At 49.1% G+C, this 71365-nt stretch overlaps 4 protein-coding genes across 5 annotated transcripts; 3 read left to right on the forward strand and 1 right to left on the reverse strand.

Annotated features, from left to right (window-relative positions):
- Positions 1-6520: 6520 nt before the first annotated feature.
- Positions 6521-15052, forward strand: LOC311322816 (testis-specific serine/threonine-protein kinase 5-like; the record flags this gene model as incomplete). Its single annotated transcript, XM_084454934.1, has 8 exons — positions 6521-6721; positions 7454-7561; positions 10288-10490; positions 11629-11684; positions 11822-11954; positions 12466-12581; positions 13202-13420; positions 14640-15052. 8 exons carry the CDS (start codon positions 6521-6523, stop codon positions 15050-15052), a joined length of 1449 nt encoding a protein of 482 aa, XP_084311060.1.
- A 156-nt stretch (positions 15053-15208) lies between these two features.
- hgh1 (HGH1 homolog) lies at positions 15209-21061 on the reverse strand. Of its 2 annotated transcripts, none has more exons than XM_084455403.1 (6): positions 21045-21061; positions 19387-19994; positions 18088-18188; positions 17587-17777; positions 16864-16986; positions 15209-15609 (listed from the first exon to the last, which is right to left on the reverse strand). In XM_084455403.1, the coding sequence occupies exons 2-6, from the start codon at positions 19941-19943 to the stop codon at positions 15430-15432; spliced, it is 1152 nt and encodes a 383-aa protein (XP_084311529.1). In that variant the 5' UTR covers positions 19944-19994; positions 21045-21061; the 3' UTR covers positions 15209-15429. The 2 variants fall into 2 exon arrangements, with proteins under 2 accessions (XP_084311529.1, XP_084311528.1); XM_084455402.1 differs by lacking the exon at positions 21045-21061 and adding an exon at positions 20470-20742.
- A 312-nt stretch (positions 21062-21373) lies between these two features.
- Positions 21374-41732, forward strand: recql4 (RecQ helicase-like 4; the record flags this gene model as incomplete). Its single annotated transcript, XM_084454935.1, has 27 exons — positions 21374-21460; positions 21836-21869; positions 22084-22159; positions 22670-22724; positions 23272-23418; positions 25416-25508; positions 25917-26332; positions 26501-26671; positions 27962-28061; positions 28188-28338; positions 30010-30127; positions 30707-30834; positions 30936-31028; positions 31149-31285; positions 31423-31506; positions 31822-32010; positions 33579-33761; positions 34611-34803; positions 35154-35431; positions 36969-37106; positions 37345-37723; positions 38552-38681; positions 38932-39107; positions 39297-39489; positions 40317-40473; positions 40782-40890; positions 41602-41732. 27 exons carry the CDS (start codon positions 21374-21376, stop codon positions 41721-41723), a joined length of 4137 nt encoding a protein of 1378 aa, XP_084311061.1. The 3' UTR covers positions 41724-41732.
- A 4366-nt stretch (positions 41733-46098) lies between these two features.
- On the forward strand, positions 46099-58511 carry slc39a4 (solute carrier family 39 member 4; the record flags this gene model as incomplete). The annotated part of the gene is made up of 12 exons (XM_084454936.1): positions 46099-46308; positions 47041-47319; positions 47417-47597; positions 49707-50215; positions 51922-52090; positions 53447-53619; positions 55425-55604; positions 56490-56585; positions 56869-56923; positions 57003-57152; positions 58057-58244; positions 58383-58511. 12 exons carry the CDS (start codon positions 46099-46101, stop codon positions 58509-58511), a joined length of 2319 nt encoding a protein of 772 aa, XP_084311062.1.
- Between the last annotated feature and the right edge of the window lie 12854 nt (positions 58512-71365).

Here is a 71365-nt window from a genome sequence, read left to right on the forward strand (position 1 = left end):
TGTTCTCTTGCAGCTTTCTCAACAGGAATACAGTACAGGCCTTGGTCGTGGAGAGTGTTGTGAGGTCGTCCATGTATGCACAGACAGGCGGCAGTCTCAGGCCAGGTCTTATGCGCTGTTCTAGCCATCAAAGTGCTCTAATGATCACCTCCATGGCCATGGTGAAGGCCAGCGGGGAGATGTTACAGCCGCCCATGATTCCCACTTCCAGATGTCGCCACGCCGTGAGAGCCACTGGGACCCTGAAGAAATCAGGAGGCAGTCCAGGGGAGGTTGTGAGGGACTGAGCCAAAGGTGTCGGCGAGGTCCAGGAACACCACGCGGAGGTCTGTTCCCTCCTTCTTGGCAACCTGGATCTGATGCCAGATGGTGCTTGCATGTTCCTGAGATCCCTGCTTTCTGGATTGATGCATCAATCAGATGGTTTCTTTGCAGGTATTCTGACAACCTGTGAGTCACCACGTTGAAGAAGACTTTGCCCTCCATGGTTAGGAGGCTGATCTGGCAGAATTGGCCAAGAGGAGTCCTTTTCCTTTGGGATCAGAATTCATCCAGCTCTCTGCCAAGATGTTGGTATCTCCTTATCTCCTACTTGTGCCATGCCTCCAGAGAAGAAACGCAGGATGTCTGGTGCATTTTTGTAGAGCCTGAATGGAACTCCATTAGGACCTGAAGCTGACGAGGGCCTTGCTTTATGCACAGTTTTCTCCACCTCACTTCTAGAAGGACTGATGGCTAGGTTGTGTAGGCTAGATTAGGCTAGGTTAATGAAAGCTAGGATAATGTAGGCTAAGTTAATGTAGGCTAGGGTAATGGAGGCTAGGTTAATGTAGGCTAGGTTAATATAAGCTAGGTTAGGATAGGTTACTGAAAGATAGGTTAATGTAGGCTAGGGTAATGGAGGCTAGGTTAATGTAGGCTAGGGTAATGGAGGCTATGTTAATATAAGCTAGGTTAGGCTAGGTTACTGAAAGATAAGTTAATGTAGGCTAGATTAATGAAGGATATGTTAATGAAGGCTAGGTTAGGCTAGGTTAATGTAGGCTATGTTAGGATAGATTAGCATAGGCTGGGTTAGGTTGAGCTATGTTAATGCAAGTTAGGCTAGGTTAGGTTAATGTAGATTATGTTCATGTACATTAGGTTAGGCTAATGTAGGCTAGGCTAGGTTAATGTAGGCTTACATTCACAAGTAAGTCTCTAAATGCTGTGCTCAACTATTTTCGGATGTGGAGATCTCAAGTCTGGCATCGCGAGACTAATGTAGGCTAGGTTAAGCTAGGTTAATGTAGGTAGGCTGGGTTAAGATACAATATCTACTAGGTTAGGGCGCCAAGGTGTCCATGGTGAAGGATTGCCCATGATGAAAATGCCATCAATGTTTTGTCTACATAACACTTTATTTTTTATTATACATGTAGTCTGTGTGTTCGTGTGGGTGTGTGTGTGTGTGTGGGGGAGGGTGGAGTGCGTGTGTGTGTGTGGGGGGGGGGGGGGGGGGGGGGTGCGTGTGTGTGTGGGCCTCACTATAGCATTATGGCTCTACAGTACTTGGTCGTGGATGACTTCACACAGTGGCACTGATACAGTCTGGAAGCTCTGTCTGAAACTGTGTCTCGCCCACAACACTGAGCTGAATGCCAGAGAGAGTGTGCGCGTGTGTGTGTGTGTGTGTGTGTACCTGTGGTTTTCCTGTCGGAGAAACCCAATAACAGTCCCATTGCATCACTCTGAATAGTTTTAAAGAAGCTGATGCTGTCCTGGCGGAGAACGAGTGTTTCCATCACTTTTCTTCTCCTCTTTTCCTCTCCTCTCCTCCATTCTGCTTTTCACTCAGGGAGCACGCTCAGTACAAACAGCAGATATGTGGGGAGGACGGACTGGGCCAGGGACAGACACATTCCTCTGGAGAGAAGAAACTAGAGCCCCATTCTTTCTGCCTGTCTGTCTGGCTGCCTGTCTGTCTACTTCTTCCTCTCTCTGTCTGTCTACCTGCCTGTCTACTTGTCTGTATGTCTGTCTACCTTCCTGCCTGTCTGTCTCCCTGTCTGTCTGTATGTCTACCTGTCTGTCTGTCTACCTGCCTGCCTGTCTGTCTACCTGCCTGTCTACTTGTCTGTAGTTCTGTCTACCTGTCTCCCTGTCTGTCTCCTTGTCTGTCTGTATGCCTACCTGTCTGTCTACCTGCCTGTCTGTCTACATGTCTGTCTGTCTACCTGTCTGTCTGTCTACCTGTCTGTATGTCTACCTGTCTGTATGTCTGCCTATCTACCTTCCTGTCTGTCTGTCTGTCTGTCTGTCTGTCTGTCTACCTGCCTGATGGGGTAGAGAGGAAAGGAAAGTATTCATGTCTGTCTCCCACTGTTGACAATAGAGTCCTTCTTCCTCTGTGACGACTTTGGCAGATGTCACTAGAATATTTCCGTGCCATTTTCTCTCCCTATCTATCTCACTCTCCATCTCTCTGTCTTTCTCTCTCTCTCTTTCTCTTTCTCTCTCTCCCCCCCTATCTCCATATATCTCTCCCTCTATATCTGTTTCTCTCCCTCTTCATATCTCTCTCTCCCCCTCCCTCCATATATATATATATCTCCCTCTCCACATCTCTCTCTCCATATCTCTCTCTCCCTCACCATCTCTCTCTCTCCTGCTCCCTCCATATACAGTATGTATATATATCTCCCTCTCCATGTCTCTCTCTCCAGATCTCTCTCTCTCCATATCTCTCTCTCTCCATATCTCTCCATCTCCCTCTCTCTCTCCCTCCCTCTCTCTCTCTGTCGGCTGCAGGGCGTCTCCTCCCTGACTGCTGCACCTGTGTCTTCACCCAGGGCAGTTTACTGAGCTCTAATTGGAGAGAAAACAGTGCCGTGAGCCTTGGCAGCCAGCGGCCTCTGATCTGCTACAAATTACCTCTAAATAGGCTCGCTCCCGCCATGACATCACCCCTGCAGCCGTGCAGACGGAGGGAGGGGGGAGGGAAGGAGGGGGGAGGGAGGGAGGGAGACCACAGTGTAATTGAGTTGCCTGAGCTCATTTAGAGGAAAGTAAAAAGCGGCTTTCTGGTTTCTTTAAGCACCACATTTGATACTGACAGAGAGGGGGCTGAGCTGGAGGCTAGGCTAGAGGCTGGGCTGGAGGTTGGAGGCTAGAGGCTGAGCTGGAGGCTAGAGGCTGAGCTGGAGGCTAGAGGCTGAACTGGAGGCTTGGCTGGGGGCTAGAGGCTGAGCTGGGGGCTGAGATGGAGGCTGGGAGGCTAAAGCAGGAATGTCCCAGTAACACTGCCATAACCCAGTATACACCTCCCTCCTCTTCTCTGTCCTCTTTTCATCCCTCTCTCCTTGACTAAATGTGACTCTGACCTCCTCCAGCTGTGGGGTCCCCCCAGGGTTGTAAATCTGAACCCCTAAATCCTCACCTGGACAGCTGCCCCCCCTCCACCCCCATCTCCTCTCAGGAAGCAGGCTGGTCCCAGAGGAGAGAGTGTTGGGGGCGGGGGGGGCGGGGGATCACCTGGTGAGAGATCAGCATTCCCCTCACACAGTATCTGTCATAGCAGCTGCTCAGCTCTGACTCTCCCTGCTGCTCCGTGTCTCTCTGATGCTCTGTCTCTCTCTGATGCTCTGTCTCTCCCTGCTGCTCCGTGTCTCTCTGATGCTCTGTCTCTCTGATGCTCTGACTCTCCCTGCTGCTCCGTGTCTCTCTCTGATGCTCTGTCTCTCTGATGCTTGATGTCTCTCTGATGCCCTGTCTCTCCCTGCTGCTTTGTGTCTCTCTTTTCTGCTCTCTGTCTCTCCCTGATGCTCTGTGTCTCTCTGCTGCTCCGTGTCTCTCTCTGCTGCTCTGTCTCTCTCTGCTGCTGTCTCTCTGATGCTCTGAGTCTCTCTGATGCTCTGTGTCTGTCTCTCTTTGTGGCTCTCTCTCTCTCTGATGCTCTGTGTCTCTGATGCTCTGTCTCTCTCTGCTCTGTGAGTCTCTCTGCTCTGTGTCTCTCTCTGCTCTGTGAGTCTCTGCTCTGTCTCTCTGCTCTGTGTCTCTCTGCTCTGTGTCTCTCTCTGCTCTGTGAATCTGCTCTGTGAGTCTCTGCTCTGTGAGTCTCTGCTCTGTGTCTCTGCTCTGTGAGTCTCTGCTCTGTGTCTCTCTCTGCTCTGTCTCTCTCTGCTCTGTGAGTCTCTCTGCTCTGTCTCTCTGCTCTGTCTCTCTCTGCTCTGTGAGTCTGCTCTGTGAGTCTCTCTGCTCTGTGTCTCTCTGCTCTGTGTCTCTCTGCTCTGTGTCTCTCTGCTCTGTGTCTCTCTCTGCTCTGTGTCTCTCTGCTCTGTGAGTCTCTGCTCTGTGAGTCTCTCTGCTCTGAGTCTCTGCTCTGTGTCTCTCTCTGCTCTGTGTGTCTCTCTGCTCTGTGAGTCTCTCTGCTCTGTGTCTCTCTCTGCTCTGTGTGTCTCTCTCTGCTCTGTCTCTCTGCTCTGTCTCTGCTCTGTGAGTCTCTGCTCTGTGAGTCTCTCTGCTCTGTGTCTCTCTGCTCTGTGTCTCTCTCTGCTCTGTGAGTCTCTCTGCTCTGTGTCTCTCTCTGCTCTGTTTCTCTCTGCTGTGTGAGTCTCTCTGCTGTGTGAGTCTCTCTGCTCTGTGAGTCTCTCTGCTCTGTGTCTCTCTCTGCTGTGTGAGTCTCTCTGCTGTGTGAGTCTCTGCTCTGTGAGTCTCTCTGCTCTGTGAGTCTCTCTGCTCTGTGTCTCTCTCTGCTCTGTGACTCGTGGTTCTGGACGTCGTGTGTTCAGGGACGCTGAGGACAGGAAGCAGTTTAACGACCACCTGCTCCATTTGTTTACCTCCATCACTCCCTCGCTCCCCTGGACTCCAGCGCGCGCGTGTGTGTGTGTGTGTGTGTGTGTGTGTGTGTGTGTGTGTGTGTGGCGTTGCCAGTGGGTCAGTGATAATGAAGAGCGTGTTTGTTGGAGCGCAGGTCTCTCTCTGGTCTCTCTCTGGTTGGAAACAAGTTAGTGAGAACATGGAGGGGAAATACCTCACACCCACACACACACACACAACACAACACAACACAACACAACACACACACACACAACACAACACACACAACACAACACAACACAACACAACACACACACACACACACATACTGTATGCACATCCCAAACTGTAATTTTAATGCTTTATTTAAATCCACAAATCATCAGATATATCAGAGATTTTACAGATGTTTGAACAGCATCATAGTGTAGAGAAAGCATCCGCCACACAGCCCACCTGCCCGTAGGGGGCAGCACCTCGCCAGCGGCCCGTAGGGGGCAGAACCTCGCCAGCGGCCCGTAGGGGGCAGCACCTCGCCAGTGGCCCGTAGGGGGCAGAACCTCGCCAGCGGCCCAGCGCTTCTCCAGCACCGGCCTGATGCCCTTTGACCCCGCACAGCCATCCCACCCATGTGTCCCGTGCTTCCATACCTCATTGTGATGTGTCTACACCAAGTGCACCGTGTTGCCTTTGTGTAGGAAATGCGCTACGCAAATACCATTTGATTTGATTTGATTACACCTGTTGCCGAGGCTCTGCCCAATCAGAGGCCGGCTCTCTCTAGCCCCTCCCCAAATGTTCTACCCAGGACACCTGGGTTGGAGAGTCTAGAGTTTAAATATGTAATATCTATAAATCTCAACAATTATCTGAATTTACTGAGGCCATAAAGCTGTGTGGGAATGTTACACCTGAGGTTGGTGTGAGTGCAGAGCTGGCCTCAAATCCAATAGCATCAGTCTGGCCACCGTGAGAGAGAGAGAGAGAGTGTGTGTGTGTGTGTGTGTGTGTGTGTGTGTGTGTGTGTGTGTGTGTGTGTGTGTGTGGGGGAGGGGGGGGGGGGTCCCTAGGGGTGCATGAAGACAGGTGGGGGTTCAGGCCCATTTAGGGTTGTGTGCTAAATTGGAGGCAGATGTCTCAGCCTCAGGTGAAGAGAGCTAGGGGGTAACCAGGGCTAGTACACTAATGCTCCTCTCTCCACCAGGGGTAGTACTAATGCTCCTCTCTATTACCTTCTCTCACTTAGACACTCTCTTTCTCTCTCTCTCTCACACACACACACAGCTAGTGTGGCAAACACATTGCTGTAGCAGCAGGCCTCATGATAGCCATGAGAAGAGAGAGAGAGAGAGAGAGAGAGGTCCTATCAGCCTAGTTGTGTGTTGTCTCCCTCTGCTGGCCTTCTAGAACTCTCTGACATCACAGAGGAACAGATCCACTGTGGAATTCTCCTCTAGAGTTCCATGTTGCCACGGTAATGGTTCCAAAGCTGTTGTCCTGCAGCCAGCTGAGCTCAGCAGAGTAGCACGCTAACCAGGGCACAGCCACGCTAACCAGGGCACAGCCACGCTAACCAGGGCACAGCCACGCTAACCACACGGACCCACAAGATCTTATACTACGGCAGCAGTCCAGCTGAGTCAGTCTGAGCCCTGATTGGTCCAGCCAGGCTGTAATGTGAGGGGTGTGTGGCCTGGAGAAGGAGGAAGCAGACTTGAGGATGAGCAGCTTGAGGCGTCATGATTCTGGGAAGTGTTTCAAGCAGCGAGCGGCGGAGTGCCGGGAGAATGGCTACCTGCTGTCCGCCAAGAAGATCGGCAGCGGGGCCTTCTCCAAGGTCTACCTGGGTTACGCCACGCCCAGCAAGATCTGCCACAACTACAAACTGGCCAATGACCTGCGCAGCAAGAACCACAACATGGTACGGTCCAGCTGAGTACAGCACAACCACGACATGGTAGAGTCTAGCTGAGTACAGTAGAACCACAACATGGTAGAGTCCATCTTAGTACAGTAGAACCACAACATGGTAGAGTCTAGCTGAGTACAGTAGAACCACAACATAGTAGAGTCTAGCTGAGTACAGTAGAACCACGACATGGTAGAGTCCATCTGAGTACAGTAGAACCACGACATGGTTCCATCCAGTAGAGTACAGATGGTTTAGTACAGTAGAGCTGACCACTAGAGTCACAACGTAGACCGCCTGCTTGTTTGATTGTTTGTCTCCCTGTCTGTCTCCCTCCCTCCCTGTCTGTCTGTCTGTCTCCCTCCCTGTCTGTCTCCCTCCCTCCCTGTCTGTCTCCCTCCCTCCCTGTCTGTCTGCCTTCCTCCCTGTCTGTCTGTCTCCCTCCCTGTCTGTCTGCCTCCCTCCCTGTCTGTCTGTCTGTCTCCCTCCCTGTCTCCCTCCCTCCCTGTCTGTCTGTCTCCCTGTCTGTCTCCCTCCCTCCCTGTCTGTCTGTCTCCCTCCCTGTCTGTCTGCCTCCCTCCCTCCCTGTCTGTCTCCCTCCCTGTCTGCCTCCCTCCCTGTCTGTCTGTCTGTCTCCCTGCCTGTCTGCCTGCCTGTCTGTCTGTCTGTCTCCTTGCCTGCCTGTCTGTCTCAATCCCTCCCTGTCTGTCTGTCTCCTTGCCTGCCTGCCTGTCTGTCTGCCAGGTGGCCATCAAAATCATCTCCATCAATGAGGCTCCTCCAGAATATTCCAAGAAGTTCCTCCACAGAGAGATCTACGCTCTCAACACCACATACAGACACCCTGGGGTGGTGAGAGCACACACACACACTCTCTCACACACGCACACACACGCACACACACGCACTCACACAAGGCACGTGAGCACCAGAGATCCGGGCTGTACCTGGAAGGTATCCGGCGCCGACGAAATTGGCATGTTTGTATTCTATTTTAAAACGAGCGATTGTTTTAATGATCCGTTTTTAGGTTGGTGTGTCGTATGCGCGCACTGTTTGTTACGAGCACTTAGCCGTAACATTGTTTATTCGGGAGATAGGCTACGGGAACTCCAGAAAATGAGTCGCTTTGGGAAAATGCACCCAATCCCGAGAGCGCAGGGAAAGAGGGTGCCGATCCGGTGCAAAAGTCAAAACTAAACGGATTGAAAAACGCAGGAGATTTAAGCCGTCGATTCCCTCGGTGGTGATGGGGAATGTCAACTCGCTAGCCAACAAGACCGATGACCTAGCAGGCTTGGTAAAGACACAGAGGATATATCAGGACTGCAGTCTGTCTCACCAAGACGCATTTAAACGGCAACATCCCTGATATGAACGTGGACATACCAGGTTTCACCGTCGTCAGAGCCGACAGGGACCCGAAGCTGTCAGGGAAGCATAAATGTGGTGGTTTAATTGGCACTGTAGACCTTAACTCCCGGTGGTGTAATCCTGGGCATGTGACGGTCAAAGACAAGAGCAAGGATGTTTTTCATTCAAACCTTTATTTATACTCAAAAACAGCGGTGGTTGAGCTGATGGCGGTGAGTCTACGACCCTACTACATGCCGCGAGAGTGGTCCCACACCATCGCTGTCTGTGTTAATCCGCCAGCTGCTACTGTAGAGGTGGCAGAGACAGCGCGTGACGTCGTCCACGCTTCCATTGAGCGGCTGCAAACAAAACTAGGCTACATGAGGAGGCGTTTATATTAATATCGGGAGACTTTAATCACGTGACCTTAGATAAAACCCTACCTGCTTTTTTTATCAGTAGGCTATGTTGATTGCCCCACCAGGAAATCAAACATACTGGACTGGTATATAGCAATATAGCATATACAGCCACCCCTCTGCCTAAGCTAGGGAGATCAGACTACAGCATGGTCTATCTACCCCAGTACAAGCCACTGGTCCAGAGGGAGCCCATAACAATGCGCTCCTTCAGGAAATGGTCTCCTGGAGATGAGGAGATCCTCAGGGATTGTTTTGAGACCAGGTGGACCCGCTCCTTGTGACGTGGATCACAGACTACCTCACTGACAGACCTCAGTATGTCAGGCTGAGAGACCGTACATCAGAGAGACTACCTCACTGACAGACCTCAGCATGTCAGGCTGAGAGACCGTACATCAGAGACTGTGGTCTGCAGCACAGGAGCGCCACAGGGGACTGTGCTCTCACCTGTCCTCTTCACCCTGGACATGTCGGACTTCCAGTACGGGAGGACAGGGGGAGCTGGAGAGGGGGGAAGAGGAGCACAGGGGCCTGGGCCTTTGTTGCATGGAGCCAGTCAAACCAACTGGAGCTGAACACGTCCAAAACCAAGGAGCTGGTGGTGGACTTCCATAGGTCAGGACCTCTCCTGCAACCAGTTATCATGGAGAAGGTTGATGTGGAGATGGTGGAGACCTACAAGTACCTTGGGCTGCAGTTGGATGACAAGCTGGACTGGTCAGCATGTACAGAGGCCATCTACAAGAAGGGTCAGCCGGCTCTACTTCCTGAGGAGGCTGGCGTCCTTCGGCATCTGCAGGAAGCTCCTGCAGATGTTCTACCAGTCCGTGGTTGCCAGCACCCTCTTCTACGCCGTGGTGTGCGGGGAGGCAACATCAAGAAAGGAGATGCGGAGCGGCTGGACAAGCTGGTCAAGCGGGACGGCTCTGTGGTCGGCATGAAGCTGGACCCAATGGAAACAGTGGCCATGGAAAAGATGCTGGCCATCATGGACAATCCCTCCCACCCTCTCCATCCCACTTTCTCAAAGCAGAGAAGCACGCGCAGTGACAGGCTGCTGTCACCGCACAGCAACACAGACAGACTGTTGGATTATTTTGTACCGAGAGCTATCAGGCTGTTTAACTCCTAGGTTCTAAGGCCCCATGTTTTTTAAGCTAGGCAATTCTACTTCACATTTTTATAAGTTTTAAATAAAGGTAGTTAAAGCTAGATACTTATTTATCTATTTATTTGGTCAGCTCAGTCAGTTTTTATCCTATGGTTTTAATTCTCTTTCATATTGCAATGTTGTTATGTCCTCTTTGTTGTTCCTGTTGTTGTATTTCCTTCAGGATACCAAAAGTTATCTATCTATCTATCTATCTATCTATCTATCTATCTAGACACACACACACACACACACACACACTCCCACTGACACACACACACACACAGACACTCACACAAGACAGACACACACACAGACACACACACACACACACACACACATACATACACCACGTACACACACAAGCAGACAAAAACAGACACAAACACACACAAACAAAAACAGACACACAAATACACACACATACAAACATACATACAGACACATACGCAGACACACACACACACAGACAAACAGCCACAAACACGCATACAGTACAAACACGCACACATACATACGGGAAATCTACGCTCTACACATCACGAATAACACCCTGGGGTGTTGAGAGCAGACTCACACACACATATACACACACACACATATACACACACACACACAGACTAGTTGAGCAGGGCGTCCTGTGTGTTCAGATCCAGCTGTATGACGTGTTCCGGTCCCCGAGGCGGGTGTTCCTGGTTCTGGAGCTGGCGCTGCGTGGGGACCTGCTGGAGCACGTCAACGCCGTGTCACACGGGAGGAGCCAGCCCGGCCTCGGAGAGCAGGAGGCCCGCAACATCTTCAAACAGATCGTCAACGCTGTCATGCACTGCCACAACAACCACATAGTCCACAGGTGGGCAGCTAACTATTACCAACCCCTACTAACCAACCACTACTAACCAACCACTACTACCCAACCCCTCCACCACTAACCAACCCCTCCACCACTAACAAACACCTACTAACCAACCCCTACTAACCAACCACTACTACCCAACCCCTCCACCACTAACAAACACCTACTAACCAACCACTACTACCCAACCCCTACACCACTAACCAACCCCTCCACCACTAACCAACCACCACTAACAAACACCTACTTACCAACCTCTACTAACCAACCCCTCCACCACTAACCAACCACCACTAACAAACACCTACTAACCAACCCCTACTAACCAACCCCTCCACCACTAACCAACCACCACTAACAAACACCTACTAACCAACCCCTACTAACCAACCACTACTAACCAACCACTACTAACCAACCACTACTACCCAACCCCTCCACCACTAACAAACACCTACTAACCAACCACTACTAACCAACCCCTCCACCACTAACCAACCCCTACTAACCAACCACTACTAACCAACCCCTCCACCACTAACAAACACCTACTAACCAACCACTACTACCCAACCCCTACACCACTAACCAACCCCTCCACCACTAACCAACCACCACTAACAAACACCTACTAACCAACCTCTACTAACCAACCCCTCCACCACTAACCAACCACCACTAACAAACACCTACTAACCAACCTCTACTAACCAACCTCTACTAACCAACCTCTACTAACCAACACTAGTAACCAACCACTATTAAACAACCCCTACTAACCAACCTCTACTAACCAACCCCTACTAACCAACCTCTACTAACTAACCTTTACTAACCAACACTAGTAACCAACCACTATTAAACAACCCCTACTAACCAACCTCTACTAACCAACCTCTACTAACCAACTACTGCTAACCAACCACCACTAACCAACCTCTACTAACCAACCACCACTAACCAACCTCTACTAACCAACCTCTACTAACCAACCTCTACTAACTAACCACTACTAACCAACACTAGTAACCAACCACTATTAAACAACCCCTACTAACCAACCTCTACTAACCAACCACCACATTAAACCTAGCCAGGAAGCCAAGTGTTGACATAATTTCCTCTTCCTGTCCAGGGACCTGAAGTGTGAGAACATTCTATTGGATGAGCAGGGCTTCGTCAAACTGACAGGTACACAAGCCCCTCCCACATCACCTCCCAGCACCCCCTAGGTAATTACTGCCTGACCTCTAGGTAGTTACTGACCTCTAGGCAATTACTGTCTGACCTCTAGGTAGTGACTGACTGCGTGTGTGTGTTCCTGCCAGACTTTGGCTTTGCAAACCCCTTCACAGACAGGAGTTCTCTGATGAGCACGTTCTGTGGGTCTGTGGCGTACACCGCCCCCGAGATCCTGCTGTCACGCAAGTACCACGGAGAACAGGCTGACCTCTGGAGTCTGTGAGTGGACCTCTGTTATACATTTATTCTAATCATTAAGAAAAAAGTAGTCTAGAATGCCATGGTTCATCTTTGCAAGTCCAAGCTGGTTACTTTTATTCCAAATAGTTTACGAGTTTGCAAAGTTGGACTCTCAGAGAAGGAAAAATCCACCAAGAGCCCTGATTATCATGAAAACAGAGCATTATAAACAGTGTGGGTGTGACCATACCTGCATATGCAAATAACTCACTAGCCAGTTATCAGTGAGTAGGCTAGGTCTGAGGGTCAACAATTACAGAGATCAAAGATGAACTGAAAGGAGGGGACCCCTGGGGAGGGTTGTTTAGGCCTGGGGGTAGAGGGGTCAGGGGACAGCGGCTCACTTTATAAGACAGGATTCACAGTGTAGATTTCCTATGAGAATGTCTTGAGCAGAGAATACACTTTGAATTTATCTATTATAACTCCACACAGACACACACACAAACAGTCTCTCTCTCTGGGTCAACCCGCCTCGTCCTCTCCCCAGTGGCGTTATCCTGTTCGCCATGGTGACGGGGAAGCTGCCCTATCAGGAGAGGCACCCCAGGAAGCTGGTGCAGCTCATTAGGAAGGACCTCCCCTTCCCCCACCTCGTCTCCGCAGGTCAACAAGCAAGCGCCAGTTCTGTGTGTGTGTGTGTATGTATGCGCTAACCTGTGTGTGTGTGCTTACCTGTGTGTGTGTGCGTTAACCTGTGTGTGTGTGTGTATTTATGTATGCGCTAACCTGTGTGTATGTTTGCGCCAACCTGTGTGTGTGTGCTAACCTGTGTGTGTGTATGTGTGTGCTAACCTGTGTGTATGCATGTCCTAGCCTGTTTGTGTGTGTATGTATGTATGCGCTAACCTGTGTGTGTGTGTGTGCGCGCGCGCCAACCTGTGTGTGTGTGTGCGCCAACCTGTGTGTGTGTGCGCCAACCTGTGTGTGTGCTAGCCTGTGTGTATGTGTGTCCTAGACTGTTTGTGTTTATGTATGTATGCGCTAACCTGTGTGTGTGTGCGCGCGCCAACCTGTGTGTGTGCTAACCTGTGTGTATGTGTGTGTCCTATCCTGTGTGTGTGTGTGTGCGCACGTGCTAACCTGTGTGTACAGTATGTGTGTGTGTGTGCTAACCTGTCTGTGTGTGTGTGTGTGTGCTAACCTGTCTGTGTGTGTGTGTATCTGCTAACCTGTGTGTGTGTGCTAACCTGTCTGTGTGTGTGTGTGTGTGTGTGTGTGTCCAGGCTGTCAGGACCTGATCAGGAAGCTGCTGCAATGGACGCCGTCAAGCCGGCTCCCGCTGGGCCAGATCAGCGCCCACCCCTGGCTCCGCCCCCCCACGGGCGGCCTGCCCTGCAAGCTCCGCCCCACCAAGAGTGACATCACCCACAAGGAGCAGGCAGAGGGCCCTGATAGGCTAAGAGCCTCCGACAGGAAGCCCAAAGATGGTGAGGAGCTCCCAGGTGAACCTTTTCCCTGCTCAGGTGACCTACGGTCTGACCAATCAGGTTGTTAACTCCTCCCCTGCTCAGGTGACCTACGGTCTGACCAATCAGGTTGTTAACTCCTCCCCTGCTCAGGTGACCTACGGTCTGACCAATCAGGTTGTTAACTCCTCCCCTGCTCAGGTGACCTACCTGTCTGTCAGCTGATACTCACAGACTGTTTACAGGACAACAGTATCTGGTAGAGAGCAGGGGTGAGTTCAGTCTGAAAACGTTTTGCACCGGTTTCCGGTTTGAACGACATATTACCTCGAAACGGTGTGAAACGGGGCTTTGAGGTAGATTTTCTCTCATTTGATGGGTGTGTCAGAGGTGCTACCCAATCAGCAGACTGATATATAAACCCCGCCCCATCTTCTCAGCTGCCATAGGTGGACAGCTTGCGGAACACGCAGGGTGGTCAACGCACTGACGTTTACGTTTCAAACATTTTGTTGGAGCTGAACTCACCCCAAATCTCCTCTGTCTAGCGTGACATGAATGTCTGCTTCTATCTTCTCTATGAGGCTACATAGACAGTGTCAGAGTTGTGTAGCTACAGTACAGTAACTGTGTTGTGTAACTACATTAGTCTCAACGCCAGACCCATGAGAGTTCTTTCGCTGATACACTTCGTAAGCTACGCTAACTACGTTACTGCATGCTGCAGATCTCTCTATGGGTCTGGGACACTTCATGCACAAATCTGGTGCTCAAATCCTGGCAATTCATCGGTAGCGCCAGAATACCGGCGACACCAATCAGTAATGACCTTCGCGATCAGGCGCTCCCACCCATAGATATGCCCCGCCCATCTAACATGGACTAGCGTCTCTCATTTGCTGCTACGACCTGTCACTCTTTCTATTCTGACCCGTCGATACGCCCTCAGAACACCAGCTTGGGCGGCGAAGTGGCACAGACTCTATTATGTAGTACGCGGAGCGCAGAGATTCAACATGATATCTGAGTCTGGAGAGAGACTATAACTACAGTAACCGGGTGTGATGTGTAACTACAGTAACTGTGTGAGTGATGTGTAACTACAGTAACTGTGTGTGTGTGTGTGTGTGTGTGTGTGATGTGTAACTACAGTAACTGTGTGTGTGTGTGTGTGTGTGTGTAACTACAGTAACTGTGTGTGTGTGTGTGTGTGTGTGTGTGTGATGTGTAACTACAGTAACTCTGTGTGTCCCAGGTGTCTGCCTGGCCCAGGGGGCAGTGACAGGTCGATCCTGCTTCTCTGGCCCCGCCCCCCCGCGGCCCCGCCCCGCCCCGGCCCTGCGCCCCCCCGGCCTCCCGGATGGCCCCCCCCGGCTCGGGGCCCGCAGCGCTGACAGTGGGAGGGGCCGGGAGTGGAGGGAGGAGCCTCTCCGCCTGCTGATGCACCCCGCCCAGCCGCCCTCCGTCTCCAAGACTCGCCTCTTCACCTGCAGGCCACACCCCCCCTCCGGGCCACGCCCCTTCCACAACCTGCCCAACTTCAGGAAGCCCGGCTCGGCCAGGGAGGCGGGGCCTAGGGTGCTGCACCGCCTCTCGGGCAAGATGGCCGACGCCACTGTTACCGCTGTCAACAAGTACCGCCTCAGGACCCCGCCCACTGGCTGTTAGGACCCACGTGTGCACACAACACACATGCTACACACACACACAACACACTCTACACACACATACACACATACGCTACACACACATGCCCTGACTCACAAACCCCAGCGCTGGGCCTGACAGATGACAGCTCACCAGAGAGACAACATGGACTCAGTGTTCACTAAATAAAATTAAACGTTTTTATTTTAATAAATGTGGATTCCTGGTGTGGAGTTCTAAGGCATGGAGAAGCCTGGTGTGAGGTCAGAGTTCAACCCCGGTCAGAGGTCGCTGCCGTCTCTTCATCCAGAACAACTACAGTATTGTAGAAGACATGTTGATAAGATAAGACGCACCTCTCCTCCTCCTCCTCTATCTCCTCAGTCCCTCCTCCTCCTCTATCTCCTCAGTCCCTTCTCCTCCTCCTCTTGCTTCTGCTGTTTCAGCTGCTCCTCCTCTCTCTCGATCTGCTCCTCCTCCTGAGCGTCGGCGTGCCTCAGCTTCTCCTGCACCTCCTCTGGGATCTCCACCTCCAGCAGGTTCTCCATCCCTCCTTCCGGCTCGTCCCCAATCAGCACCTGGGGACCACACACACACACTCTCTCTCAGGCTCTTTGTGTGTATACAGTATGTGTGTGTGACCCCCAGCCCCCCCATTTAATGCGTCTCCCTCTGGATGTGCCTCACCAAGCTGAAAGTTGGTTACTACCTTTTGAGCAGCAGCTCAAAATAAAACAAGATGGGAGAACTACGCCGTCACTGGAGAGGATGAGAAGAAGTGGCTAGCTGGGAGTGCTAATCTTCAGAAGCTATTTTGTTGGCCATGTCTCCTCTTTGACAACCTGCTCTCTGAACAACCCATGGGTTACAACTGGTTATGGTGATTTAAACCGTTTTCATAAGGCAGTTCAGAAGCATAGTAAGTCCAAAAGTCATCTTAGTGCCGCAGTCAAGCAACTTTTTGGGAGAGCTCGGATCGACGAGGCTCTCGATCAAGCTGCAGTGATCAGTGTGCAGAGGCACAACAATTAAACGAGTTTGGGTTACGATATAAGGTAGGTCTTTTGTGATTAATTACCAGTTGTTATGGCTGTGCGTTTTGCTTTGCCTAGATTTAATCAGCACTCGAGAGCATGAACTTTGCTTCCTGGAGCGGTGGGCTAATAGGGCTAGTAGCCTAAACACTGATTAGTGAAGTAGGGCAGTAGGCTATTGTATTTTATCGTCCTGTCATTCCTCTTCGTGGTGCTTGGCCATTGTTGTCATATAATGGCTCTGTAGTTTATTTAGTGTGTCCCTAAAAGCTTGGTCGTTTCGGCCTAAATTTTATCTTATTCGCTCGCTCTCAAATTAACACCAGGCTAGCAGGACACCAGGCTAGCAGGACACCAGGCATCTAGTGATGGTTGCCCCTTGACTGACAACTTAGCCGTGATAACATTACGTTAGTAATGAACTCTCCTTTTTTGATCTACTTCTAGGGGTTGTAGGCTAACCTTCTTTTTTTAGCAGAATATTCACAAGATTCTCAAGATTCACAATGTTTAATTAAACTAGTTTCTTTTTAATAATTATACAATTACACAAGTTGTCTATCAACAGTCAGTCAAGCAACTGAATTTAAGGAAATTGCCAAAGTACACACTTACACGCAGTCTAGACGTTAACAAGCAGTGTAAGAATATGCCCCATATATAGTGTGTGTGTGCACGTATGTATGTGTGTTGTGTGTGAGTATGTGTGTGCACATGTATGTGCACATATGTATGTGTGTGTGTGTGTATGTGGGCGTATGAGTATGCGCGCGTGCGTGTATGTGCGTGTGTGTGTACCTGCACCAGCTTCTCGCAGGCTGCCACCACCTGAGGTTCCTTCTCCCATTTATGAAACTCTCTCATGATTGGATAAACGTTCTTCTGCTGCAGGACCTGACGGCCATGCTTAGTGGCTGTGAGCTGGGAGAGAGGGAGGGGGAGAGAGAGAGATGGGGGACAGAGATAGAGAGAGATGGAGAGAGAGATAGAGAGAGAGAGATGGGGGAGAGAGAGAGAGAGAGGAGAGATGGGGGAGAGAGAGAAGGGGGACACGGGGAGGACTGGTCACTCAGGTTGGAGAGATAAGGGGAATCAGGTTATGTACTGAGCAGAGTGAGGGTGGGTTTAAGAGGAGTGGGGTCATGGTGAGGTCAGGTTGAGGTGGGGTCAGGGTAGGGTTAATTCAGGAATACCACAAACTTCCCATGGGAATTAACAGGAATTTATGGGAATTAATGGGCAGTATTTATACTTCCCATTATTTCCCATACATTTCCAGTTCATTTCTGTTAATTCCCATAAATTCCCATTGGGAATTTTGGGAGGTATGTTAACATTACTGAATTTTTGCACCCCTGGGTCAGGGTGAGGTCAGAGTGAGGGGAGGTCAGGTCAGGATGAGGTCAGGTCAGGGTGGGGTCAGGGTGAGGTCAGGGTGGGGTGGGGTCAGGGTGAGGTCAGAGTGAGGGGAGGTCAGGGTGAGGGTGGGGTCAGGATGAGATCAGGGTCAGGTAAACCCACCAGCAGCAGGGTCTCTATGAGCATCTTCCTGAGGTCGGGGTCATCCTCCCGGGTCTTGTTGGGCGGCAGGTACTGCAGGTCCAATGGCAGGCCCTCGTTCTCCTCCTCGCTAAGCTCCTCCCCACCCGCCAGCGGCAGCAGCAGGAACGGCAGGATGTCCACAGCGTTGCTTAGCAACCATTCATGGTGGGCTAAGGGAGAGGGGGGGAGGTGTTAGATCATCCAGATACTGACCACGCCCACAGAATCTAGCATACTACAGTCCAGTGTGAAACGTGCTGTATGAATGATGTTTAATTTAGCCTCTGATGTCGCTGTGCTTACCTAGTGGGGATGTATTGTGTGTGTGTAGATAGATATAGGGTGTATGTGTGTGTGTAGATATAGGGTGTGTGTGTGTGTAGATATAGGGTGTGTGTGTGTAGATATAGGGTGTGTGTGTGTGTGTAGATATAGGGTGTGTGTGTGTGTAGATATAGCGTGTGTGTGTGTGTTCCTCACCATAGTCGAAGCAGCAGTTCCTCAGAGTTCCGATCACACCTCCTCGCCTGATGGTCGACGCCTCATACTGGGTATAGGGGAGGAGCCTCTGGACCACACACCTGGAGGGACCCCCCCCCACACACACAAACACACACACACACAGTTACAACACACTGAGGTCCCCTCATCCAGTCCCCCTTAAATGGATCATTTGTAATTTTGGACATTGGGCCTTATTTTCAACGTACCCATAATGTTGTTGACCGAAGGGAGATAATTTCCAGCTGATTCCATGCTGTCCCTCGTTTGGGCATGCTAATGCTAGCGCAATCGAACCAAACTGGCTAGCATTCAAAGAAAACTCACTTAAACACTCCACAGTGCACCTAAATCAAGTGAAATATGAGGAGTCTGTCTGAGGCTCATTTGAGTTTTTTTTTTTTTTTTTTTAAGTCCAAATATGGTTGAACCCATTCGTTTGTTTGGACCTATATGGCTCTCTGTAAATAGGGAGGCGGAGTGATACGCAACTAGCCGGCACTATTGTCTTCACAAAAACAATGAACAGAAGAGAACACTTCTCCTAGTATCAACACAACAAGTTGCAATGGCCACGTTCTAAAGAGATATGTCTGACTGATGAGGAGTTTAGTTTATCTGCCGATACTTGTTTGGAGTGTTTGAGTTATTTATTTATGCTAGCCTGTAGGGCTGGGTATCGAATCGAATTTCAAGAATCGATTCGATTCCGATTCACAAGGTTCAGAATCGATTATCACGATTTGATTCAATATTGATTCGGTTAGTGTTACTAAAACCTTTTTTCTTTTTTTTTAAGCTGTAACCTTAATTACATGACTGCCAAGTTATGCAACACATCAATACTAGGGCTGGGTATCGATACTGATCTCCAAAAATGAATGAATGAATCATTGAATGAATTAATGAACCATTCATTCCTTAATTTATTCATTCATTCATTCATTAAATAAAAGATTGATTTTGGGATTCATGAATCGATTCTGAATCGTTTGATTCAGAATCGATTAATCGATTTTTTTTTTTAACCCAGCCCTACTAGCCTGTTTGGTCTGACCGCGCTAGCATTAGCATGCCGCTAACGCCCGAACGAGGGACAGCATGGAATCAGCTGAAAATGTTCTCTATCAATCAACAACATTATGGGTAAGTCAAAAATGAGGTTGTAACTCAAAAATTCCAGACTATCCCTTTAACTTTGTGTGTGTGTGTGTGTGTGTAGGTAAGTGTGTAAGTCTGTGTGTGTGTAGGTGTGTGTGTGTAGGTGCATGCGCAGACCTGTCCTTGTCCAGTATGAAGCGCCTGGTCTCAGGCATCTGTGTGAGGTTGGACAGCAGGGGGCCCAGGTAGTGCAGGGCGGCGGTCTGGCCGTGTCCCTCGAAACAGAACAGCTCCACCAGCCGGGCCAGGCCCCCGCCGCCCCCCTCCCCCACCTCCTGTTGCTGCAGCGCCCGGAGAACCGCCGGGCAGCTACCCTCGCACCGCGACAGGTTGCTGAGGATGGTGCAGATGCGGTCAGAGAACATGTACGCCGGCGTGTGGAGGTCCCGGAACAGCGTGGGCAGAAAGTCGGGGTCAGCGAGCATCGCGGGGTGCAGCGCCTCGTCGGCGGACAGGTTGATGAGGGTGTGGTAGCAGTCCTTCACTATGGCGATGGAGGGATCGGAGGTCAGGGCGAGCAGATTGTGGAGGAGAGGTGTCTGCGAGCAGATGAGGCGGCCCTCCTTGTCCCCCGACAGGCCCAGCAGGTAGCCGGTAGCCTGGCCCTTCACGTCGGGACGCGTGTCCAGACCTAGGAAGGGCAGCAGCTCCCTCACCTCGCCCTCACTCAACATGGCTGACGGCGAATCTCTGCTCTAGTCTGAGAGATGGCAGGACAGGGTTTACTGCAACACACAGATAAACAGGAACAGCTCAATGACAACATCTTACAACTCAACTTCATATAAGGATAGGCATTTGAAAGTATTTTACTATTCGAATAATTTAAAGATTTTTCGAAATTAGCATTCTTAATTTCTGCGGGATTATTATGCAAATAAGCCTGTCGCGTCACAAACCCAACCTCATTGGTCCCAACGTGTTCTGCAGGGAATTTCTACATGTATTAGATAACAAAAATAAATGTGATTTATATATCATACCCTGCGCAACAAAACCACTGTTGGTCTAGGTTCAACTTTGTATGAGCTTCGGTTAAACTGTCAAATGCTTACTAAAACAGTTTTCTTAAGACATAAAACAACTACTTTAGCTAACGTTACTCTCATTGTTCACTAAAATGCGCCACAGCGGACAGATGTGCTAACCTTTTTTATAAAAAAAAAATATATATTTAAAAAAATAAATAATAATAATTACCAGTGATGTCAGCTGTGTAGAATTACTGTTGTTTAATGGAAAACTTAACGAAAATAACGGAATAGAGCCACGATGTTAGACTTGATCATGAGCTCTGCCAGCCCTTCACAGTCCCGTTGTCGCATTCCGCTCGCTCATGCCAGACAACAGTCCTTTTCTGATCCATTCACTTCGCCGTCAAAATAAATCGGTGTCGGCCTAGTTAGGAGAGGCGCTCATATTTACAAGTGTCAGATAAACATGAAACTTCACTTACCTAAGCAAAGGGTCTATTTTAACAAATGCTGGGTTTTGAAGTCTCGGCGCTACCATTAAATAACTTATTAGACGCGTTCTGTCCGAACTGCTGTCTGACATGAAGGAGCGGAATGCGACAACGGGACTGAGAAGGGCTGCAGCTCTGCTAGGACATATAGCTATCTAACACTAACTATCTAGTTACTAGCTATTAGTTACTAGATAACTATCTAGTTAGTTAATTAGTTACAAGCTAACTAACCTGATCTGAACGCGTCTAAATTAACCTCACGATAGATTATAATAGAGGCAGACCAATTTCTTATGAAAGCACTCACCACCTTACTTCCATGCGTCTACTCATGTGTCGCTACTTCCGCGGTCGTTAGCTAACTGGATGACTCAGCCGTCCAATGAGATTACAGTTTACTGGAACCTCTCCGCCCTGAAAAACTAAACTAGTCTATGATTGGTTCTTATTATCGTACTTCCGATTGATTGGTGAAATCTCGGGACGTCATTTTTTACAGCGCGCTCTATCAACATTTGAGCTGTCTTCATGAGGACTTCTTCACGGACAAAATAGTCGGATTTAATTGTCTAGAGACACCGTTTGGATACTGACAGCTGCGCGGTAAGAACACTCCGTCGTTACCGAGGCGCCGAGATGGATCGTCGGTACAACGACGTCAAAGTTCTTCTAAAGAACTGGGAACAGTCGTTCGTTGAAGAGCACAAGAGGAAACCGAACAAGGTAGTTTTGGCGTTCAATTCATTCAGCCTTTATTTAGACAGGGACTCATACCGAGTCTAAGGCCTCTTTTGCAGATGATCCCTGTTTTGCAAAAGGTAACGAGTTACACAGAGAGAGAGAGATTTTTGTCTTGTTATTAATGAATTGTGTTCTTGACGCTTTGGCAATATTGTTCACCCGACATTCATGCCAGTAAAGCATATTGAATTGAATTGAATAGAGAGACAGAGTTAGATGATCAACATAGATCCTTTGTCACTTGGTCTTCAGAGAGTAAGCTGTCACGTGATTGCACAGATGTGTCTAGTAGTTCTGGTCAAGTTTTACCGTCTACTTTACTCTGTATACCAAACTATACTATTCCACTCTACTCAGGAGGACATAGATGGAGCCCCAGAGGAGACCAGGAGTGAGTATACCATTATCCCCCTCACCCCCCCCTCTCTCTACCCTCTCCTCCCCCATCAATCCCACCCCCTCTTCTTTCTGTCTCTCATCTCCCCTCCTCTCTATCCCTCTCCTCATCCTGTCCTCCCCCTCTCCTCCTCTCCTCTCAGCTCATCTCCTGCTCCTCTCCTCTCCTCGCTCCTCTCTGTGTGTCTGAGTCTGTCTTGTTGTTCCAGAGCTGTATAAGGAGTACAGGAGTCTGAAGATGACCAAGGAGAACAGCAACAGCCAGGGACACACAGACCTCAGACAGCACCAGAACCAGAACCAGAACCAGAGCCAGACCCAGAACCAGACCCAGACCCAGAACCAGAGCCAGACCCAGAACCAGACCCAGAACCAGCCGGCAGCAGAGAAGGTACCATGGTGTTATACTTAAGAGCTCTAAACTACTTTGTTAGTATGGTTTCATATGCCGATTGTGTGTTTATAATAATAATAATAATAATAATAATGATGATAATAATAATGCATTTGAATCTGCACTTTTCTAAGCACCAAATGTCACCTGCCATAGTACAAAACTATAACACGTTTAAAAACAACACCTTACACAATTTAAAATCAATTTACAAAGAACAATAGATTAACAAGAAACTGTGAATGTGTGGGGTACACCAAGGTAAACAGATTAGTTTTTGAGAGGGAGGAGCCTGGCGTGCGGGCGGGGGCGTGGCCATGGAGGAAGTCAGACAGGCGCAAATCAGCGCCTTTGAGCCTGTAGCTGAGTGAGGGTGTGTGTGATGTGGTCATGGAATTTAGTGGGATGAGGATTTGGGCGGGAGAGTTTTTTGTGAGTTGGAGTTTATTGGCGAGGGTGAGTTTTGGTGGGAAGGCCTGAGAGGATCCAGCTAGGAGGTGACAGGTGTGGATTAGGGTTCCTGCTAGGAGGTGACAGGCGTGGATTAGGGTTCCTGCTAGGAGGTGACAGGCGTGGATTAGGGTTCCTGCTAGGAGGTGACAGGTGTGGATTAGGGTTCTTGCTAGGAGGTGACAGGCGTGGATTAGGGTTCCTGCTAGGAGGTGACAGGCGTGGATTAGGGTTCTGGCTAGGAGGATGACAGGCGTGGATTTGGGTTCTTGCTAGGAGGTGACAGGCGTGGATTAGGGTTCCTGCGGTAACGGGCGTGGTTTAGGGTTCCTGCTAGGAGGTGACAGGCGTGGATTAGGGTTCTGGCTAGGAGGTGACAGGCGTGGATTAGGGTTCTTGCTAGGAGGTGACAAGCGTGGATTAGAGTTCCTGCTGGGAGGTAACGGGCGTGGTTTAGGGTTCTGGCCCTGGTGTGGAGCATGAAGGGCAATGTCAGGAGATGTTGCGGAGGTGAAGAAGTCCCTGAGATGTTTTGTGTGTGTGTCCTGTCCAGGAGGCCGACTGCTGGGGGGCCCACCTGAACCGCCGGAGCCGGCCAGCAACCCCCCCCTCCCTGACCCCCCAGGATCGCCAGTCCCTCCAGGCCTCAGCCCAGTACTATGGCATGAAGCTCAAGTCCAACCTGGGGGCCCTCACTAAGGTAGGAGATAGACCCAGAATTCTGCAGCTGGACTCCGAAGGGCTCACCTCCAGTAAAGTCGACATCAACGAGCACCTGGCCTGCACCACCAAGGCTCTCGTCATCCTCCTCCAGGAGACCCACTGCGTAACAGCAGATACGCTAGTTCTCCCAAATTTCGCTCTAGCTGGGTCTATCCTAAGCAGGAAGCATGGCCTTGCTACGTTAGTCCATCAAAGGTTGAACTGGACTCTCATCGACCAATCCCCGACTGGCTCAGAGATTGAGTAGGTGTGTGTGGATGTTGCTGGCTTTAAAATCGCCAATGTCTACAAGCCTCCGCCTCGCCAATCACACCAGCATATCTCCCAGTCTTCCCCCACCCTTGCCTCTATGCTGGCGACTTCAATTGTCAGCACGAGGATTGGGGGTACAGCACCAATACATCTGACAGAGAAAACCTGTCTGCTTGGGCACTAACAACAGCCTGGCCCTTCTGTACGATCCCAAGGGCGCAGCCAGCTTTGTTTAAGGTCGCTGGAAAACTAGGACGAATCCTGACTTGGCATTTGTGAGCGTCTGCGTTGATAACCGGCTCTCTGATTGATAGACGCGTGCTAGGAAAGTTCCCGCGGTCCCAACATCGACCATCGCTGATAACCATGCCTAAACTCATGGACCTCATCCCAATCGAGCCGATGAAGCGATGGAACTTCTGACAGGTCAACTGGAAACGCTACCGCCTCCTTACCCATACAGTAGATCCATGAGATGCCTCCCACCACCTAATGCCAACAATGTGGACGAGGCCTACCAGGAACTCTGCGGCATACTGGTGAAAGCAGCTAAAAATCCATCCCACGCGGATGTCGCAATAGCTACAAACCATGTTGGGATGTGGAGTGTGAGAGTCTCTACTGTGCCTTCCTCTGGGCCCCCCCAGGAGCTGAGTGAGACAGACTTGCCTTAGCCCTGCTGTCTAGACTCAGCTGAAGGAGACAAGAGCACTGGGAGGAGGTCATTAACTCCATCGACTTCTCACACTCCAGCCGCAAGGCATGAAGCATCCTTAACAACCTCACTGGTAGGTCTAGACACTCCCCCCATCACTGCCCCACCCTACCCTTAACAACAAGGAAGCCAAACGTGAGCTCCGAGTGCAAATCGATGGAACACTCCTGCCATACAGCGCCGAACCAACCTATCTCCGCGTGACATTGGTCAGGTCGCTCACGTTCCACCGACACCTCGAGTCACTGCGCAAGAAGTTAACAGCTCGTGTAGCATTGATGAGGCGACTGGTCCGATCAGGCTGGGGAGCCGGTGCAAAAATACTGCGTACAGCCCTATCCCTGGTCTACACGACCAGTGAATATTGCACACCGGTCTGGTACCGCAGCGCTCACACCCGCCTCAACGACCCGCCTATCAACGAAGCCTTGTGCATCATGACAGGATGCCTGCGTCCCACTCTTGTGGACAACCTTCCCATCTTTGCAGGCATCCAGCCCGCTGGCCTCCGCCGCACAGGAACTACAGCATGTCTCGCCTGCCGGGCCGTGGAGCCTAACCCCCTGCTCCACGACAGGCTCACTGTAACAGCAGAGCCTCCCCGGTGTCTCAAGTCAAGACACCCTTTTAAGCCTGCCGCACAGGATCTCCTGCAGCAATGCAGAGATCTTAACATCAGCGAGGCAGGATGGGTGGACCAAACCTGGTGTGCGGAGTGCGAGGCAAACACCTCTAGATTCTGTGATTTCATCCGCGGAGGCATTCCCTGAGAAGAATCCACTTGGGCACGGCCGCCGGTCCTTCCCCTCCCGGGATGGACGTACCCAGACCGGCGTGGGTGAGGCTTAATCGCCTCCGGACCGGCGTCTGATGCTTCTGCTCATCAATGCACAGATGGGGCTCTTATCCACACCATTCACCACTGCAGAGTTCGATATGTTAACATGAGCTAGTGGTGAGGATCCACATTCATACATAGCCTCCATCTTTGTCTCCTGTCTCTGTAGGAGAGGCCTTTGTCTCTGAGGAAGAGTCTCACTCCAGGTCTCTCTTCTGGTCTTCCTTCTGCTGGAACTCCTAGTCGTACTCCTGGTCTCTCTGCTGGTCCCTCTGCTGGCACTCCTGGGCGTATTCCAGGTCTCTCTGCTGGTTTCTCTGCTGGAACTCCTGGGCGTACTCCTGGTCTCTCTGCTGGTCCCTCTGCTGGCACTCCTGGGCGTACTCCAGGTCTCTCTGCTGGTTTCTCTGCTGGAACTCCTGGGCGTACTCCTGGTCTCTCTGCTGGTCTCTCTGTTGGGCGTACTCCCCTCCGGTCCTGGGGAGATGCTCAGAGTGGCCAGAGCCCCAGCCCTGCAGACACACTCTCCCCCCTGTCCAGGCCTGCCAACACTTGCCCCCTCTCTCCTGCCCCCCCTCTGCCCAAGCCTGCCAACACCTGCCTCCTCTCTCCTGCCCCCCCCCTGACCAGGCCTGCCAGAACCTGCCCCCTCTCTCCTGGCCCCCTCCAGCAGGACCTCAGTGAGCCCCCACTACCAGCCTTCTCCTGCCCCAGCCCAGCGCCCCAGGGGCGGGGCCAGCCCCAGCTGCCCCGCCCCTCCCTCACGGCCAGGCTGTCTGCTGTGGACTCTGGTTGGCTGCAGCGCTGTCAGGTGTTCGGGGAGGTGGAGGAGGGGGAGCGGCCTGTAGTGGGGAACCTCAGCTTTGCACCTAGCTCCGCCCAGGCCTGCAGCCCCGCAGGCTCAGAACTGAACTCCTCCCAGACCGGCGGGGTTGTGAACCAGGCTGATCCAGGAGGACTGGAGGAGCAAACCGGACACACCCTCCCCGCCATTACTCCCAGCAACGCCAGGAAACGCCGGTCCACCGCCAGGAAGCCTCGGAGTCAGGAGAAGGGAGCTCTTGAGATTCAGGCCCAGCCTGAAGGGTCAGGAGAGGAATGGTCCAATGGAAAGAAGGCAAGAAAGAGAGGGAGGGACTCGGAGGAGCACAGAGAGAACGCTGGAGAGGAGGAGGAGGAGGAGGGGAAGAGGAAGAGGAGGCGGACCAGGAAGACGGAGTCTCCGCAGGGGGGAGGAGCTAAACCAGCTGCTAGGCGCAGGAAGGGGAGGAGTCAGGCAGAAGATGACGTCAGCGAGGAGGCGGAGGAGGAGGGCGTGAAAGCCAGGGTTCCCTCCAAGGATCCTCAGGAGAACCTCCTGGGGGAGGTGGACGAGGAGGACGTCAGGGCTGCAAGAACCCGGACCAAACAGCCAGCTGGACCCAGGTATGACACTCACACTGGTACTGGTTCTGCTAACCCAGGTACAGCACTCACATACTCATACATACTCTAACTCATGTTGTATCTGAAGAGGCCTTGACCTGCGGCCAATCAGAGTCAGGTGCCCTTCAGCATTAAAGGGCTGTGAGCCTGCCAGTCTTCTCCTGAGAGATGAAACTTTCGGTGAGTCAGACTACAGTTCAGCTAAGGGTCCGAGCCGTGTGGGGCTTCGCTCCACTCATAGAACTGGGGTTATAATTCGTAACCATCGTTCTATTTCGTGGAGCTCGCCCCACAGGGCTAGCTCCAGGCCCGTAGCCAGGGGGGGATCGGGTGGATTGAACGAACCCCCCCTCGTGACCAAAGGAATTTAAGACCAAAGGTCCCCCCCCTGGCTATTATAAGACGTTTGACTCACCGAGATAACTTTGGTGTAATTCCTTGCCTGTAGAACAAATTTAAAATCCAGCGCGAGCCAAGTATATCCATGTAATGGCGGCGGACGGTGCACTGAGAATGCAGCTTTTAAAAATCTATTTTCTGCCGCGAAACGGTTGTTTTCAACAATCTGTCTTTATGAATCGCTAGTTGTGCTTCCATAGAGCGTAGGCTTGTTGTGGTTTTCACATGCCTCTGTAATATGATCTTTAGAAACGTCTTTAGAAACGAAATATAGGTCAAACGTCTTATAATATGCCGTAAATAAGGTCCAGGTTGTCAAAAACGAACATTCTCCTTTAAGTAGGATCCATTTTGCACGGTCCAGTAGGCCTGCCGCTTAAAGCTGTGGGAGGAGCAGAGTTAAACAACACAAGTAGGCCTACATTCACATAGCTGTGGGAGGAGCACAGTTAAACAACACAAGTAGGCCTACATTCACATAGCTGTGGGAGGAGCACAGTTAAACAACACAAGTAGGCCTACATTCACATAGCTGTGGGAGGAGCAGAGTTAAACAACACAAGTAGGCCTACATTCACATAGCTGTGGGAGGAGCAGAGTTAAACAACACAAGTAGGCCTACATTCACATAGCTGGGACGTGTATGTTTCTTTTTTTCAGTGGACATGGCGAGCTACGATTGGTTTAGCCAATAAGGAGCGTGCCCTTTGGGGCGGAGCTCCATGAAATGGAACTGATTTTGTTGTATCTGATGTTGTGTCTGATGTTGTATCTAATGTTGTTGTGTCTGATGTTGTTGTATCTAATGTTGTGTCTGATGTTGTTGTATCTAATGTTGTTGTGTCTGATGTTGTATCTGATGTTTTATCTACTCTTGTTATATCTAAGCAGAGCTTCTAGGAACTCAGAGGGGAACTTTGTGAAGATCAACTTGAAGAAGAAGTCCCATGTGAAGGGCTTTGCTCTGAGAGGAGCTGCTCTACGCAAGCAGGTGAGAGACAGGAGGTCCTTTACGCTGGGCCAGGTTCACGCTCATCCACAGAACATACCAGATAAGTGTGTGTGTGTGTGTGTGTGTGTGTGTGTGTTCGTTCGTTCGTTCGTTCGTTCGTTCCAGATGTACATGCAGAAGTTCCAGCTGAAAGGGGAGCGTTTCGGAGGTGGGGTCGGGCGTGGCAGGGGGCGGTTCTCCGGGTTCAGTCGCCAAGGCGACAGCTGCTACAAGTGTGGAGGGACAGGCCACTGGGCGAGGGACTGCCGCGGGCCGGGTGAGGTCACATGACACGCCTACAGGCTGAACTACAGACAGGTCACATGACACGCCATCACCTGACGCCTGCCGGCTGAACTACAGACAGGTCACATGACACGCCATCACCTGACGCCTGCCGGCTGAACTACAGACACATGACACACTACAGACATGACACACTACAGACAGGTCACTAGGGATGGATGAAAGGGAGGGATGGAAGAAATCGCAATTTTTGTGTGTGACGATTTTTAAATCGCTGTGCTGCCCCAAAATCGATTTTTTGGATATAAAAAAACAACAACCAAAAAAACAACTTCCTGCTTGAACGGAACCCTTCGCATAGTAGCTAGGTTGCTAGCTTACGGTTGTTATTCAGTCAGAAGAAGCAGCAAACATGTCGGACGACAATAAGAAGATTCACGCTGCACCTCCACAATTCGAATCGCACATCTGGAAGAAATTCTGCAAAAATCGCAATAAATCATCATATCGAATCGCAATATTACAGAATCACAATTGCCACAAAATCACAATATAAATCAAATCGGCACGTAATGGCGCGTTCCAGGCAACCCGTAACTCGTGTTTTTCCTACCTCCTACACGTGAAAATGCTCTGGAATGGCAGTCAAACCCGTAACTTCCCACCCGTGAACTCGTACAGATCGATGTACTCCCAGTTGTGCTCTCTGACGTCACACAGCCCTCTAAGCAAGATGGCAACCCCCATGGGTATGGCAACAAAGATAACTTTAGGGCAACGTAAAGTAAATTTGTACGTTGTAATCAAAATAATACAAACGATTATGCACTACAATCTGCTATGTGTATGTAATGATGCCCAAATATGTTGACGAGATAGCTAGTGCTAGCTAGCTAACATTAAGGTAAACCTGAACGTGACCATGCAAACGGTGAAAAGTCGATGATGTCAATAAATAAAATGTAACGTACAATTTCTTAGCATAGCGAAATTAGGCATACAATTTGCCAGCTCTGACAATGTGCCAAATCTCAAGCTTTTACCATATCGGCTTGTTTACATTTATCCAGAATGCCACGCATTCAGACAGTTTGCCTGGAACGCTATGAAGTCGTGAGTCGTGACTTGGAAGTCGTAACTTACGAGCTCAAAATCCTATCTGGAACGCGGCATAAGTATCGGGATAAAATCAAATCGGGAGGTCCCTACCAATTCTCGTCCCTACAGGTCACATGACTTGCCGTCACCTGACACGCCTGCCGGCTGAACTACAGACAGGTCACATGACACGCTGTCACATGTCGCGCCTGCAGGTAGAACTACAGACAGGTCACATGACACGCTGTCAGATATCGCGCCTGCAGGTAGATCTACAGACAGGTCACCTGACGCGCCTGCAGGCTGAACTACAGACAGGTCACATGACATGCTGTCACATGTCGCGCCTGCAGGTAGAACTACAGACAGGTCACATGACACGCCTGCAGGCTGAACTACAGACAGGTCACATGACACGCTGTCACATGTCGCGCCTGCAGGTAGAACTACAGACAGATCACATGACACGCTGTCACATGTCGCGCCTGCAGGTAGAACTACAGACAGGTCACATGACACGCCTGCAGGCTGAACTACAGACAGTACGTTCCTCCAGCCCCTCCCCCTGTCACCCCTGGTAACCCCTGGTTACGCTTCTCTCTAGCCCCGCCTCCTGCCACCGCTGTGGAGGCGGAGCCTGTGGAGGAGGAGCCGTTAGTGCTGCCCACCTTAGAGGAGGTCGCCAGGGCAACGGGGACACTGTGTTGCGAACCGCTAGGTAGGTGATCATCTTCATCATCATGTTCATCGTCATCAACGTCACAGATTGGCTGCGTTCTGAATCGCACACTTCCATATTATATAGTATGCCAAAACAGGATGTAGTATGTCCCAATACATAGTATGCCACATGCAGTATGGCAAAAATACCAGGATGTCCTACCACATCCGTATTTTGCAGTACGCAAGCCAGCATACATTTCTGGCTATTCTGACCCACAATCCTGTGCTCAGCGGAAATTATGTCACATGTCAAAGTTGCGCCGGAGGATGAATCCCAGCTGTGGACAAATGTCGCGTCATGGACAGTGACGGATGTAGTCAAATTTCAAGTCGCAATGTTATGACAAGGTAGTATGTCCCAATTGGATGCATACTGCGTGCAAAGTACGTACTTTCTAGGGGGAGCTGAAGTATGTACTGGTAGTAAAGTATGCGACTCGGAACACAGCCATGGAGCGAGAACAGGAGCAGGCCAGGTCTGGTCAGACTACAGGCCAATAGTCCCTATGGAAAAACTGACCTGTGTGTGTGTGTGTGTATTTGTGTGTGTCTGTGAGCACAGCGCCCCCCGGTGGCAGAGAGGAGCAGCAGCAGGCAGCAGGAGAGGAGGTCCTCCTGAACGTGATCAGACCAGACTACGAGCGCCCGGCCCCCCCCGCCCCCATGGACCCCCTCTACAGCCTGGGGGGGGACGGCCAAGCGCAGGGTAGCACACACGCGCACACACACACGCGCGCACACACACACACACACACAGATTCACCAAAATACTTAGTGTGTGTGTAACGTCATGTGTGTGTGTCACAGCGGCCCCAGCAGAGGTGTACGAGGCGCTGAAGGCCTTCGGCTACCAGAGCTTCAGACCAGGACAAGAGAGCGCCATCATGAGGATACTCTCAGGTACTGCACCCCTAACCCTTGAACCCTGACCCTAGCCCTGTCCTACCAACTCAGTCACATTCCATATCATGTTATACTGTGTGTGTGTGTGTCTGTGTCTGTGTGTGTGTGTGTGCCCAGGTCTGTCCACGCTGGTGGTGCTGTCCACTGGCATGGGGAAGTCTCTTTGCTACCAGCTGCCAGCCTACCTGTACGCCCAGCGCTCCAGCTGCATCACCCTGGTGGTCTCTCCGCTGGTCTCTCTCATGGACGACCAGGTAGGATCTCACCTGGTACCTGGCTTGTCACCTGGTCTTACCAGCACAGGTCTCATTCTAAATGGTTTGGTTTACGCTTGACCCTAGTGTGTGTGTTATGTGTGTGTGTCTGTGTCTGTGTCTGTGTGTGTGTGTAGCTGTCGGGCCTGCCAGCCAAGCTGAAGGCTGCCTGTATCCACTCCAACATGTCCAGGAAGCAGAGGGAGGCTGCCATAGAGAAGGTAGAGTGACCAGCTGCTAGACTAACCCTGCGTGCCTGATGTGCTAATCTGGGTTCTGAGTTCTAGCCTGTGTTCTGTGTTCTACCCTGTATCCTGTGTTCTACCCTGTGTTCTATGTTCTAGCCTGTATCCTGTGTTCTAGCCTGTATCCTGTGTTCTAGCCTGTATCCTGTGTTCTAGCCTGTATCCTGTGTTCTAGCCTGTGTCCTGCGTTCTAGCCTGTGTCCTGCGTTCTAGCCTGTGTCCTGCGTTGTAGCCTGTGTTCTGCGTTCTGGCCGGTGTTCTGATCCATGTTCTCCCGGTGCTGTGTCCCAGGTGAAGTCCGGTGAGGTGCACGTGCTGCTGCTGTCTCCTGAGGCGCTGGTGGGGGGTGGTCACTCTGGGTCGGGCTGCCTGCCCCCCGCTGACCAGCTCCCCCCTGTGGCCTTCGCCTGCATCGACGAGGCCCACTGCGTCTCTGAGTGGTCCCACAACTTCAGACCCTGCTACCTCCGCCTCTGCAAGGTTGGTGAACCCTCATCCTGGGCTAACCCTAACCCAATCCTGGGCTAACCATAACCATACACAGGGGGAGGTAGTAGGTCTAGTTAACTCACCTTAGATAGGGGGAGGTAGTAGGTCTAGTTAACACACCTTAGATAGGGGGAGGTAGTAGATCTAGTTAACACACCTTAGATAGGGGGAGGTAGTAGATCTAGTTAACACACCTTAGATAGGGGGAGGTAGTAGATCTAGTTAACACACCTTAGATAGGGGGAGGTAGTAGATCTAGTTAACACACCTTAGATAGGGGGAGGTAGTAGATCTAGTTAACACACCTTAGATAGGGGGAGGTAGTAGCAGGGTTTCCGTTAGAGAAAATCGGTACCGGTCAATGTGTTCGGGAAGATTAGACTTTTCCGGACAAACTGGAGAAATTCCGGTCATTATATTATTATATGATATTAGGCCTATTAAAGGTGTTTGTCGCGGTGATTGGCCGTTGTGTATCTTATATATGCCATTTATTGTCTTATTTCACATCCGTATGATTAAATGTGTGATAGGCTGTCATGATTCCATGCGCTAGGCCTATATGTAATTGCACAGCCACAAAAATAGTCAGCTTTGAATTGCGACTGTAGGCTAGAACATGAATGTTTATTTCAATTGCATGAATCGGATTTGAGGATGTAGGCTAATTGGTTTGGGATTCGCGACAGTAATATGTGTTTACTAATTTCTCTTTCCAGTTTTAGCCTACCCTTTTTATCAATAAAACAGCGTCATTATAACCATGGACATTGCAGTAGGCTATGAGGATGAGGAGGACATAACTGTTGAGAAACAACTGATAGGCGGGCTGGGCTAAATAAAGAAATGCCACAATGCATGTCTAGATATATAACATTTGTATTTAAAAGTGCGACATGTAGGCTTCTCGTAACATTTTAATTTAAGGCCTACGGCTGCGCTGATTGGAATTCATAGGCTAGGCATATAGCCTAATTTCGGCCTTTTATCAGATAGGCTAAAATAGAACAAAACTCTTTGAAAATAAATATAGCCTCCTTAAACTTAACTGCATCGCATATGCAGTAGCCTAAACATTAACGGAACAAAATGAATAGGCCTATTCGTTTTTTTATATTCAAAAGGAATCAAAATATATGGAAATTTCATTTTAGCCTATTGTACGCCTAATACAATTAGGGGGAATTATTGTGTCCGGACATCATGACCGGAGAGATTTTAATATATCGGACTTCAACAGATTTTTCCGGATAAAAACCGGTAATTACCGGCTAACGGAAACCCTGGGTAGTAGGTCTAGTTAACTCACCTTAGATAGGAGGAGGTAGTAGGTCTAGTTAACTTGTTAGTTAACTAGTTATCTAGACCTACTACCTCCTCCTATGTAAGGGTAACTGCCTCATATTTCACTCGGATGGCCCCATGAGAAAAACACAACCAGCAACTGTATTAAAGGAGATCATGTCAACTATTGTGTGTGTGTCCGCCTGTCCGTGTGTGTGTGTGTGTGTGTGTGTGTGTGTGTTTTCATGCGTGTGCGTGCGGTGTGTGTGTGTCAGGTCCTGCGTGACCGTCTGGGTGTGCGCTGTCTGCTGGGTCTGACCGCCACAGCCACCCTCTCCACGGCCTTGGACATCGCCCAGCACCTGGACATCCTCGACCACGATGGCATCGCCATCCGCTCTGCCGCCGTGCCCAACAACCTGCACCTGTCTGTCTCCACCGACCGTGACAAGGACCAGGTAACCACAGCCTGACCAAAACCTGACCACAACCTGACCACAACCTGACCACAACCTGACCACAACCTGACTACAACATGACTACAACATACTCAGGAATTCTGGCGAATCTAGTATACATCCGGACATTTCTCGTGTACACAAATTTCCCATACTATGTAGTGGCAACGCACTACATACTCAAATTGACGTCATGCATAGTATGAATAGTATGTTAGTATGCCATTTCGAACACACCCATGGTTTATAGCAAGGAGCCTCTCTCTCTTCTCACTCTTGGCGGCCTGCGGACCCAAGGCCCAGCTGACACACGGAGCCCGAACTGACACATAGATCCAAGGTCTATCATCTTAAATAATACTCTTGTGCGTCAACTGTGTCCTTGTGTATATATCAATAGATGGGCCCAGGAGCCCCAATGTCTGCCTCAGTCTTGCCCAAACATATGATAAGAAATGTAACTGGCCTTGTTAATTATAACTTAGGTCACCACGGTTCTAAGTAACCCTAAATATCTCTATCAAATATCACCCAAATCCCACACTTGACCACAACATAATCACAACGTGACCACAATCAGACCACAGCCTGACCACAACCAGACCACAACATAACCACAGCACGACCTAACCCTAACCAGACCTATCTGCAGGGTGATCTGTCCTCGAGGGTTATGGTATATCGCCAATATCACCAGTTGTGTTGTGCTGGTCGATGGCGCTCCGTGGTATATAGGTGGTAAATCGCACCCTCACTTGAGTCACCATACCACAAACTAACCTTACCCCAGCCTCACAGCCCTGTGTGTGTGTGTGTGTGCGTGTGCGTGCGTGTGTGCTGTCTGCACAGGCGCTGGTGTCTCTGTTGAAGGGTGAGCGTTTTGGCGGTCTGGACTCGGTCATCGTGTACTGCACCAGGAGAGAGGAAACCAGCCGCATCTCTGCGCTGCTGAGGACCTGCCTGCAGGGGGTGCTGCTGAGGGAGACCGCCCGGAGCAGCGGCAAGGACGACAACCCCGTAGAGAAGAAGAAGAAAGCTCTGGGTAGGCAGTAGTCTCTTTCCAGACTCAAATATTAGTCTGTGCCACTTCGCCACCCAAGCTGGTGTTCTGAGGGCGTATTGACAGGTCAGAAAGAGTGACAGTGGTTCGATGGGTGGGGCCAGGTTGGGTGGGAGCGCCCGATCGCGAAAGTAATTACTGATTGGTGTCGCCTGGATTCCAGTACTGTCTGTTCTAGGTAGAGGACTGACCTGAGCCAGCTCTACTGTGTGGGTCAGGGTTAGGGTTCCTCCTGATGCTGTCGTGTCTGTGTGTCTGTGTGTGTCTGTGTGTGTGTGTGTGTGTGTGTGTGTGTGTGTGTGTGTGTGTGTGTGTGTGTGTGTGTGTCTCAGCCAGGAAGAAGGTGCGGAAGCCTCTGAAGTGGGTGGCAGAGTCGTACCACGCCGGCCTGTCTGCCGCCGAGCGCCGCCGCGTCCAGAACAACTTCATGTGCGGCGAGCTGCGTGTGGTGGTCGCCACGGTGGCGTTCGGCATGGGGCTGGACAAGTCTGACGTGCGCGGCATCGTGCACTACAACATGCCCAAGAGCTTTGAGAGCTACGTGCAGGAGATAGGCAGGGCGGGGCGAGACGGGGAACCCGCCCACTGTCACCTCTTCCTGGACCCTGAGGTCAGAGTTCACAGTTAGCTGTGTTTGCTAGATAGCTATTCTAGATAGTATGCTAGATACTGTAGTTAGATAGTTCTTTAGAATAGTTACAGTAGCTAGATGGGCTGATCGATCCGCCTGCCATCGAAAACGCTTGGTTTTAACTCTAAAAATTAGACTTATGATCCAGGATATTCCTTTAAAATTAGCAATACAGAGAACTGAGCCATGATGCAAATAAGGAGAGTAACAATCCCATAGCTTTGGATAACCAAACTTTGGACATCTGTCAACTCAACAGTAAAGTTATAGTGCCTGTAGTTTTACCTAGCAAGCTAGAGATTATTTTAACAGCTTCTTTTATGTACAGCAGGCAGAGCCAGTGATAGAGATAGCAGTGTCACAAAGTGCATTCGCAGCTGCAACGTTCACAAAGTGATTGGAAATAATTGTTGCACAGGGTGCGTCCAAGAATGCTTTTACAACATCATGCTGCCGGCCTGCTAGGGCTCTCAGAAAGGGAAGCCAATTCATCCCACATGGACAGAACGCTCGCTGGCCAGCTAGCTTACTAAGCAACAAGGCTTTGTTTCTAGTATTGATTTAGAATGATAACCAGGCAAAAACTAGAAATCGGTATAGGAATCGGCCAATCTTGCATGCAGAATATCTAAAATCTAAACCGAGTCTAAAAAAGGAGATCAACAGTGACTCCCACCCTATTATTTAGAACATTACATAACTAGCTAGTTAGATATCCAGTTCTTCTTCTTCTTCGTGTGAGGTTAGGTGGGTTAGTTGGTTTGGGTTAGGTTGGTTAGTTGGTTGGTGTTAGGTTGGTTAGTTGGTTGGGGTTAGGTGGGTTAGTTGGTTGGTGTTAGGGGGGTTAGTTAGTTGGGGTTAGGTGGGTTAGTTGGTTGGGCTTAGGTTGGTTAGTTGGGGTTAGTTGGGTTAGTTGGTTGGGCTTAGGTTGGTTAGTTGGGGTTAGTTGGGTTAGTTGGTTGGTGTTAGGGGGGTTAGTTAGTTGGGGTTAGGTGGGTTAGTTGGTTGGTGTTAGGTGGGTTAGTTGGTTGGGGTTAGGTGGGTTAGTTGGTTGGGGTTAGGGGGGTTAGTTAGGTGGGTTAGTTGGTTGGGGTTAAGTTGGTTAGTTGGTTGGGGTTAGGTGGGTTAGTTGGTTGGTGTTAGGGGGGTTAGTTAGGTGGGTTAGTTGGTTGGGGTTAGGTTCGTTAGTTGGTTGGGGTTAGGTTGGTTGGTGTTAGGGGGGTTAGGTGGGTTAGTTGGTTGGGGTTAGGTGGGTTAGTTGGTTGGGGTTAGGTTGGTTAGTTGATTGGTGTTAGGTTGGTTAGTTGGTTGGTGTTAGGTTGGTTAGTTGGTTGGTGTTAAGTTGGTTAGTTGGTTGGTGTTAGGTGGGTTAGTTGGTTGGGGTTAGGTTGTTTAGTTGGTTGGTGTTAGGTGGGTTAGTTGGTTGGTGTTAGGTGGGTTAGTTGGTCGGTGTTAAGTGGGTTAGTTGGTTGGTGTTAGGTGGATATGATGATCAGATGTGCTGTATGGTTCTCAGGGAGGGGACCTCCATGAGCTGAGGAGGCACATCTATGCAGACACAGTGGACTACTACTCTGTCAAGCGGCTGGTTCAGAAGGTGTTTCCGGCCTGCAAGTGCTCCCAGATCCACCACAAGCACCAGCAGCTCGCCAGGGTAACACTCACCTAGCTACGGAAACATTCAGGAAGCTACATCCACCTTGATGTTCAGGAGAAAACTTTTTCTTTCCCTCACTTCTGCCCCTCCTCTCCCTCTCTCCTGCCCCTCTCTCCTCCCCCTCCTCCTCTCCCTCTCTCCTCTCCCTCCTTCTCCTCCTCTGTCCTCCCCCTCCTCCTTTCCCTCTCTCCTGCCCCTCCTCTCCCTCTCTCCTCCCTGTGTGTTGCTCTTGAAGGAGGTGGGGGACAGTGAGCTGCTGGAGCTGATGGATATCTATGACCAGGCAGCCACTGATAACCCCCCTGCAGAGCAGGTGGAACAGTCCACACAGCCTGCTGAGGCCAGGGACGGACCGCTGCATCTCCCAGCAGAAGGGGGGCAGAGGGAGCCGCAGGACAGGAGTGCTCCTGTGCTGCAGAGAGGGGCAGAGACGGAGGAGCAGGAGCTAGGGAAGCAGGAAATGGAGCATACGGAAGGAGGCAGTGATAGCTTGAAGGTGGAGGAGGGGCAGCCAGACGGAGACTGTGATTGGCCAAGCTCTAGAGTGTGTCACACCCATGAGAGGGCCATCCCCATTCAGGAGACTGTGGAGGCTCTGGACATCACTGAAGAAGGTCAGTCAACACGCTGACTACACCTACGCCCTAACTACACCCTCACTACAGCCTAACAACACCCTAACTACAGCCTAAAGACACTGTAACTACACCCTAACTTCAGCCTAACTACATCCTTACTACAGCCTGACTACATACCCTACCTACACCCTAACTACACCTTAACTACACACTGTAACTACACCCTAACTACACCCTCACTACAGACTAACACCCTAACTACAGCCTAACGACACCCTAACTACACACCCTACCGTACCTACACCATAACTACACCTTAACTACACACTGTAACTACACCCTAACTACACCCTCATTATAGCCTAACTACACCCTCATTACAGCCTAACTTCACCCTCACTACAGCCTAACTACTCATTACAGCCTAACTACACCCTCACTACAGCCTAACTACACCCTCACTACAGCCTAACTACTCATTACAGCCTAACTACACCCTCACTACAGCCTAAGAACACCCTAACTACAGCCTTATGACATCCTAACTACACACTCTAACTACACCCTAACTACAGCCTAACTACACACCCTACCTACATCCTAAGTACAATTTAACTACACACTGTAACTATACCCTAACTACACACCCTAACTACACACCATAACTACACCTTAACTGCACACCCTACCTAGACCCTAACTTCACCTTAACTACACACCTTAACTACACCTCAACTACACACTTATCTCTCTCACCTGCAAAGCCTCTGAACATTTCAATACCTCAACACCTGTGTTTGTGTCCGTGTGTGTGTGTGTGTGTGTGTGTGTGTGTGTGTGTGTGTGTGTGTGTGTGTGTCTCAGGTCTGGAGACTCTGCTGTGCTACTTGGAGCTGCATTCTCAACGGTGGGTGGAGCTACTGCACCCGACGCTGGCCTGCTGCCGGCTCGTCTGCTACGGAGGCCCTGCCCAGATACGCACCCTCACCAGGATGTAAGTCACATGACCCTCCTGGCCCCGCCCACATACGCACACTCTCCAGGATGTAAGTCACATGACCCTCCTGGCCGCACCTTTCATGCCCTGGGTCTGTATACAACAGCAGTAAAGGAGTGTGTGTGTAGGGGTGGCTGTAGTGTGTGTGTGTGTGTGTGTAGGGGTGGCTGCAGTGTGTGTGTGTGCGTGTGTGTAGGGAGTATGTATTGGTGGTGTACTGATGTACTGTGTGTGGTTACCTTGGTAGCTGCCCTCCCGTTGCCGTGGTGCTGGCCAGGAAGCGTATGGCGGGTGAGCGTGTGGAGGCTTGTGATTCGTTGGAGTTCGACGTCGTCGAGGTAGCGGATACTATGGGATGGCAGCTGCCGCTGGTGAAGAGAGGACTCAGACAGCTGCAGTGGAGCTTCGACAGAGGTCTGACGTGTGTGTGTGTGTGTGTGTGTGTGTGTGTGTGTGTGTGTGTGTGTGTGTGTGTGTGTGTGCGAGCGAGCGAGCGAGCATGTGAGTGTGTGTGTGTGTGTGTGTGTGTGTGTGTGTGTGTGTGTGTGTGTGTGTGTGTGTGTGTGTGTGTGTGAGAGTGTGTGTGCCCGAGTGTGTGTGTGTGTGTAACAGCCTGGTTGTCTGCAGGCTCTGGTCGTAGTGGAGTTCTGGTGGAATTCTCCAAGCTGTCGTTCTACCTGCGTTCCTACGGCGACCTGAGTGCGGAGGAGATGGACCGTGTGTGTGACTTCCTGCACGGACGCGTGGTCACACAGGAGAGGACGCAGCTCTACCAGCTGACTGCCTGCTTCAGGGCCTTCCGCAGGTCTCTCACACACACACACACACACACACACACACACTCTCGCACACACACTCACACACACACACTCTCTCTCACACACACACACACACTGACATGCTCACACACACATACACACTAGGGATGTTAATAGTTAATCAACTATAGATTAATTGCCGATAAGAATTTACTTGCTTGTTAATGGAACAGAACTTTTTTTTGGGAACCAACGTTATCAACAGGAAATGTAATAATGATTTAAGGTCTGACTGCACATGAGGGCACCCTGCCATGTAGTGAAGGCTAATTGGGACGCCGGGAAATTTCAACGACACAACGGAAGAAAACACAAAAATTGAGCCAGCAAAGCGCAGTCCAGCGCGGAACGTTCTTATCAATTAATCGACTATTGTTTGTAGGGCTGTAACGATTAGGAACTTTGCTTAACGATTAATTGTCAGAAAAATAATTGAGATTATTAACATAATTGTCTTTTTTTTTCTTAATGGAGAGTGACGAGGCGACAGCACTGGTGGTCATGTCCTCCGCACAATTTATTCAAAAAAAAAATTTTTATTTTTATTTTTGTCAGATAAAATAATCACAGTTTGACGATTATGTAATAATTGTTACAGCCTAATTGTTTACGGGTAACAGTTATCGATTAATGAAATTCCTTCCACACACACACACTTACACACACACACACACAATAACACACACACGTTCACACCCCCCCCACACACGCACACTCACTCACACACACACACATTTAAAATGCTTGTGTCTGTCCGTCCGTCCGTCTGTCCATGTGTGTGTGTGTGTATGTGTGCGTGTGTGTGTGTCTCCAGTGTTGCTTACCAGAGTGTGAACTCGTGTGTGGATCAGCTGGAGGAGGGGCGGAGCCTGCAGCTGAAGTGCATGCTGGGAGATTACTTTGATAAGAGGAGGGAGCTGGACCTGAGCCACACCCCCAATGAGGAGGAGGAGTCACTCAGCAAATACAAGGTCTGTCCCAGCGCACACACACGTTCAAACACACACGCACACACGCACACACACACACAATCACTCACAGACACACTCGCACGCACGCGCACACACACACTCACTCACTCTTACACATATGCACACACACACACACGGACAGACGGACGGACACACACACACGTTGAGACGGGAAGATGCAGTCTGGCTGTTCCTAGCCAGTCTCCCAGAAGACATTGACTTCACTTGTATACTGACTCACTTGTGTACTGTGTGTGTGTGTGTGTGTGTGTGTGTGTGTGTGTGTGTGTGTGGGTGTGTCCGTCCAGTTGCAGGACTGGGAGGAGCAGATCAGAGCTGACATCAGGAGTTTCCTGGCCAATCGGAGCGATGAGAAGTTCTCAGGCAGGGCAGTGGCCAGAATCCTCCACGGCATCGGTCAGTCCTGCTCTCTCCTCCTCCTCCTCCTCTTTCTCCTCCTCTCTCTCTCTCCTTCCTCCTCTCTCTCTATCCTTCTCTCCCTCCTTCTCTCTTTCTTTCCTTCTCTCTCCTCCTTCTCTCCTTCTCTCTCCCTCTCTCTCTCCTCCTCTCCTCTTCTGTCCCTCTATAGGTCAATCACTGGGAGGGTCAGACAGGACTGAGAGGGTCAGACAGGACTGGGAGGGTCAGACAGGACTGGGAGGGTCAGACAGGACTGAGAGGGTCAGACAGGACTGAGAGGGTCAGACAGGACTGGGAGGGTCAGACAGGACTGGGAGGGTCAGACAGGACTAGGAGGGTCAGACAGGACTGAGAGGGTCAGACAGGACTGGGAGGGTCAGACAGGACTGGGAGGGTCAGACAGGACTGGGAGGGTCAGACAGGACTAGGAGGGTCAGACAGGACTGAGAGGGTCAGACAGGACTGGGAGGGTCAGACAGGACTGAGAGGGTCAGACAGGACTGAGAGGGTCAGACAGGACTGGGAGGGTCAGACAGGACTGAGAGGGTCAGACAGGACTGGGAGCAGCCATGAGAAGAACAGTAATGTTGGACCAGGGAGGGAAGCAGCTCACAGTATAGGAACTGGGCTCTGGTCCCGGGCTGTAGAGCTGACTCCTCATCACTAGGGGGCGATGTTAACTCTGGTCTGTCTCTGCTTTATCCACAGGAAGCCCCTGTTACCCCGCCCAAGTCTACGGCAGGGACCGGCGCTACTGGAGGAAGTACATTCAGTTTGACTTCAATCAGATCATCCGATTGGCTACTCAGGAGATCATCAAGTTCAAGTGACCAATCAGATCATAGTCTCCACTCCAGGCTGACCAATTGGAGGAGGAGTGGTCTGTGTCCCACCCCGCGCACACTATTTTATGTGTGTAAGCTAGCTGTACATTCAATGAACCATTATTAAATAAAAGTATTTTTCTATGTCGCTTTCTTCACCAGCATTTCTCTGAGCCCTGGTGTCTACAGTCTTCTGCTGTCCAGACTTCACAATACCAACACCTAATCCCAGCCTCTGCCCTCCCTCCCTCCCTCCCAGCCTCCGCCCTCCCTCCCTCCCTCCCAGCCTCCGCCCTCCCTCCCTCCCAGCCTCCGCCCTCCCTCCCCCCCTCCCTCCCTCCCTCCCAGCCTCCGCCCTCCCTCCCCCCCTCCCTCCCTCCCTCCCCCCCTCCCTCCCTCCCTCCCCAACCCTCCCTCCCAGCCTCCGCCCTCCCTCCCTCCCTCCCAGCCTCCGCCCTCCCTCCCTCCCAGCCTCCGCCCTCCCTCCCCCCCTCCCTCCCTCCCTCCCAGCCTCCGCCCTCCCTCCCCCCCTCCCTCCCTCCCTCCCTCCCTCCCTCCCAGCCTCTGCCCTCCCTCCCCCCCTCCCTCCCTCCCAGCCTCCGCCCCCCCCCCCCCCCTCCCAGCCTCCGCCCTCCCTCCCTCCCCCCCACCCCAACCCTCCGAGCCTGTTCTAGCTCCAGATGTGTGGTAGAGGTGTGGCAACACACTGATTTACAGGAACAGTCAATATTTGGTTAAATTTTCCCATATAGGTCAAGCACAGCCAGTCAATCAATAGCCCCAGCAAACATCCAGGCATGAGGAAGTTCCTGACCGGCCCGCTGGTGTTCTCTGCTGGGAATGTCCAGGCTTATGTTGGTGGCTGTTGTTAATATTGACAGGCTGTACTGGGTTCTACTGACCGGGTGTACTGGGTTCTATTGACGGGGTTCTACTGACGGTACAGGCTGACAGCAGTTGAGCTATATTATTAGATGCCTGGGGCGTGACAGTCCTGTGGTTTTCAGCAGTCAGCAGAACAGCTACAGTAATGATAGATACTAACACACACACACTAATGACACTCCACAGAAGTTCTGGAGTTGTGTACAGTGTTCCTTGACCCGGCTCCAATATGTGCAGAACTCTGCTGCTGGGATTCTGACCCTCACCAGCACCTCACAGCACCCTGCTGGTTTCCCATAAAACAGCAGATGACTGCCCAGTCTGGTCCCCTCGTATCTGACCGTCCTACCCCACCCCCTCCCCACCCGTGGACTCTGTTCCACCGATGCCGGACTTCTCTCCATCCCTCACACCAAACGCTCCGCCCTTGGTGAGCGAGTCTTCTCTGCTGCTGCTCCCGGGCTCTGTAACCCTCCCACCTTCCCTCCGTAGCTCTGACTCTTCAAAACCATCTAAACTCACACCTCTTCAGACAGGTCGTCCCCCAGCACGGCCAGGGTCCAGAGCAGCTCCTCTTCAGACTGACCCTCCTCCAGCATGGCCAGGGTGCAGAGCAGGGTCCAGAGCAGGGTCCAGAGCAGGGTCCAGAGCAGGGTCTAGAGCAGGGTCCAGAGCAGGGTCCAGAGCAGGGTCCAGAGCAGGGTCCAGAGCAGGGTCCAGAGCAGGGTCTAGAGCAGGGTCCAGAGCAGGGTGCAGAGCAGGGTGCAGAGCAGGGTCCAGAGCAGGGTCAGGGCAGCATTCAGTCGAAGTGCGCATGCGCAACGTTGTGCTTAGCTTCCGTAGTTGTATTTCCGACACAAACAAGCTATGAGTTTGGGACATATGTTTAGAGGAATTTGATTGGAACATTGACAAGTGGACGGGTTTTAAGAACTTTAGACAGATTCGATAGAAGGATAGCGTTGATTGACGGTTGGATGTCGTGAGATTATTGGCCTAAAATCTAAGGTAGCCTACCTGTTGTCGTCATTGCACGAGACCTACCTTTTTCCAGGAAGTAAGAAATTATATACTTTGATATAAGATTACAACAAAAGTAGAATTTTGTAAATTTTTTGGCATGCATCGTTGAATAGGTGAACACTATAACCAATTATGTGAACCAAAATGGGACAGAATGCTTTTTTCATTTCAGTGCGACTTTAAACAACACAGTAGTAGCTAACTATTCCGGCGTCTATGGATATCATAGGTTTTTAGCTCAATGATATCATGGCGGAGGTGAGAAAACCGAAGCGAAACATCACGGAGGAAGCCAGAAAAATAAATAAAAAATCTGATAAATTGACAGTACGACAGTGCACTTACTCGCAGAGTCTGTGGGGGCGCAGTTCCGAGAGACGGAACAACGCTGTCATTCAAAATGCATGTTAAAGGAGTATTAAAGGGAAAATGCATGTTTAGCCCTGTTTTAAGGATACTTATGATCATATACAATGGTTCAGATCAAAAAGTTGACAAAACTAGCACTTTTGAGAAAGTCTGATAATTGCTCTACCACCGCTTTGGTCATACAATGGATGTAGGTGGGCCCTGTGAAAAATCATTCAAAAAATATGTTAAACTCTCAATTTCAAAGACAAGAAATTAACTCAACTATAAAACAGGGCTAAACATGCATTTTCCCTTTACTACTCCTTTAAGAATGTAAAAAGTTAAGGGTGAAACAGGTTCTTTTATAGAAACAAATCATGTTATTCACGTGATGACAGGAAGCTTTTACTTCCGGCTACTTTCATGTATACACGCTACCTCTGCATCTTGAAACTGCTTCACACTTCATCACTGCACTTTGTATCGCTGGGGATCATTTTAGAGCGCACCACTGTTATTTGTATCAGGCAGTAGGTTGTCCGTCCCTGGGCGCTATGAGAACACAGCATCTACTGTATGTTTCTAAAGACATTACAAAAGCTTAATTGTCTGACATCCCTCATCACGTGGAGTTCTAGTCATCACAAAACAAGCCTTACCTCTCCTCAGGATTGGCTAGTTTTTGTGGTCCCTGGAGTTGGAAACAAGCTGTAAAAGTGCTTTTGGCTACTGTGGCCTTAGAGCTTGGAATGAGCTTCACAAGACCATCAAATTAGTCTCTGTGGGCAGTTTTAAAACTGTTAAATTAAGTTGAGGTTTGTGCTTGCTTCAAATAATGTTATCAGGTTCCTCAGTTTTATTTCAGTTTATGTATTTTATGGTCAATATATTGGTTTACCTGACCCTGCAGACCTGCCTCCCCTAACCCTGCCTCCCCTAACCCTGCTACCCTGCAGACCTGCCTCTCCTAACCCTGCTACCCTGCCTCCCTAACCTGCTACCCTGCCTCCCTAACCCTGCTACCCTGCCTCCCTAACCCTGCTACCCTGCCTCCCCTAACCCTGCTAACTTGCCTCCCCTAATCCTGCCTCCCTAACCCTGCTACCCTACAGACCTGCCTCCCTAACCCTGCTACCCTGCCTCCCCTAACCCTGCTACCCTGCCTCCCCTAACCCTGCTACCCTACAGACCTGCCTCCCCTAACCCTGCCTCTCCTAACCCTGCTACCCTCCCAGAGCACCAGGAATTACATTATCTTCTTGTTCTTCACAAGGTCCTCTAACACTAAGTACAATCTACTCAAAGGTGTAAATTCACATCTCAGCCTCAATACTCAAAGCACAGGTGTGAACCTGTCTGCAGGCGTCATCCTGCTGCACCTGGTGAGTGATCTCAGCTCCATCTCCCCTCCGGGGTGGACCTCCTCTGTAGGACTGACTGAGAACCCCCCCCCCCTCTTTCTGTCTGACACTATCATTAGGAATAGCATTACATCATGTTGTGTACAGCATCACATATGTAATCATGTTGTGTACAGCATCATATATGTAACCATGTTGTGTATGACATCACATGTCATCATGTTGTGTACAGCATCACATACACAATGCTGACTCCAGAGTCCCGTTAGACAGGCCTGATAACTGACTGCTGATGCAGTCTAATGGTTTTATCTCTGAACGCATCCAGGACATCCCTGTGTGTGTGTGTCTGTGTGTGTGAGAGAGAGAAAGAGAGAGAGAGAGAGAACGTGTGTGTGTATTTATGTGTGTATTGCCTGCATATTTGGTGTTTTAAACTATGTTAACATTAGCGGAGTTGAGTTTCAGTACAGCCGCGATGGAGTCAGGCGGGGTCCCCCCCTTCCCTGGTTCAAATACGATAGAGGAGAGAGGCACGCCTGTTGACCAATCAGGACACAGGTCGAGGGAATCAATCTCCACCTGCGCCGTCCGTAGGAACCTGCTGCAGTGTGTGTCGTGTGTGTGTGAGTGTGTGGACTATCTGCGCAGCTGGTAGCCTATTCACCCACAATTTTATTTGGAATTAAGTTAATCAGTTTCTTTCTACAGTTTTTTTTTTTAAATAAACTTTTAAAACAAAACTTTAAAGATATCAAAGAATGGCGGGTTCATCTCTGCTGGTTCGCGTGTTCCTGGTCCTGATCCTGGGTCTGCTGGAACCCGGTCGCTGCTCTCCAGAGGACCGTGTGTTCACTGAGGTGCTGGAGCTGCTGTCTCCAGGGCAGGAATACCTGGACCACACGGCTGTTCGCTCCTTTTTTAAACTGTTGGAGCAGCGTGTGCAGTGCCGTGGAGTGTCGTGTGAAAAGGTAATTTCTTTACTCGTCTTCTACTCGGGTAAGAAGGGTCGAGGTCCAACCCGCACCTGCAGCCGCTGCGCCGTGCGCGAGCCTGTGTGATGTCCCACGACGTCTTATAAGTGTTAATAAACTGTTTTTAAATTGTTTTTATCGACGAGTAGGAAGGCTAGCCTACACGATGAACATAACTAAACGTTTTATTTTTTATTTTTATGAAATAAAAATTGGAAGAAATTCCATATCAAATGGTTAATTAGCAATTTGCGATCCAACATCAAAACTGTCTGGTTCGCTTTTATCACTTTAAGTAATGACTATAGCCTATGTGGTGTGTATGTGTTAACAACAACTATTCCGATTGGAACGATTTGATCAGTGAATAGATTCATCAATCTTTAGTCTAATAGACATGAAAGAAAGAAATATCTTGACTGTCAAAGAGACCTTTAGTCTAGTAGCAGGCAGCTGAAGATAAAGGAGGTGGAGTCACTCTGGACGGTGATGGTTTCGGGTGAGATAAAAGAGGAGTCATTCTGGACGATGGACTCCAGGTGACTAACAGCTCAGCATAAGAGGGTGCTGTACTTTCTCCTGGTGGCTAGGACATGGCCTCCATGTTAGCTCCTGTAGTGGAAGCAGCTAAAGCCTAAGCACTGTCTTTTTCAGCCTGCCTGGATCTAACCCTGTGTGTGTGTGTGTGTGTGTATATGTGAATGTGTGTGTGTGTGTGTGTGTGTATAGTGCCATCCTGCTGAGTCTGTAGGTCAGCTGGTCAGTAACTATTCCAGTGGAGAAGATGGAGGTCTGGGGGCGGGGCCGTTCTCCAGGGTGGCTGAGGGGTGTGGCCTCTACCTTAGTAGCCCCGCCCTGGCCTGCAGGGCTATGGGGGAGGGGCGCTGGGGGGAGGAGACGGACCGCTTCCTCCGGAGGATCACCGAGCCGCTGGGCTCTCTGGACCGCTCTGGGCTGGACGCTCTGCTTCTAGACATCGAGCAACACTACAGACCTGCTCACTGCCAGGTGGGTCACACGTCGTCCCGGTAACACAGACACCCCATAATAACCTTGGACGGTCTGTGATCTCACCTCCTCCCTCTCCTGTCGTCATGGTTATCAGCGGCATCTGACGAGCAGTGACATCCTGGCAGAGGGCGACGCCGGCGTTGCCGCGGTGATGGGGACCATCGTGCTCCACGTCGTCCGTGGCGACTGTGTGACCGGCCGCGCCCTCCCTGACGAGAGCTACTTCCTCAGCTTCATCATGCAGCGTCTCGGCAACGACAGCATCACCGTCTCAGGTAGTGTACCGTTACCATAGTAACTATCAACTTCACTGTCTCTGGTGCTTTACCGTTACCATAGTAACTGACAACTTCACGTCAAGAATGCAGCAGAATACAGGATGGCAGGGTTGGGGTCTGGGGTGTTGAGTTAGTGGTCAGCTCAGAATACAGGATGGCAGGGTTGGGGTCTGGGGTGTTGAGTTAGTGGTCAGCTCAGAATACAGGATGGCAGGGTTGGGGTCTGGGGTGTTGAGTTAGTGGTCAGCTCAGAATACAGGATGGCAGGGTTGGGGTCTGGGGTGTTGAGTTAGTGGTCAGCTCAGAATACAGGATGGCAGGGTTGGGGTCTTGGGTGTTGAGTTAGTGGTCAGCTCCATGCAGCTGTGCGGTAATGTTTCCTGTCTATGTTAATGTTTGTGTTTATTTTTGATCCCCATTAGCTGTGGCAGAGCACAGAATAAAAATTACATAAATTACAAAGACATGATACAGATAATCACATAAAGCATAACGACGTGACTAACTTCACATAAGACTGATTGATTGATTGATTGATTTTATTTGACAATTTAAAAAAAACAACAGTGTGTCTGAAAAAAAATCACACACATTATTGCTTAAAAGAACTGCCAAGGATAACACAAAAAGCTGACAGCTTATTTCTATTGTGGTCAATAGACAGGTCAAAAGACATGGACAGTATAGCCTACACATAAGGACATAACATGACTGACATGACATCACATCCTCGACTTGACTGACCTCACATAAGACATGCACGCTCTACACATAAGGACATACTGTAACAACATAACCGACATAACATCACATACACGACTTGACTGACATCGCATGACATGGACATTTACACAACGATATAACATCAAGCAAATAGACAGGTATTATGACATTACATGAACTAGCCGGCCATGACAACAGAACATGTTCCCGTCAGTATAAGACTCAACTGTGACGGAGGACGTCATCTGAGTATCCTATCAGATGCTTTTTAAAGGTACATTTATCCTGGGTACTTGTGATTAGAGCGGGTCGATGCACGTAATCAATGTTTGTGTGCTTTGGACAGTAGAGTGCCATTCCAGCTGCCCTGCCCTAACCCAAGGGTTTCCCCCATAAAGATCCCAATATGAAAAACATGCAGAAGAACAGATCGCTAACACTGTCTGTCCCTGGCAAAGACGGAGAGGAGCGCTTGGTTGGTCCCCGGGCGCGTCCCCTGCACACTGCGTACTGTCTGCTCCCGGCTTCCTTTGGGGGAAGGACGACGGGATGGGTTACGAGCAGCAGAAAAATTTCATGGGTGGACACTTCTTTCACTGTGTGTGTGTGTGTGTCTAATCACCGTGTGCTGTGCAAAATCCACTGTATGACTAAAAAAGTTTTGTTTTTTGTTTGTTTTGTTGTTTGTTTGTGTGTTGTTTTTGAACTGATTTCATTTGGTGTTAAATAAGCAGAACGTTTCCGTATCATTCTAATTCCCTGCCTCATCCTGCTGACAATGCAGTTCATGTGACCTGACCATTTCAGTGAGCCGTCTAGAGTTACTCCCAGAAGTGTAGCTGTTGTAACCTGTTCAACTGGTACTCACGGGCCAGAGTGGACCTTGAGCCAAGAAAAATATTTTATATATTTTTTAATTTTTTTTTGGAGCTAAACTTAGCAAACCTATTGCTTTCCACCCATGCAGATACTTTCCTTAATTCCAGCACCTTGGTCAGTTCATCACGTGTTGAGGCAGAACTATACAGTGTGGAGTCATCAGCATACATCACTACACTTGCTTCTTTTATGGCAGACGGCAAATCATTGTTTGTTTCCTGTTTAGATCTGGAGGCTCTGATGCTGTTTCCTTTTTAGATCTGGAGGCTCTGATGCTGTTTCCTGTTTAGATCTGGAGGCTCTGATGCTGTTTCCTGGAGACTCTGATGCTGTTTCCTGTTTAGATCTGGAGGCTCTGATGCTGTTTCCTGTTTAGATCTGGAGGCTCTGATGCTGTTTCCTGTTTAGATCTGGAGGCTCTGATGCTGTTTCCTGTTTAGATCTTAAGGCTCTGATGCTGTTTCCTGTTTAGATCTGGAGGCTCTGATGCTGTTTCCTGTTTAGATCTGGAGGCTCTGATGAAGAGTCTGGGGCTGGGAGGCAGTGAGGAGGACCATGTGGAGAGCAGCCATGGACCACAGGACCAAGACGCTCACCAGGACCAACACTCTCACCAGGACCAACACGCTCACCAGGACCAACACGCTCACCAGGACCAACACGCTCACCAGGACCAACACGCTGACCAGGACCAACACGCTCACCAGGATGCTCACCAGGACCAACACGCTCACCAGGATGCTCACCAGGACCAACACGCTCACCAGGACCAAGACGCTCACCAGGATGCTCACCAGGACCAACACGCTGACCAGGATGCTCACCAGGACCAACACGCTCACCAGGACCAAGACGCTCACCAGGACCAACACGCTCACCAGGATGCTCACCAGGACCACAGTCACCAGAACCACAGTCACCAGAACCACAGTCACCAGGACCACAGTCACCAGGACCACAGTCACCAGAACCACAGCGAGGAGGATCATGTCAGGAACAGCAGCTGGGACCAGGTAAACACAGACGTCAAACACATACTTTCTGACTTTGCACTAATGTTGCTTTATATGTTGTGCTTGATGAATTGTATGTCTTTTTCTTTGGGGCTGGGACTGTACTTTTTTGCACAGGTCATAATTGTAAATATGCTTATATTGCTGTCAACTGACTAGCAATTGCTGTCAACTGACTTACTTCTTAAGGTTAATAATATACAAGAGTGCTTTAACGAGCCTCTCTCTCCCCAGACGAATCTGAATCTGAATCTCTCACCCCAGGCCAATCAGAATCTGAATCTCTCTCCCTAGACCAATCTGAATCTGAATCTGAATCTCTTTCCCCAGACCAATCTGAATCTGAATCTCTCTCTCCCCAGACGAATCTGAATCTGAATCTCTCACCCCAGGCCAATCAGAATCTGAATCTCTCTCCCTAGACCAATCTGAATCTGAATCTGAATCTCTTTCCCCAGACCAATCTGAATCTGAATCTCTCTTTCCCCAGACCAATCTGAATCTGAATCTCTCTCCCCCAGACCAATCAGAATCTGAATCTCTCTCCCTAGACCAATCTGAATCTGAATCTGAATCTCTCTCCCCCAGACCAATCTGAATCTGAATCTCTTTCCCCAGACCAATCTGAATCTGAATCTCTCTCCCCCAGACCAATCTGAATCTGAATCTCTCTCCCCAGACCAATCTGAATCTTAATCTCTCTCCCTAGACCAATCTGAATCTTAATCTGAATATCAATATCAAGAGATACCTGTATAAATAAAGGTTAATAATATACAAGAGTGCTTTAACGAGCCTCTCTCTCTCCCCAGACGAATCAGAATCTGAATCTCTCACCCATATCATTAGGGCTAGGTTATGTAGCTAGAAAAGTCAGTTTGCCCAGCTGGTATGTTTATAGGCTCAATCCTATAGAATAGTTTAGTAACAATGGGTTGGCTACTCACTGGATCAATATTTTCAGTGGGGGACAGGACTACAACACCACCTGTGCTGTGGAGTTGTGGCACCAGGAATCTGTTCTGACCACTGTTTTTATTCACCACCATATCATGTTATTATGCGGATTAAATGTACTGTATGTCTACGCGACACAAAAAGCCTTTATATAAATGTTATTTTTTGGCTGGTAAAAAAAAAAGGTTTGGCGGGTTCAATTGTTACAATTTCAACCCCTGCCCCAGACCAATCTGAATCTGAATCTCTCTCCCTAAACCAATCTGAATCTGAATCTCTCTCCCCAGACCAATCTGAATCTGAATCTCTCTCCCTAGACCAATCTGAATCTGAATCTCTCTCCCCAGACCAATCTGAATCTGATTCTCTCTCCCTAGACCAATCTGAATCTGAACCTCTCTCCCTAGACCAATCTGAATCTGAATCTCTCTCCCCAGACCAATCTGAATCTGAATCTCTCTCCCTAGACCAATCTGAATCTGAATCTCTCTCGCCAGACCAATCTGAATCTGAATCTCTCTCGCCAGACCAATCTGAATCTGAATCTCTCTCGCCAGACCAATCTGAATCTCTCTCCCCAGACCAATCTGAATCTTAATCTCTCTCCCTAGACCAATCTGAATCTCTCTCCCTAGACCAATCTGAATCTTAATCTCTCTCCCTAGACCAATCTGAATCTGAATCTCTCTCCCTAGACCAATCTGAATCTCTTTTCTCAGACGAATCTGAATGTGAGTCTCTCTCTCCAGACGTGTTTCTCTGTGGAGCAGCTGGTCCAGATCCACGGTCTGAGCGGTTCTGTTCTGCTCCGGGATGACGTGGCCCGGCTCAGCCCGGCCCTGCTGCAGCAGCTGCTCAGCCAAGCCTGCACACACACACCCACCACACACCCCTCCGACACACTGAGCACCACGGAGAGTAAGTTACACACACACACACACACACACACACACATACACACACACACACCCACCACACACCCCTCCGACACACTGAGCACCACGGAGAGTAAGTTTTACACACACACACACACACACACACACACACACACACACACACACACACCACACACCCCTCCGACACACTGAGCACCACGGAGAGTAAGTTACACACACACACACACACACACCCACACATACACACACACACACACACCCACCACACACCCCTCCAACACACTGAGCACCACGGAGAGTAAGTTACACACACACACACACACACCACACACCCCTCCGACACACTGAGCACCACGGAAAGTAAGTTACACACGCACACACGCACACACACACACACACACACACACACATACCCGACCCAGCCCTCTGACACCATGGAGAGTAAGTTACACTCACGCACACACACACTCACTCACACACACACACACACACACACACACACACACATCCGACCCAGCCCTCTGACACCACGGAGAGTAAGTTACACTCACACGCACACACACACTCACACACACACACACACACACACACACCCCTCCGACACACTGAGCACAACAGAGAGTAAGTTACACACACACACACACACACACACACCACACACCCCTCCGACACACTGAGCACTAGGGAGAGTAAGTTACACACACACACACACACACACACACACCACCCAGCCCTCAGACACACTGAGCACCACAGAGAGTAAATTACACACACACACACACACTCACACGCACACACACACTCACACATTTTACACAGCCCTCTGACACACTGACCACCACGGAGAGTAAGTTACACACACACACACACACCCTACACAGCCCTCAGACACACTGAGCACCACGGAGAGTGAGTTACACACACACACACACACACAGACCCCACAGAACCCTCTGATACATTCACCACTACAGAGAGTAAAGGCCCATTCATACTCTACGCAAGCTACGCTAGCGCAAACTACGCAAGCTACCCAAGGCTACGTGAGGTGACGTTGACGCGACCTTGCGTAGCAACGTGTCATACCAAAAATTTTAACTTTTCAGGAGCGCAGGTGCTATTTCACATGAACAGATAGGGGCTCAAAGCACTCGTGATTGGTTGGCAGATCTGTCTCGCTAGAATTGCATTGGATGAACTTCCACAGCAATTCACAGTGGTGCTTACTGACAAAAACCTCACTTTTCATGCACTTGTACATGTATACACTCACACAACCACACACACACACACGGTCAGTCCCATGCTGTTATTACTGAGCTTCATTATGTTGTGATTATAGTGTTTCCCCTGAGTGTCATGGCGTCTCTGTCTGTAGAGTATGTCTACGCCAGCATCGCCAACCTGCTGATCTGCCTGACGTCTGCGTTTGGCATCGTGGTTCTGCTGTGCACCGCCTGCAGCAGCGTGTTCCAGCTGTCCATCCAGTTCTGCATCAGCCTGGCGGTCGGCACCCTCACCGGAGACGCGCTGCTACACCTGCTGCCTATGGTAAGTACACACTACTACACCTGCTACCTTTAGTACACACTACTACACCTGCTGCCTATGGTAAGTACACACTACTACACCTGCTACCTTTAGTACACACTACTACACCTGCTACCTTTAGTACACACTACTACACCTGCTGCCTATGGTAAGTACACACTACTACACCTGCTACCTTTAGTACACACTACTACACCTGCTACCTTTAGTACACACTACTACACCTGCGGCCTATGGTTAGTACACACTACTACACCTGCTACCTTTAGTACACACTACTACACCTGCTACCTTTAGTACACACTACTACACCTGCTACCTATGGTTAGTACACACTACTACACCTGCTACCTTTAGTACACACTACTATTACACCTGCTGCCTATGGTTAGTACACACTACTACACCTGCTGCCTATGGTTAGTACACACTACTACACCTACTACCTATGGTTAGTACACACTACTACACCTGATACCTTGAGTATACACTACTACACCTGCTGCCTATGGTTAGTACACACTACTACACCCGCTACCTATGGTTAGTACATATACCACATCTCATACTTTTTGTATACACTACTACACCTGCTACCTATGATTAGTACACACTACTACACCTGCTGCCTATGGTTAGTACACACTACTACACCTGCTACCTTTAGTACACACTACTACACCTGCTACCTATGGTTAGTACACACTACTACACCTGCTACCTTTAGTACACACTACTATTACACCTGCTGCCTATGGTTAGTACACACTACTACACCTGCTGCCTATGGTTAGTACACCCTTCTACACCTACTACCTATGGTTAGTACACACTACTACACCTGATACCTTTAGTATACACTACTACACCTGCTGCCTATGGTTAGTACACACTACTACATCTGCTACCTATGGTTAGTACATATACCACATCTCATACTTTTTGTATACACTACTACACCTGCTACCTATGGTTAGTACACACTACTACACCTGCTACCTTTAGTATACACTACTACACCTGCTGCCTATGGTTAGTACACACTACTACACCTGCTACCTATGGTTAGTACACACTACTACACCTGCTGCCTATGGTTAGTACACACTACTACACCTGCTGCATATGGTTAGTACACACTACTACACCTGCTACCTGTGGTTAGTACACACTACTACATCTGCTACCTGTGGTTAGTACATACTACTACACCTGCTGCCTATGGTTAGTATACACTACTACACCTGCTGCCTATGGTTAGTATACACTACTACACCTGCTACCTATTGTTAGTATACACTACTACACCTGCTACCTATGGTTAGTACACACTACTACACCTGCTACCCATGGTTAGTACACACTACTACACATACTGCCTTTAGTACACACTACTACACCTGCTACCTATGGTTAGTACACACTGCTATACCGGCTACCTATGGTTAGTACACACTACTACACCTACTGCCTTTAGTACACACTACTACACCTGCTACCTATGGTTAGTACACACTACTACACCTGCTACCTGTGGTTAGTACACACTACTACACCTGCTACCTATGGTTGGTATACACTACTACACCTGCTACATATCGTTAGTATAAACACTGTGTATGTGTATGTGTGTGTGTGTGTGTGGGTGTGTGTGGGCGTGTGTGTGTGTGTGCGGGCGTGTGTGTGCGGGCGTGTGTGTGTGCGGGCGTGTGTGTGTGCGGGCGTGTGTGTGTGTGGGCGTGTGTGGGCGTGTGTGGGCGTGTGTGGGCGTGTGTGTGTGTGTGTGCGGGCGTGTGTGTGTGCAGTTCCTGGGCCTGCATGTTCATGCGGGGGGCTCCAGACACAGCCATGGCGAGGAGACTCCAGACTATGTGTACAAGCTGCTGGTTCTGCTGGCGGGAATCTATTACTTCTACCTGATGGAGACGGTCTTCACCATCGTGACTCAGAAGAAGGAACACCATCACCACCCTCACCACCACGGGGTAGGGCTGCACTGTTCTGCTAATGGTCTCTACTAGTCTCTACTGGTCTCTACTGGTCTCTACTAGTGTCTATTAGGCTCTGCTAGTCTCCACTGGGCTCTACTGATCTCTACTAGTCTGTACTAGTCTCTCCTTGTTTCTACTAGTCTCTACTGGTCTGCTGCTCTCTCCTGCTGGTCTCTACTATTTTTAAGTGTCTGCTAGTCTCTACCGGTCTACTGGTCTTTACTAGTCTATACTAGTCTCTACTGGTCTCTACTAGTCTCTATTGTTCTCTATTAGTCTACTGGCTTCTTCTCTCCTACTCTAGTGGTCTCTACTCTCTCCTAGTCTAGTGGTCTCTACTAGTCTCTGCTCGTCTCTACTGGTCTCTACTAGTTTCTACTAGCCAACTATTGGGGAAAACAGACAGAGACAGAGGAATTTCAGATTAGATGTGGGTTTCAGTGGGTTTTATTTCCATCCTGTGATTTGAGGCTTATAAAAAGTCTCATCTTCATCTTCTTTTTATTGTATTTTATCTTCCATCTTATGTTCCCTGCTTTTATGTCTGTTTTTAAGTGAAGCACTCTGTGCATGTAATTTCCCTGTTATAAAGCACTTTGAGCTGCATTTCTTGTATGAAAGGTGCTATATTAATAAAGTTGTATTATTGTTATTATTATTACTAGTAGGCTCTGCTAGTCTACTGGCCTCTACTAGTTTCTACTGGTCTCTGCTAGTCTCTACTGGTCTCTACTAGTCTCTGCTAGTCTCTACTGGTCTCTACTAGTCTCTGCTAGTCTCTACTGGTCTCTACTAGGCTCTGCTAGTCTACTGGTCTCTAATAGCTCTCTCTCTCTCTCTCTCTCTCTCTGTGATCCTGGGTTGTGTTTGGGTATCCAGGAGGAGGCGGAGCCTCACCACTGCGACCATGGCAAGGTCCTGGAGATGTACCAGCAAGAGAAGAAGAGCAAACACACGGTCTCACAGACAGACCTGGTACCACCACACACACATACACACACACACACACACACACACACCCCCCGCAGTGGTGTCATGGATGAACCTTTATATCGGCAGACTCAGCAGATATGAGTTATCAGGCCCGTCTGACTGGAGTCAGCGTTGTGTTTGTGGTGGAAGGGATGCTGTAAACAGCATGATTACACATGATGTTATGCTATTCCATATAATAGTGTCAGAGTGACCTGACAGAGGTTGATTAGATAACACACACACACACACACACTAATCTGTGATGACTGATGTTGTATTTCAGTTGGACATAGAGAGCAATGAGAAACCGTTTCCACAAACACAGGAAGGTTCTAAAGGTGAGTACCAGGCTGTGTTGTCTAGCAGTGTGTACCACGGTTCACCTCCATGTCCTGACCAGAACTTTGACCCCCTCAGACCGGCTCCTCCCCTACATGATCACCCTGGGCGACGGGGTGCATAACTTTGCGGACGGCCTGGCCATCGGCGCCGCCTTCTCCATCTCCTGGAGAGCCGGCCTCGCCACCTCGCTCGCCGTACTCTGCCACGAGCTTCCCCACGAGCTGGGTGAGCCTACATCCCATCCCTCCACAGCAAAGCTCAACTCTACATCCCATCCCTCCAGAGTACAGCTCTAGATCCCATCCCTCCAGAGCACAGCACAGCTCTACATACCATCCTTCTAGAGTACAGCTCTACATCCCATCCCTCCACAGCACAGCTCTACATCCCATCCCTCCACAGCAAAGCTCAACTCTACATCCCATCCCTCCAGAGTACAGCTCTACATCCCATCCCTCCACAGCAAAGCTCAACTCTACATCCCATCCCTCCAGAGTACAGCTCTAGATCCCATCCCTCCAGAGTACAGCTCTACATCCCATCCCTCCACAGCACAGCTCTACATCCCATTCCTCCACAGCACAGCTCTACATCGCATTTCTCCACAGCACACCACAGCTCTACATCCCATCCCTCCACAGCACTGCAGCTCTACATCCCATTGCTGTAGTACAGCTCTACGTCCCATAATTCCACAGCATCCCATCCCTCCACGGTACAGCTCTACATCCCATCCCTCCACAGTACAGCTCTGCATCCCATCCCTCTAGAGTACATCCCATGCTTCCATAGTACAGCACAGCTCTACATCCCATCCCTCTGGAGTACGTCCCATGCTTCCATTGTACAAGACAGTTCTACATCCCATTCCTCCACAGTACAGCACAACGTCCCATCACTCCACAGTACAGCTGTAGATCCCATCTCTCAACAGTACAGCTCTACATCCCATCCCTCCAGAGCACAGTACAGCTCTAGATCCCATTCGTCCAAAGTACAGCTTTATATGATTGTTTTTTGAGATTGTCTCACAATGAAAGTGCTTCATAAAACAAATGTATTATTTTTATTTATCATTTATTATTATGTGTGTGTGTGTGTTTGTGTGTGTGTGTGTGTGCGTGCACAGGGGACTTTGCCATCCTTCTCCACAGTGGTGTGTCTGTACGGAGAGCATTGTTGCTGAATGTGGGCAGCTCTTTGACCTCCTTTGCTGGCCTCTACATTGCCCTCTCCGTGGCAACCAACCTGGCCACCCAGCAGTGGATCGCCGCGGTTACCGCCGGACTGTTCCTCTACGTGGGATTGGCTGATATGGTGGGTATGGCAACCATGGTCACATGTGGTGGTGCATCAGGGTCAGGGAGGCTGGCAGTCTGTAACGTGCGTGTGTGTGTGTATGTGTGTGTATATATATATATATATGTGTGTGTTTGTGTGTCTATGTGTGTGCAGCTCCCCACCATGGTTCACGTGGACAGCCGTCGTCCCTGGATGATGTTCTTGCTGCAGAACGTGGGTCTTCTGAGCGGCTGGGGCATCCTGCTGCTGCTGTCTCTCTACGAAGACAACATCCACTTCTAACACACACACACACACACACCTGCTGTCCCTGTACGAAGACCACATCCACTTCTAGCACACACACACACACATATATATATATATATATATATATATATATATATAATACACGCATACACACACATCCTGCTGCTGTTGTCCTGGTACGAAGACCACATCCACTTCTAACACACACACAATATACACATATAGACAAACACACACGCACACACACACATACATCCTGCTGCTGCTGTCCCTGTATGAAGACCACATCCAGTTCTAACACACACAGTACACACACACACACACACTAGTATTATTATTATTAATGCTGGTGGACACCAGCCTGGTGAAGGGAGAGAGTGTGTGTTTTAGATACAGTTTGTTTCAGTCCGGTGAAGATAGAATGTTTTAGTCTGTTTCAGCTTGGTTAAGATGGTATATTTTAGTATGATTTTTCTTGGTGAAGATGGTATATTTTACTATGTTTTAGACATAGTCTGTTTCAGCCTTGTGGACTTTGGATTGGTAAGGCCTTCAATATGGCAGAGGTGGGCGTGGCCCTGATTAAGTTCACTGTGAAGTCAAGAGCCCTACGTTTTGGAATGCACCCAAAGGCTGTGTTGCAAATCGCATACTTCTACTTTTTACTACCAGTTCATACTACAACTGCCTCTAGAAAGTACGTACTTTGCATGCAGTATGCATGCAATTGGGACATACTACCTTGTCATAATATTGCGAATGAATTGAACTTGAAACATCTGTCGCTGTCCATGAAGCGACATTCGTCCACAGCTGGGATTCATCAAAACGCCTTGGGTGGACTCACACACGTGATGTAATTTCCGCTGCACACTAGCCGGGCGTCGCCAGCCTGATCTCGCCAACTCACATTCCATTTCACTCCACAGATCAGTCTGGCCAACCGTTCAAACGGAATCCACTCCAACAGAAATTTGTTCGTGCCAATCACAACCGTTTAACTAATATGGGGCGGCTTAATAAGATGACGGAACAGAGGAGCGCCATAGAGGCATTTTCGCTGATTGGTTGTAGGTCTATCCAATTGCGTCCAGAGGCATTTTGATCTATGCCCGTTGGTAACGCCCCTTAGGAATCGGAAAGCAACAGTGAGTTTCCAGACCCTTCGCATTTTTGTGAATTGGGTCTGGCGAAGCCAGGCTAGCTGCACACTGGATTGTGGGTTAGAATAGCTAGAAAAGCCTGCTGGTTTGCACACTGCAGAATAAGACCGGATAGGATATCCTGGTATTTTTGCCATACTGCATGTGGCATACTATGTGTGGGGACATACTACATACTTTTTTTTAGCATACTATATAGTACGCAGCCATAGTTTGTTGCAGGATGTTTATCTTTTCACTGTATGTTCTAAAGATCAAAGCCAAGGAAATGATGCAGGATGTAGGCAATTTAATTATATAATTGCACATGATGATGCTGTTTCTGTATTTTCTTAATTGTTTGAAAACATAATTAAAGAACTTCACAATTTCAAAATGTGTAATTTCTTTTCAACCTCTGTATTTCCCCAGCAGTGACTGAGGAGCAGTAGGGTCAGGGTTGGGGTAGTCTCGCATAGCCAGACCTATATCCACACTTCGTTTACGCTGTGCCAGCGCCGGAGACGGGTCTGGCTGGACATATTACCATTCTGCAATAGGGGGGAAAAAAACACGGTATTTCTTTAAACCAATCACAGTCGTCTTGGGCGGAGCCAGCCCCGGATGTAGCGACGGTGCTCTTGCAAAATAGTCTGTATCGAATCTCATTGGTGCCGAGAGAATCTCCCGGCCCGAATCAGATTAATTTGTGTCGCCAGTCTCGCCACTGATTGGGCAGTGTGACAACGAATGACAAGGTTTATTGCCAAAACCTACATCCATTGAGTCAGACTAGAGTTGGGGTTGAGGTGAGGGTTGCTGGGTAATGACTCGAGTCCAAGTCGCAGGCTCTATCCCCATTAGGGTTATGGTTAGGCTCTATCCCTATTAGGGTTATGGTTAGGCTCTATCCACATTAGGGTTATGGTTAGGCTCTATCCACATTAGGGTTATGGTTAGGCTCTATCCACATTAGGGTTATGGTTAGGCTCTATCCACATTAGGGTTATGGTTAGGCTCTATCCACATTAGGGTTATGGTTAGGCTCTATCCCTATTAGGGTTATGGTTAGGCTCTATCCACATTAGGGTTATGGTTAGGCTCTATCCACATTAGGGTTATGGTTAGGCTCTATCCACATTAGGGTTATGGTTAGGCTCTATCCCTATTAGGGTTATGGTTAGGCTCTATCCACATTAGGGTTATGGTTAGGCTCTATCCCCATCAGGGTTATGGTTAGGCTCTATCCACATCAGGGTTATGGTTAGGCTCTATCCCCATCAGGGTTATGGTTAGGCTCTATCCACATTAGGGTTATGGTTAGGCTCTATCCACATCAGGGTTATGGTTAGGCTCTATCCACATTAGGGTTATGGTTAGGCTCTATCCACATTAGGGTTATGGTTAGGCTCTATCCCCATCAGGGTTATGGTTAGGCTCTATCCCCATCTCTGATATCTATCACTCTGCATATTTTTGGTATTTACAGTTTTTTTTTAATTCATTGTAATAATGATTTTATGCTTATTCTAAAATAGGTCTATATGATAGCCATAAAATAGCTGGGCTCTATGGCAGCTAAATCACGTATTTTGCTGTCTACTAGCAGACATATTGAAATTACATATGCGTGTAGACCACATTTCGCTGACCAATACCAGTGCAATATGAATTTGGAGAAAAACCTTCACACTAATCAATATAGTCTCTCGGCTGCTATTGAACAAATAATCAAAATGTGTGTTTTGTGACACGTTGATGTTGTAACCGCATTTTAGCTGGTTGAAAATATGGTGAAAATAAGTCTTGGACGTTCTGACCGAATATCACCAAGATTTAACCTAGAAATCAATATTGAAAACACGTCTTGTGCTCACTGGGTTCAGGGTGCCCACCCACATCCAGTGGCGCTCTAAGGGGGGGAAAAGTTAGAATGATTCCAGGGACCCCGCACTGACACGGGCCCAACAAATATTTTAACATTGGGTAAAAATTCTCTAAATTATTAACATCATAAATTGGTATAATCTTCAGTATAATAACAAATCAATAATACTAAGAGTTCCTTTTATTTTCTTGTTTTTGGCAAAAAGTAAACATCCAAAAAGCCCCCCCCCCACAAATTGTATTATATTAGCATATATTATCATATGTCATGTACACTATAGTGCCAGGGCCCTCTTCAAGTGCAACTGTTTTGGCAGGGAGCAGTGAAGTAGAGATAGGCAGTGCTGGCAGTACAGATGACGAGGATGGAGCAATAAAATATTTTTTTAAAAGATGGCCTTTAGCGTGTTTCTTAGAGGGTATCAAGTCTTGCATCAATAGTGAATTCCATTACTGTATGCAGAAATATAAGCAGTGTTTCAACTTCGTGGCAAAAAGTGCATGTGTGCTTCATAGGGAGTCCTGGTGAAATCTTTTCATGGGGCCCAGAATTCCTGGGAGCGCCCCTGCCCACATCCAAAACGGTGGTAGAGCAATTATTCTTCTCAAAAGTGCTAGTTTTGTCAACTTTTTTATCTGAACCATTTGTATATGATCATAAGTAACCTTAAAACAGGGTTTTCTCTTTACTACTCCTTTAACAACTTTATTTACACCATTACACTAGCACTAACATTACAGTTAGGCATTTAGTAGGACGCAAACTAAACTATTATTATTGATACAACTCTGTACAGAAAAATTATTGTCGGTCAACATATTTTATTCCCTATTGTTCAATAACTTAAATCTTACTTGCTGCCTAATCAAAATTCCCGCTGTTGCCGACAGTTGATGCTCGATGTGCTGTGAGCTGCGCGCTGAGCTCGCGAGGCACTCGCTGGGTCACAGAGGCGAGGGAGGGAGGGAAAGTAGGCTACTGTACGTTGTTGATTGGATAGCTTGCTGAACGCAGCTGTCAACCAGGCCTTAATTCCCAAACATTTTGCTTTCGCAAGTTGTGAATGGTAATTCAAAACTACAGTTTTCACTCTGTATTATTTTTGGTAGGGACAATTCGTGTTTCTGTGGCTTTGGTATGGACATGTCATAGCGTCCATACCTAAAACTACGTCTATGGACCCAGGGATTAACGCAGAGCCTCGAGCTCCACTGTTCAGGTCGAAGAGACAGGGAGTTCACCACCGAGGCACCAATGTCCAGCAGTGTTTGGCGATCATAAGCAGCTGATTTTACACTACACAGACATAGCGACACAAACAGAAACAGGACAAACGAAATCGATAGCCAGCTAGGACGACGAGCTGCCAACACAGGCGCGGCCATCTTGTGGGTAAAGGATATACAGTATTCAACAGACTGTTTGCACTGTGTACAGTGTTTCTTTGAACAGTAGAATGTCCTACAGACGCTGAGTCATAAATCCCATGGTCCTTTGATCTGATCTGTGTTCCACAGCTGACCACCCTGTTCTCCAGCCGCAGGTGGGGTCAAGGGTCATCCTAGGGGGTAGTGATCCAGTGAAAGTGGCTCTGGTGGCTTTCTGTGTTCTTCTGGGTGCAGCCATCACTGTCACACTTTTCTGTGAGCAGAAAAAAATAAAAAATAGAAGTAGTACATCTAGTCAGTGCTACAGAGAGAGGAACAGGATGGACCACCAGGGTACCGGAGGTTAGGGTTATTCACAAGGCTATGACTCCCCCTGCTGGCTACTGCGTATAACTGATGTTTTAATGCTCAGATCTGAGGCTTTTTGTATTTCATATGAAAGTCAATAAGGTATCATTTTGTGTGATAAACTCTTATCTGTGTGTTCCCCTGGTTGGGAGTACTATGGAGGGAGGTGCTACTAGTTCTCCTCTGATAGGGATCAATTTCCCTGGGATGAGAGTAGAGACACCTGCTTCTCCATGGGACACCTGGCCATAATAAACAGCACAGAGGAGCAGGTATGTTTCTATTGACTAATAAGAGTTGCAGACATACCTGCTGCTCTCAGCTTTTTAAAAGTTGGAAGTTCTCTATTATCAGAGGTTTACTCAGATCCATCTTTGGAGTTGCACAAAATGTCAGGCTCCTAACCACCAATAATAATAATATGTTACATGGAGGCTAATCAGTCCTATACAGTTTGTTGCAGAACATTCAGATATATGCAAAAAGACACTATGGTGTATCGTAAATGATTTAATATACATAAAATTGGCTTTAGGTTTCTAACATTACTCCACTTACCTAAAGGATATCTCCTGTTTGTTTGGTTTCAACTACACACTAATGCCGGGCTCACACTATAGGATATATAAAATCCTAACCAATTTCGAAATCGGGTTACATCACGCATCATCGCCCCGATGGGTCTGCGAGCCGATCGGGAGGTATAAGATTAGATCTGTAGACCCCTCACATTACAAGATAATCTGGGCCGATGATCTGGAACCAACGTTCCAGACCAGATTTCTCCTCCGATTGTCGGGAGGGGTGAATCGGGGATAAATCGGCCCAAAAATCATGTAGTCTGAGCCCGGCTTAACCCTAACCATAAACATAAACATTATTATGTAGGATTTCTTGGCAGGAAGTGTGAAGACCAAAATGACTGATCAAGACAACATGTTTTGGATAAGGTCTGTCTGTGTTCTGGTCTCTCTGTGTCCTGGTCTCCCTGATCTCTGGCCCTGGTCTCTCTCAAGGGTCCATTCTAGAGCCCCTATTTTTCAGTCTGTATATGCTACCCCTACTGTATGTGATGTCATTAGGAGGCACACTATTAGCTACCATAGCTACACAGATGACACCTAGCTTTGTGACACCCAATGACTACAGCATAGTTGACCACCTGGTAGAATGCATTGCTGATATAAATGCATGGATGTCACAGAATTTCCTTAAGTTAAACCGGGATAAAACAAATGTGCTGATTATTGGTGATGAAGCTGAAAAGGAGAGACTATCTAAAAACACTGACAATGAACACCAAATGTGAGACCAAAAAGTCAGAAACCCAAGTGTCATGTTTGATTCAGATCTTAATTTTGAGGCCCATTTTAAGAATGTGACTAGGACATATTTTTATCACTTGAGAAACATTGCTAAGGTGAAACCTTTTCTCTCCCAGGCCGACACTGAAAGACTAACGCATGCTTTTATCAGTAGCAGGTTGTGGACAAACACACACACACACACACACACACACACACACACACACACACACACACACACACACACACACACACACACACAAGGTGATGGACAGAGTCCCTCAGGCCTCTCAGCCGTGTTCAAATGGAGAGCAGTGATTGACCATGACCTTTGTCTCTGAGGTCAGGGGTCAGGGTTCACCCGAGAGAGGGGGATCTCTCATTAGAGGGGGAGCCCTCATTACCCACAGATAACCTTCTCCTCCTCCTCCCTTCCTCCCTCCTCCTCCCTCCTCCCCTCCCTCCTCCTCCTCCTCCTTCCTCCCTCCCTCCTCCTCCTCCTCCCTCCCTCCCTCCCTCCCTCCTCCTCCTCCTCCCTCCCTCCTCCTCCTCCTCCTCCCTCCCTCCTCCCCCTCCTTCTCCTCCTCCGCACAGCTGTGTGAGCTGTCCTGGACCAGTGGGTGGAAAAGGTGTCTGGGGAGAGAGAGAGAGAGACAGAGAGACAGATGGGGATAGAGAGAGATCAGGTGAGGGAGAGATGGAGAGAGACCGGGAGGGACAGAGAGAGAGGGAGAGAGATTGGGTTCTCTCTCTCATCAGAAGCTGTTTGGAGATCTCCTCTAACAGCGTGTTCAGCACTGAGAATGGATGAGCAGAGGGATGAGGACAGCAGAGCGAGGCCAGGTTACCTCATCACAGCGCAACACTTCAATAAGCAGGGAGATGATTGGTGGAGGGGGGGAGGAGTTATAACTGCATTTCCTACCGTCCCAGTGGGGTTGGCCCGGTGCTGTGTCGGCACTAGCTGGACGCACACACACACACACACACTTACCTGGGCTGCTTTGTCTGCACTACTGTAAAGCCTTCAAGGTGTTTATAGTACGTGATCTCAGCAGACCTGCTGAAGCTGCTACCACAGACAGAGAACCAGAGAGGAAGAGGGGGAAGCTGCTACCACAGACAGAGAACCAGAGAGGAAGAGGAGGAGGAGGAGGAGGAAGCTGCTACCACAGACAGAGAACCAGAGAGGAAGAGGAGGAGGAGGAAGCTGCTACCACAGACAGAGAACCAGAGAGGAAGAGGAGGAGGAAGCTGCTACCACAGACAGAGAACCAGAGAGGAAGAGGAGGAGGAGGAGGAGGAGGAAGCTGCTATCACAGACAGAGAACCAGAGAGGAAGAGGAGGAGGAGGAAGAGGAGCCATTCATAGAGACTCCTGACAATTCGAGCGCGTGTGACTTAATGTCAGTGACAGAAGTAGATAAAGCTGCCCCCATCTCCTCACTATATTCAGGCTCGAAACGATAAGCGCTGCCGTCAAAGTCTAATTCCTCGCGATCAAATTCATACTCTTCTAGATCAACCATTTTGATAAGCGTTTTCTGAACTGTAGCCTAGGGCTTCCTTGTCTGTGAGCTAAAGAGTAGCGTGAGCAGTGAGCAAATTGAGTAGCGTGAGCGTGAGCCTAGCTAACATAAAAAATAGCTACCGTAAGTAGTTCCGCTTCCTGAATCACCTCTGCGGATTGATCTACACATCTACAACAGTCGCGTCAATACAAGTCAATGGATTTCATAAAATGATCAATAAAACCCTACAGGATTCATACTTTGCGGTGAATTTGATGTCAGAACACCAACAGACACCAATTACACCCTCGGTGAGCTTCTTGTCTTTGAAATCGAGGATTTAACATCCATTGTATGACCAAAACGGTGGTAGAGCAATTATCAGACTTTCTCAAAAGTGCTAGTTTTGTCAAAGTTTTGATCTGAACCATTGTATATGATCATACGTAACCTTAAAACAGGGCTAAACATGCATTTTCCCTTTACTATTCCTTTAATCTATCTCTGATCTGTACAACATGATCGACCTACCTAAATAAGAGCCATCTGATCTACAGTATACTGTGAACATAATGACTATAACTAATGATGACTGTACCCACAATTCACCTAACCCTGATACTATGAGAATCCTAACATTTAGAGCAAGCACCAAAAGAGCTGCTAAACCTGAGGATGTAGAGAGCAGACGGGCCCCTGGGCAGAACACACTGTAGTATAGGGGTACTAAACATAAATCTTAAAGGTCCATAATCCCCCCCCCCCCCCCCAATGATCTAAAGGTCAGTTTTTAAGAAAACAATTATAATACAAATCACCATTTCCCCACAACCCCCCCCCCCCCCCCCCCCCACTATGAAAAGTAGAATTAGAGTTCAAGTTCAAGGCTTTTATTGTCATGTGTATTATAAAATACAATGAAATGCACTGTGCCTGGCACTCTCAGACATCAAGACATGACTTAAGACATAAGACAGTAAGACATTACAACAAACAGGAGACGTTTACAAAATAAGACATTAGAGCTCAGAGTCCGGAGACAGTTGTGGATGGACTACATCACACTTTTGCTGAGACACCAAGCATAGTTTTTTATGTACAAAGCAAAATGTACTTGGCAATGCGGGAAAATGAATAGTGGTGAACGCCCCCCGGTGGTGGGCTCTGGTACATGTGTCACACACATACGGGGGTCGACCTTAAGTCCCTTCCACCAAAATGAGAGGATAAGAACTGGGCCGAGCAGCGATAGTTGAGCACCTGTCAACAGCATGCTTTCACAAGAGAGAGACAGAGAGAGAGAGAGAGGCAGAGAGAGAGACGGGGAGAGAGACACAGAGAGAGACAGAGAGATAGAGAATCATGCACACAAACACACATCATTACTAGCTCTCAGAGGAAAAAAGAGGAAGAGAAGGGAAGAGGAGAGGAGGAGAGAGGAGGTGGTGAAGAGCATCTCCTCTGTGAAGGGTACATTTCTAATCAGGAGCCTTTTGAAACACACTCTCTGCAACCCCCGCTACTAAACACACACACACACACACACACACCTCCTCTCTCCTGGCGCCTGGGTATCCACCTGGCTCTCGTCACAGCAGGCAGAGGAGCTCAATAGCAGCATAGAGGCAGTCCCTACACACACACACACACACACACACACACACACACTTTGTGTTGTGACTGTTGCAGGGCAGAATAAGGACACACAGATGTTACCTGCTCTCTCGCTGGCTGGAGAACGGTCAAATCATGGTTCTATTGTGGCAAAATTATGGTTATAATGTGGTCCAAGTATGGCTGTAATGTGGTTAAATGTTTTTTGTAGCTGTATTGAGGTTTAATTGTTATACTATGGTGGTATGAGGTTTAAATCATTGTTGTATTGAACTTATAAGGAGATTGTCTGGATGTTATATCATGGTTAGGTTTGCTAGGTTCAGGTTTATAATGATCATATGGAGGTTGTGTCATGGTTATATGGATATATTTTATAATGGTACAATGGTTATATGGAGGCTGTATGGAAGTTGTATCATGGTTATATGGCTGTTATATAATGGTTAGCGTTAGGAGGTTATATGTAGGTTGTATCATAGTTATATTGAGGTTGTACCTAGCCTGGGGAAGAAAAAAAAAATCACGATATAGCCGCCCAGAACAATTTGAGTTTTTCCCAGAAAATGGGGAACCAATCAGGAGACTGCGTATTAACTGCTGTTCAGCCCCCAGGCTCTGATTGGTTCCCGTAGATGATGACAAGAAATACATCAGTAGAATGAAGCAACGAGTGGTAACGTTAACGTTAGAAGAATAAACACAGCCATACCTGTAAGTGCAATTATTGCATAAATAGACTCAATAACAACAATTAAAGAAGAACAAGAGTATGCACGCAGTTCAGGAGGTAGAGCGGCTGGCTGGGGAGCACAAGGTCCCCAGTTCAATCCCAGCTTCCGGAGTGTGTTGAAGTGTCCTTGAGCAAGACACTGAGCCCTTTCACGTGTGTCACGGTGGAGCAGTACAATGGAGCAGTACCTAGCACTGTTGCCTCACAGCAAGAAGGTGTCCGGGCTTCCTCTGTTCGCCCCGTGTTCGCAAGGGTTTCCCCCATAAAGAACCCAATATGAAAAACCTGCAGAAGAACAGATTGCTAACGCTGTCCGTCCCTGGTGAAGACAGACAGGAGCACTTGGTTCACTCCCGGGCGCGTCTCCTGCCCGCTGCCTGCTCTCTGCTCTCGTCTGGGGGGGGGGGTTATAGCGTATGTTAATCAATGCTGTTAATGTAGCAATGCATTAGGATGTCACAGGAGGGTAAACACAGCTGATCCACACACACACACACACACACACACACACACACACACACACACACACACACACACACACACACACACACCGGGGAGCACAAGCTGCTTTATTACACCTAATTGGTCAAGTGTAGGATAGGGGTGGAGTCCATGGTGTCTTCCCCGCCGACAGTCGTCATGGTCCAATGACGAGGCAGCACCTGCTCCATCCCGCCCCTCCCCTCTCCCCTCCGACCCCTCCCAGTATGGATGGTCTGGGGACCACAGGCTGCCCCCCCCCCCCTCAGTGGTGCAGGTGTTGCGAATGTTCCCCCCAGGACAAGAGAGATTGGAATGACACCTCCCACCTTAGTCCCTCTGGCCAGCTCTCTCTCTCACACACACACACACACACACACACACACACACACACACACACACACACACACACACACACACACACACACAGTGTGTGTATAATAGGAGGACATTAATTTACCACATGGGTCCCTGTTTATTATCCCCTAATTAGCCCTGGGGCGGTCTGGCTGGGGCTGCCGTCCCACACACACACATGCACACACACACACACACGCGCGCACACACATACACATGTGTGTGGCTGAGTGTGTGTGTGTATGTGTGTGGTAGGTGTCTCTGGTGTGTTTGTGTGAGTGTATGTGTGTTGTAGTGTCTTTGGTGTGTATTTTTTTATGATAGTGTGTGTGATGTAGCCCTGAGGGTGCGTTCAAGAACAGATGCTGCTGCAAAGCTGCTCCCTGTGCAATACTCAGCCAGGATACACACACACACACACACACACACACACACACACACACACACACTCATAAACACACATTCATCCACACAAACACACCGAACCCCCCCCCCCCCCCCCATACACGCACACACACTGTCAAAAGATCAGGATCTTCTGGAAAAGGGATGAGGTATCCTGGCGCTGAATCTTCTCCTGGCACTGACTCTCCTGTTCAAACTGACTCTCCTGTTCAAACTGACTTTCTTGTTCAAACTGACTCTCCTGTTCAAACTGACTCTCTTGTTCAAACTGACTCTCCTGTTCAAACTGACTCTCTTGTTCAAACTGACTCTCTTGTTCAAACTGACTCTCCTGTTCAAACTGACTCCTGTTCAAACTGACTTTCTTGTTCAAACTGACTCTCCTTTTCAAATTGACTCTCCTGTTCAAACTGACTCCTGTTCAAACTGACTCTCTTGTTTAAACTAACTCTCCTGTTCAAACTAACTCTCCTGTTCAAACTGACTCTCTTGTTCAAACCGACTCTTGTTCAAACTGACTCTCCTGTTCAAATGGACTCTCTTGTTCAAACTGACTCTCTTGTTCAAACTGACTCTCTTGTTCTAACTGACTCTCCTGTTCAAATGGACTCTCTTGTTCAAACTGACTCTCCTGTTCAAACTGACTCTCTTGTTCAAACTGACTCTCCTGTTCAAACTGACTTTCTTCTTCAAACTGACTCTCCTGTTCAAACTGACTCTCCTGTTCAAACTGACTCTCTTGTTCAAACTAAAGCCCCAGGCGCACTGGAAGAGTCTGACGCTAGCGTTTTGAAGTACACCAATTGTTTTAAATGGCCGATCACGCACCAAAAGCGTTTTGTGGCGAGTCAAACTGCCTTGACGCTTCTACACCGAACTTGTTTACAATCTAAATTAAATCAGCTCCCTATCAAAGCTGACGCCTGCAGTGCGCCATAGGAGCGTCAAATGAGGCGAGTCAAATGAAGCGTGTCAATTGACTCTTCCAGTGCGTTTGGGGCTTAACTCTACTGTTCAAAGTGACTGTTGTTCAAACTGACTCTTGTTCAAACTGACTCTCTTGTTCAAACTAATTCTCCTGTTCAGACTAACTCTCCTGTTGAAACTGACTCTCCTAATAAAACTGACTCTCTTGTTGAAACTGACTCTCCAGTCCGAACTGATTCTGCTGTTCAAACTGACTCTGCTGTTCAAACGGACTCTTGTTCAAACTGACTCTCTTGTTCAAACTGACTCTCCTGTTCAAACGGACTCTATTGTTCAAACTGACTCTCCTGTTAAAACTGACTCTCCTGTTCAAACTGACTCTCTTGTTCAAACTGACTCTCCTGTTTGAACACCTGAAGCACAGGCAGTCCAAGGGAGTAGCGATGACAATAACAGTGATGATGAGTCTGACGTTGGTTCTGATCCAATCCTGGTGTCCCGGAGTGACGAGGACAGTGGCAGAGGAGATGAGGACGTGGTGGTACCTGCCGTGAAACTAACAAGAACGGGCCAGCGTAGATCCAACACCAAACCCAGAGGTGTGGAGTGCACCCAAGACCACTAGAGGTCAGAGCATCAGATGGCCCCACCGCACTGAGGGACACTGGACATGAGGGACAGACGTCCGCTGTCCACTACTGGAAGGAAAAAGAGATAAACTAAGAACATTGGACCTCATTCCTGAACGCAGTTAAGAAGAAGTTAAAGGAATAGTAAAGGGAAAATGCAT

The sequence above is a fragment of the Borostomias antarcticus genome (genome assembly GCF_949987555.1).
Source record: "Borostomias antarcticus genome assembly, chromosome: 21".
NCBI classification, from domain to species: Eukaryota; Metazoa; Chordata; class Actinopteri; order Stomiiformes; family Stomiidae; genus Borostomias; species Borostomias antarcticus.

What these genes read in the sequence shown, in the direction of transcription:
- hgh1 (XM_084455403.1), bottom strand. Translation starts at nt 19,943, where the DNA reads ATGTTGAGTGAGGGCGAGGTGAGGGAGCTGCTGCCCTTCCTAGGTCTG. An exon ending in TTCATACTGGACAAGGACAG is followed by an intron (nt 18,189 to 19,386) that starts GTCTGCGCATGC and finishes GGGTCCCTCCAG; the next exon opens with GTGTGTGGTCCAGAGGCTCC. An exon ending in TCATAGAGACCCTGCTGCTG is followed by an intron (nt 16,987 to 17,586) that starts GTGGGTTTACCT and finishes CCTCTCTCCCAG; the next exon opens with CTCACAGCCACTAAGCATGG.